The sequence below is a fragment of the Trachemys scripta genome, chromosome 7 (genome assembly GCF_013100865.1).
Source record: "Trachemys scripta elegans isolate TJP31775 chromosome 7, CAS_Tse_1.0, whole genome shotgun sequence".
Taxonomy (NCBI): domain Eukaryota; kingdom Metazoa; phylum Chordata; order Testudines; family Emydidae; genus Trachemys; species Trachemys scripta.
In genome coordinates, this window is record NC_048304.1 from 82,748,694 (window position 1) to 82,820,415 (window position 71,722).

At 43.0% G+C, this 71,722-nt stretch overlaps 2 protein-coding genes across 4 annotated transcripts in view; both read left to right on the plus strand.

Moving 5' to 3' along the window:
• The first annotated feature begins 6,129 nt into the window (after positions 1-6,129).
• Positions 6,130-41,089, plus strand: LOC117880611 (nucleolar RNA helicase 2-like). Of its 3 annotated transcripts, none has more exons than XM_034776925.1 (15): positions 6,130-6,285; positions 7,570-7,839; positions 9,749-9,824; positions 10,568-10,746; positions 12,859-12,976; positions 14,130-14,315; positions 19,589-19,734; positions 20,867-21,016; positions 28,099-28,260; positions 29,101-29,220; positions 31,426-31,499; positions 31,729-31,888; positions 34,071-34,205; positions 37,876-37,920; positions 39,195-41,089. In XM_034776925.1, exons 1-15 carry the CDS (start codon positions 6,184-6,186, stop codon positions 39,369-39,371), a joined length of 2,100 nt encoding a protein of 699 aa, XP_034632816.1. In that variant the 5' UTR covers positions 6,130-6,183; the 3' UTR covers positions 39,372-41,089. The 3 variants fall into 3 exon arrangements, with proteins under 3 accessions (XP_034632816.1, XP_034632818.1, XP_034632817.1); XM_034776927.1 differs by having other exon boundaries at positions 38,606-39,287; XM_034776926.1 differs by lacking the exon at positions 37,876-37,920.
• Positions 41,090-48,857: 7,768 nt separating this feature from the next.
• Positions 48,858-71,722, plus strand: part of DDX21 (DExD-box helicase 21) — a 27,511-nt gene continuing 4,646 nt past the window's right edge. Inside the window, exons 1-11 of the mRNA XM_034776295.1 lie at positions 48,858-49,035; positions 50,596-50,871; positions 52,398-52,473; positions 55,793-55,971; positions 58,186-58,303; positions 59,234-59,419; positions 61,604-61,749; positions 62,093-62,242; positions 63,553-63,714; positions 69,327-69,446; positions 70,664-70,737. Coding sequence (XP_034632186.1) covers positions 48,943-49,035; positions 50,596-50,871; positions 52,398-52,473; positions 55,793-55,971; positions 58,186-58,303; positions 59,234-59,419; positions 61,604-61,749; positions 62,093-62,242; positions 63,553-63,714; positions 69,327-69,446; positions 70,664-70,737 — 1,580 coding nt within the window. The 5' untranslated portion in view covers positions 48,858-48,942. The remainder of the gene's footprint in view (positions 49,036-50,595; positions 50,872-52,397; positions 52,474-55,792; positions 55,972-58,185; positions 58,304-59,233; positions 59,420-61,603; positions 61,750-62,092; positions 62,243-63,552; positions 63,715-69,326; positions 69,447-70,663; positions 70,738-71,722) is intronic.

The window sequence follows — 71,722 nt, forward strand, 5'->3', positions numbered from 1 at the left end:
CGCAAAGTCCTAAGTGCTGCCAAAAAGCTGTTTAGTGGTATTTAGGATTTTCTGGGAGGGAGGGGGAGGAGTAGAGACACAGGGCTTCCCTGCTCCTCCCCCTCCTTCCAAGCACTTCGCGCTTAGGACTTTCTGGGAGGGAGGGGCAGGAACAGGGAAGCCCTGCGTCTCCGCTCCTTCCCCCCTCCTCCTGAAAGTCCCAAGCGCTGGGGGTTTGGGGGAAGCGCTGGGAGGGAGGGGGAGGAGGCGGAGAAGCGGAACTTGTGCAATGCTCCCTTGTAAAGTCACTGCTATTCCACAGAATCTTACAAGCAGGCAGCCAAATGATGTGCTAAGGGAGCATTGGACAACTTTAAACAAGCATGTTCCCTAATTGAGCAAGGACGTAACACTGAAACAACGTTAAGTGGGACAACGTTAAATGAGGAGTTTCTGTAAAGACAATATTTTACTGATATAGGATGCACAGGAGAATACAGACCAGGGATCAGCAACGTTTGGCACGCGGCGCACCAGGGTAAGCACCCTGGCGGGCCAGGCCAGTTTATTTACCTGCTGACGCGGCAGGTTCGGCCAATTGCGGCCCCCACTGGCTGCGGTTCGCCGTCTCGGGCCAATGGGGGCGGTGGGAAGGGGCGCGGGCGAGGGATGTGTTGGCCACGGCTTCCCGCCGCCCCCATTGGCGTGGGATGGCGAACCGTGGCCGGTGGGGGCCGTGATCAGCCGAACCTGCTGCGTCAGCAGGTAAATAAACTGGCCTGGCCCGCCAGGGTGCTTACCCTGGCGAGCCGCGTGCCAGACGTTGCCGACCCCTTATATAGACTATATTAGTGCTACTAACTAAAAAGTTTCACTTAGGCCAAACCTTACTGAATGTTAAATTAGACTCTCCGAAAGAGGACCTTTTCCTCTCTAAGTGCTAGAATGGTGGTGACTTAATCTCCTAATTCTAAAGTGGATAAAAATCAATTACTTTTTAAAAAATTGGATTTTTAAATTTAAATTAAATACAGATTTTACATAAATCAACCTATTTAAAATTAAATTTGAAATTGACAACCTATATTAAGGCCTAAACTTACTACAATCTACTAATATAGTCTACATTATATAAAAAAAATTCAAGCAGTATATATTTGCTGCCAAAGTTTTAAAGGAAGTCAGAGCACTGATCTGGCGGAAGTCACTGGCTAAGCATCTGGAACCATAGTCTGTTGAAGTACTAAACCAGCTTTTCACAGCAGTAGCCTCTTCTGCAGGTTTATTCAGTTCAATTACTAGTTTATTCAAAGTTGAGAAATTGATTCAGAGTTGTAAAAGCAAGACATTTTGTTTCTTCTTCCACTGTGTATAAAAGTGAGGTGAGAGGATGAGAGAGACTAGTTCTTAAAAACTTGGATATGGTGACAAGAAACAATCAGTTCAGTACACTATCTACAGATAGTACTTCCTTTGTTTAATAAACTAGTTTTAAATGCAAAACATTTTGATACCCCTCCCCCCATTGTTATGTGTCCGACACATTTAAGGTAGTTTTATTTAACTAATAAAAATACCATTTTAAAATGTTGGGTTTTTTTAACTTTTTAATTGAATTCCAATTTTCATCCAAATGCAGCCTGACACAAATCAGAAGTAAAAATTAATCTACTAAATAAGAAATACATCATTTACCATTTTACATTTTTATAATATGTCAGAAAAATTAAGAATCTGAATAAATGTATGTTAAGATATATAATTTGTTTAAGTAAATGCATATAGATACATTGTATACACCTCATTAGCAAAAGCACGGCACTTGGTGAAAATGCTATATTTAGTTGCAAATCAACATGTTTTGCAAGGCTGAAGTTGGTTCCTTATTCCCAGATCTTTATTCTGAGCACCAGGTTTTTATTTGTGGTTCCCTGATCCTTATTCAAAGGCCAAAATTATTTTAAAATACATCAATGTAAGATTAACTATTTAGAATTTCATCAAATTAATGCTTGATTAAAATTTAAATTACTAATTATTAAATAATCATGTAAGGGGCTGGGTTTTGACTGGCTATACAATGCAAAATGTGCTTCAGGTCCCCCCGGAATGACATGTTCCCACGACTGGGGTACTATTCTGAAGGAGCTGGGACATGCCACTCGCTGCCCCAAAGTTTCATTCCTGCACAGTCTGCTGTCATGTGTCACGATCCCATCCCACTTCCATTTTGTGAATAGTGATTGAATAAGGAGCTGGGTTTTGTCAGACTGTACATGACAAAATGTGTCTCAAGTCACCCCAAGTGAAATGTCCCTATAAGTTACACTCTTTTGAAGGAGCTGGGACATGCCACTCCCTGACCTGAAGCTTCATACTTGAACAGCATGTTGCCATGGTACATCCCTACTCCTCTTCCGTATTATACTTAGGGCTTAAATAGGGAGTTGCGATTTGACTGACTCTACATGCCAAACTGTGTATTGGTTCACCTCAAGTGACATGTCCCTGCATATGACAGACTGTGTTCCAAAGGACCTAGCACATGCCACTTGTTGGCCCCAAGCTTTGCTCCTGAACAATATGCTGCAAAAGTTCACATTCCCACCCCTCTTCCATATCATGCAGAGGGCTTGAGTAAGGAGTTGACTGACTGTAGATGACAAAATAAGTCTTGAGTTGTGCTGTCCCTCCCACCCCCCAGGTGACACATCCCTGCAAACATCAAACTGCACTGAAGGTACTGGGATATGCTACTCTTCAACCTGAAGCTTTAATCTTGAGCTATGTACTGCCATGTGTCATATCCCTATCCCACTTCCATAGTGTAAATGTTGCTTGAATAAGGAACTTGGTTGTATCTGGCTGTTTGTGGGGAAAAATGCATCTGCAACCATTCGACTATTCTGAAGGATCTGTGACATGCAATTTTGGGTATGGCTTTTCTGAGGTAAGTGCTAACTGATATTGTACCTCTTTTTCTATATTGTCTATTTCAGTTGGTAAACATGCAAAAGACATGTAAAAATCAACACAGTAATATTCAATATTTGTAAATCCATCTGTAATGTTTTCACAAATTGTATAGAAGCTAGAAATTAGGAAGCCTGTAACAATGCGTGTTTGTTCTTAGACAACTTTAGAACAGAAAAAAGGCTTTATCACATTTTAATTGTGTTAGAAATAGAAATACATTTGTTATTAGTAACTTTCTTTTGCTTGTTACACAATGGAAGTAAGATGAAGCAAGTATGGTTTGGTTTTTTGGAGCTGCTCTTGAGGTGCCTGAAAATATTTGCCTTTTTTCTTGGGTATTGAATGTGGATTTTTATTCCAAGTCTTACCTTGAGTGGGAGGCTCTGGAATATCTAAATCAGCAACCTTGTCAACTTCTATATTCTTAGACTCCTGTTTCCTGTTACTGACATGCAAGATGCCTATTGCAGTTGCCCCATAATTTAGGTTTAACTGTGAACTTCATAATTTCCACAAACTCTGAAGCTCTACAATGGAATGTGTCATTTTTCATAATTCTGAACTAGTTTTCAACAATGGTGGTACTGTCCCTGGTTAATGGCCATTTTATTGCTTGTAGCATAATGCCTCTCCATAATAGTACAGTAATATTGGGCCATACTCGAATGGGACTTCCCACAGTTCAGTACTGTTAATATACGTTTGGAGGAGAATTTACATTCTCTAGATCATCTTTTTCCAGATGTGTGTGGCGGAATCAGTTTAATAAAAGGTGATTTCTGCAAATTGCTCTTTGTTTATTCTCAGTTACCATTTTCTGGTCAAATCTAAGGATGTCTTCAGTGATGGATATCTGTTGTTTCCATACAGGTTGTCTTACCTCTCTTATTAAGTCCCTGCATGTCTGGTTAAATGTGCTGTACTGAAAAATCTTGCTGAGTCTGTTAATCATTTTGCTACATTCATGTGTTTTCCCATTTTGCAATCGTGTACAAGCATACAAGAAAAACTTCTTGACAGCGGTGGAAACTTTTATTTTAGCTACGTGTGCACAAATGTGTAATGTTATAAAATCAACTTGCCTAACCAGCTATAAGGATCTGAGATTGTGTGTGTTTACAAGGCTCTGAAGTATCTGGAAGAGAACTGAGATGCTACCATTCTTCTCAAATTCTGAAAAATCCAGATAATACACATTGATGTATTTTTAAATAATTTGACCCTTTAAATAAGGAGCAGATACCACCAATAAGGAACCAGCTTCAGCCTTGACATATTTTAGAGATTACCAACCAATAAGAATCAACTTTTTTTAGGAAAATAACTGAAAAATAAAAGTATAAAACAAGATTAAAAATGATTATTTAAATCAAGGTTTTAAACTAAAGCTGTTCAGCTTGCATTCATGGAGCAGTAATGATGACCTCTAGGGGTGAAGATTTGTCTATTTTCAGGGCTGTTACATCTTAGTGATGACTCTCACTTATTGTGGTCAGATGGCTTCTCTAATAAAGAAATATGGGAAGGAAGGGGAGGTAATCAGAAAAGGTTATGCTTAAATAAATCCTGGATCTTGGGACAGATGGCTGACCGGCCGTGTGTCCTGGGGACCCTTACAGCTAGTCCAGGACAGCTGTCTCAAACAGGCCCATCCTAGGAAAGTCCAGCGAGGTAGCAGCCCAACACTGAGAGCACTGCTCTGACTGCAGCAGGGCCCAGGCCATTGGTGCTGAAAGCCATTACACAAAACTATCAACCCTGTAAATGATGGAAAGGACTTCAAATCGGGCGGGGGAGGGGGCTCATGCACCCTAGTACCAGTGCCGGGTTTACAATGGCACCACTGGATCCATAGAGCCAGGCTTATGCGCAGAAGGGGCCCCAGCCTGCTCTGCTTACACTGTGCCCTGAGACCCAGCTGGCTCCCCCCACCCACCACTTTCTCCTCTCGGCCTGTCTGCTGGCCAACCAAGGGTTCCTCTCCACCCCCTGGCCCCACCCCCCTGCTCATCTCTGCCCCCAAGGCCAGACCCCACCTCTGCTTCCCACCACCTGTGGGCCCCTGCCTATCTCCCCAGAGCTGAGCCGCCTGGGACTGGTGTAGAAGCCTGACCAATCTCAGCTGGGGGGGAACAACAGTGGGGCTTGGCTGCGCCCCTTCAGGCAACTGTATCTTGAGGGCCCTGTCCTGGCTGATCACACCACTCCCAAAAGTCTGGAGTAATTCCCAGCTCAGGGACCAGCCCTGGCTATGCTGCCGGCTCAGCCCATCGACTCTGCTGAGTGTGACTAGGAGGCAGGGCACGGGTGAGGAGGTGTCCGGGTGGGGTGTTGGGCTGTGAGGGGGCAGGGAAAATGTGTGTGTTGTGGCACTAGGGAGTGGGGGTTCTGTATGGGGTGCTGGGCAGTTGTGGTGGGGCAGTGGACGGGGGGGCTGTGGGCAGGGGTGGTTTTGTGCAAGGTGCTGTGCATTTGTGGGGAAGGTCTGGGAGAACACTGGACATAGTGGGCCAGAGCCACTGTGCATCTGGCAACTGCCGGTTTGTAAAAAGTCCCCTTGCACTGAGCAGGTCCACCCCTGCCATACCATGTCCTGCCCCTTGACGCTGGCTGGCCCTAGTCTGGGGACTGACTTCCCTGTGCCATGCTCCATTGCCTCCATGGGGGCCCACAAAAGGTTAATCCGGCCCTGCCCAGCACCTCTGGCCTGGGGTGCACGGCGAGCAGCAGTGATGGGAAGGAGACGGTGCTCGGGGAGGGGCTCAGTGCTTGTGGCGCGGGACAAGTGGGCCAGGGCTGTTCGCTGCGTAGGGTGCGGGCAGCGCCCAGAGACGTAGGAGGCTCGCGAGGGAGCCGCACTCACTCCGCTCTTGGAAAGTAACGGCATCACCTTATGGTCGCTGTAGCCCCGGTGCATGTTGGGCCCTGTAGTCTCATTGAGCCCAGGTGCATGCCGGGCCTCGTAGTCCCCATGGTGCTGCGTTCTGCTCTGTGTGACGCTGCTGGTTGCCGGCAAGGGTAGTGGGCGTGGCGCGAGCCGCTGCAGGGTCGGCCCTCGTGCCGGTCAGTGATGAGCGGTTAAGCCGGCCCCTGTCTGCGTCCCACTGGTTGCCGGCCGGCGAGAGGGTTCCGGGGCGGAGTTTGTTCTTCTCACGCCCGTCCCTGGTCCCGGTCCCGGTCCCTTGCGGCAAGTTCGCTCCCGGCGTCCGCGCGGAGCAGCTGGGGGAAATGCCCGAAGCTGCCCGGTTTGAAGCCAGCAGCGGGGACGAGGCCGAGAGCCCCATGGAGAGCGGGACCGCCCCGGAGAGCAGCAGGCGGAGAAGGCACAAGGTACCGGTGCCTTTTGCGCTGTCAGGCTATGTGGGGCAGGGTCCCGGCTGCCTCTGGTGAGAACCAGCCTCCCCAGGGCTGCCAGCCTGCCGTCGGGCCGGACTCGTGGGGCGCAGCGTGGCCAGGTTGTGGGGGAGCGGGGCGGACAGTGCTGTCCCTACACGGGATCCCCAGCCTCGTGCTCGCCCAGGGGGTGGCGGCGCCTCTTGCCCCAGGGATCCCTGGGGCGTCGGCTGGGCGTTGGGCAGCGTTCCCCCACAGCCCGCTTGTTTCTGTTACCCGGTGGTCGTGCAGGCTGCCGCTGACGAGAGAGGCTTTGCCTTTCCTATGCTCACTGTTTTTTTCTTAAGTATCAGAGGGGTAGCCGCGTTAGTCTGAATCTGTAAAAAGGAACAGAGTCCTGTGGCACCTCTTTTCTCCTTGTCTCTTTTGCCCTGACCCGTGTAACTTTCCCTTAGCAATGTTGGTATGTAACCCGGTTAGCTGTCCCGAGTGCTTTTAGTTTTTGGTGTTATACCCAGGCAGTGTATTTGTGTGTTGGTGGCATTGTTGTGCAGGACTCGGGGCTTGCATTGCCCAGTGATCATTAGAAGTACTAGGACAGTAGAGCCGGATTTGGGATAAAAATCACATTTTGTCCGTTTATTTTGTACTCTCAGCTCAAAAACCTGTGATGGTGGTATGAATCCTGTAGTCTGTTTTATGATAGACTCTCTTAAGGTTTTTTACTTCTCATATTTTGGTACTGTTTACTGCCAGAAACAGTATACCAAAGTCAAGTCAAGTCAAGTGTGATATGGTAGCCCTATGTTTCTACTTCACACCAAAGTATATGGTCATCTTTTTAAAAAGGATGAAGTATTTTATAGTATCTGTTACAAGTGATCTAAAAAAGAGGGTAAAATTTTAGGATTAAACCATGATATTGATCTCTCGGAAATTCCTTAATGGGTTGTAAACTACTTTGTAAAAAAAATCACATGTATTATGGTTTGAGTTCCAAATGAATGGAAAGTATAAATTCTTTACAAATAAAATCAGAAAAATGCATGATGGGATTTCCCCCCATAACCTGAATGAGTCTGTTTTCATACATGTCCTTATGCAAAAGCTGCCTCTGATTTTAACTAATATGAAAACAAGTATTTACAAATGGATAGAGAGCAACCAGTTCCTTTCATTCTTGGAACAATTACATGTTTTTACAATTTCACAAAGCCTTGGGATGGTATGAAAATCTGCAGTTTTATTTTCATTGTGGTTTCTTTGTTTATTACTTAATAGAAAGATAAAAAAGAGAGAGAGTCTAAACACCATGATAAATCCAAGAAGAGGAAATCCCAAACAGAGGAAAATGGGCTGTTTGAAGATGACCTTGAACCTCCCAAACTCAAAAAGATGAAGGAGGGAGAGAGAGTGAATGGAGATACTGGGGAAGGAAGCCCAGAGCACAAGAAGAAATTCTCCTCCCTAAGTAATGAAGTCACCCCCAAAAAACCACAATGTAATTTCAGTGAAGCATCAAGTGGAGAATGTGACAGCGAACAAGAGCAGGTGCAACTAGACGCTGGGTTTTACTACAGTTGGGTTCCTCTATTACAGGGGTCGGCAGCCTTTCAGAAGTGGTGTGCCGAGTCTTCATTTATTCACTCTAATTTAAGGTTTGGCATGCCAGTAATACATTTTTATAGAAAGAGACCTTCTAAAAATATTATAATATATAACTAAACTATTGTTGTATGTAAAGTAAATAAGGTTTTAAAAATGTTTAAGAAGCTTCATATAAAAATTAAATTAAAATGCAGAGCCCCATGGACTGGTAGCCAGGACCCGGGCAGTGTGAGTGCCACTGAAAATCAGCTTGCGTGCCCGTGCCGCCTTTGGCACGTGTGCCATAAGTTGCCTACCCCTGCTCTATTACAACATGATTGAGTTTGGAAGAAATTCTCTCTAATAGATTTACTTGTCAACATTTGTTTTTGTGTAACCAATGTAAAGGATATTTAGCTTTTACTTAAATTACAACATGGGCAGCTTCAAAACTTGAAAAGTCTCAATGCTCAAGTTTTGTATTGCATCGTCATACCTCACAGGAAATATATTGGTTTAAAATTACATAGTAATAACATGTTAAATATGCTGCGTGGAATATAGCAGGATTTAATTTAATTTAATGTTAATGACCCACTAACACGGCTTCCTGACTGAGGCAGTTCAATGCTTGGGTAATAACTGCACCAGGTAGTCCTTTAAGATCCGATATGAATGCAGTTTCTAGGAGTCTATTTTAATTGGTCTATCTTGAATATAATTAACTTTTACAGTAAAGTAAACTTGAGTTGATTATAGTTGAAAACTACTGCATATACATATATGCTCTGCTCTAAATGTTTGTGCTTGACTTAGTCCTCCAAAATCCCATGAGAAGAACTAGACTGATTTTAAAAATGAAAAATCTTTACTGCAGATTAGTTCCCCAAATATACCCAATCATAACAAGAGTTTGTGTTTCTAAATGTAATGTGCTTATTGCTGAAAACCTTCTTTTGGAAGCATGGAGAGAAGCAGTAATTCCCGTATTCTTTTCTGTTATTTCTTTATAGTTTTTTCCTTGCTTGAGTCCCATTTGATGTGAAGTAGCAATAAGATTAGTGCTCATTAGTCCTCTCGTGGAGAGAGACTGAACCTTCACAGAAAAATAGGCTCGTAAAGTTTTACTTGGTGCCCCTCACAGAGCCCTGAAGTCCCCCATCCTAGCTTTCTTTCCTCAGAATTCTGTGTTGGAGCCACCATATCATCAAAACTGTATCATAATCTGTGGAAAGTATTGATATTAGTGAAATGTGGTTCACACGCTTAAACTATTGCCATAGCAGTGCACCAGTGGTAGGCTAATCCAGGGAGTAAGAAATGGCTTGGAATCAAACCTGACTTTTGCTTATTGCAGTACAAATCACTATCACTGGGCCACCAGTAACTGTTTTAAAAATAAACATCCTTGAATTAAACTGAATGAGTACTGGAAGCCCTAGTTATGTGTAACTTGTATCCATTGAATTTGTAGTGGCTAGAACACAGAATTATGAGGAAAGAAAGCTAGAATGGGGGACTTGAGGGATCTGTGGAGGTCATCAAGTAAAACATAACAAGCCTACTTTTCTGACTCTGTTCAGTCTCTCTCCACAAGAGGACTAATGAGCACTAACCTTGCTATTTCACATGCATTAGATACAAAAAATGTGACTTCCTAATGTAAGTTTTAAATCCGTTGCATGAAGGTCACACAAGGCAGTGGTGTTTAGTAGTTAGAACAAGAGATTGGATTTCAGGACCTTGTGTTGTGGTTCTGATCCTGCTACTGAAAAGCTGACCTTGGGATAAGTCATTTAACCCTTTCTGCCTTCATTTTCTTATCTCTGAAATGCTCAATACTTATGTGTAAAGTATTATTTTTACCTAACAGGAACTGACTGTAGAGCAGAAGGAAGGTGCTTTCTCCAATTTTTGTATTTCCAAAGGGACTATTGAACTTCTTCGAGGTAACTTTCTTGGCATAATAATTTAATAGTAAAACTGACAGAACAGAAGCATCTTTAATTCTGTTCGTGTTGACTGTGAGGAAAAAGTAGTAATAAGATGTGTCCCCTACCCTTGTGTATGCAAACACTGTTGTCACACTTCTGGTGGAACCCAAATGGCATCATATCCACTTATGTCGTCCTAGTCAACCCAGCCTTTATGCTAGGACTTTAACTAACATAAACCCAATATCAAGATACTGTGGCTTAAAATTACTTTATTCCATTTACAGAATAAGAATTAATTCCACTGAAATTGAGCTAAAAGTTCTACAAAAATACTAACGAACAAATTTAACACAATATTTGTATGTAATATTATAACAGGATCAAGTAATTCATAAACGACTGTTTTAAATCAAACCACTCAAGAGATTGAAGAAATGGGTGGAGATTACTGCATACATAGGGCAGCATAATTCTTCTTTTGCGGGGAAAGTTGCTGGATAGGAACAGAGTAATCAGTATCTCTGGCAATGCAATGTTAGCAAACTGGGTGAAGTGAGTCCAAGAGCCTTATTGAACTGGATTCTGAGACTTAAGTAAACTAGAGAAGGTGATACAGTCCTGCTTTTTCTGGGGATAGTGACTAGTCTGCTTGTGATGTTCTGCCATGTTCAAGTTTACACACATCAAGCACCAAATATAATGTACTTATCAGCTCATTGGACCTTTTAACAAAACCGTATTCGACTGTCTCACAGCTCGAGGTGTAACATACCTGTTTCCTGTGCAAGTAAAGACCTTCAAGCACATATATGATGGCAAAGATGTTGTAGCTCAAGCTCGAACTGGAACTGGAAAAACATTCTCTTTTGCCATTCCCTTGATTGAAAAGCTTCAGGGAGAAATGCAAGAGAGGAAAAGAGGCCGCACACCAAAGGTAACTAAATTACTCGATAGCGAACAAATTCTGATGTCACATTTACTGTATTTTTGTCATGATGGTTCAGGTTTTTAGTAGGCTGTGAAAAAGGATTCTTAAAGTATGTGCCCATGTAGATTCTGCTGTAGGTATGTATGTACCTGAGGTCCTCTCTCTTGAATAGCAGTGTCAGTTGGGGCCACACATGCTACCTCATGCTCAAGTGTGAGGGGGTAAAGAGTGGAGTGGCTGCAAACATCCTTCGGTTCTTCAAGTGATTACACATGGGCATTTTACTCTTGGTGTATGTTTTTGTTGTAGGAGCAGCAGTGATCTGTATGCTCTGTATAACCTGTATGCTCAAAAGGTCTGTTACACTTCTCTCCTCCTCCTCCCCCCTCCTCCTCTTTGAATACCTGTGAAGTGGCTTTCCCCCACCCCCCTCCTCCTGGAATGCTTGTGGGATGAATGGGCTGCTTAAACAGCTGGAAGATCAGAAGAGCTCCTAGATGGACAAGATGTCTGGGACTCTAATTAGGCAGCACTCACGCACCCAATGCATGGACACTGGCTGAGGTGGAGTGTGACCAACCAGACGCAGCCAAGTCATCTCTAGTCGCAGGCCATGAGGAGCAGGTCCTTAAAAAGGGAAGGGGCCGTGTGCTCAGGAGTGCACTCATAAGCTTGTATCTCCTGTGAAGGCCCTTTGCCCGGACCGCCTGGCCAGTGGTTCGCTGCGTTGCATTTCATCGTGCCTTGGGAAGACATACCTTCATCACACCATCTATCGCTGCGCTGTGGGATACGTACCTTAAAGAATCCTGACATCTCCAGTGCCGTGCCTGTCCTGGGAGCGTGAGTATGCGAGTGTGAATGTGACCCCCCCCCCTTCTTTTGAGCTTAGCTATCAGTATAATAAACATGCTGCTTTCTGTCAAACTCTGGTGGGTCATTAGTCCTTCCTAAGCTTACTAGCTGGCCCAATTTCGGGTCACAGTTTTTACCTCGAGCACTGTTGTCAGAATGTTTCCCTTAGTAGTGCCCATCAGTGCAGCACGAGCACTCTCCGCTGCCACGTGCCACTATGTGCAGGTATAAAGGGTGAAGCTGCCCCTGATTCCCCTGAGTTCCCTCTTACCGCCCTTGACAGTTGGAATTTGTCTTGCTTCAGCAGGTTCTTTCAGCGTTTAGTTGTATATAGATTCCCAGTCTTAGTAATAACATTTTGTTTATTAAAATTAGTTTCTTGGGTCCCCAATTTCGGGGTTCCATTTGTCGGTATTGAGGAATGCCTTAGTGACTGGGTTTCAAGCCCTATATTTCATCTAAACTGATGCCTGTGCGCGACCCACATTCTAGTTTAAAGGTGTCTGGGTGAGTCTAACATTAGTGATTAGTGTGAGATTTGTAATGACTTCAAGCTGAGGACCAAGAAAGTTAGAGAGGTCAGGCTAAAGTTTCTTTTGAGGGAGACCACCTTCAGAGCCTTCGCGGTTGGAGAGGGTGTTCAACACTTGGGCTTCTCTGAGACGTGCACGTCCGATGTTGGCAGAGTCCTGGCACCACTCATCCTCTCTGTTGCGCAGGAGGAATCATAAGAGTTCCAAGGAGAGGAAGACAAGCTTTCCCATTCTTTCTACTCCCGGTTGGTGTCTTAATTTTGAATGAAACTAGCTGAATGAACTGAAATGAAGAAAATATTCTCTTTACACCTGCAGAAGTGAATACTGATGTCAAAAGCTTGTTTAGCGCTTTAACAAATTGCAATTCCACGTACTTAGCCTGTGACTTCCACCAGTTCAGTGGTTTGACTTTCTTTAGAAATACAGCAGCAAATATGTACTGCTTGAATATTTTTAATTTAAAATATTTTAATAGATTGTATTAAGTTTAGGTCTTAACACATGTTCTGTGAGATAGCAGTGTCGTTTACAAGCATGTAAAATGATGACTTTGTGATTTGATGAGGCCAAAGGAACCTTGAACTGTGCTTAAATGCCATTTCTTTAAACCTGCAACAATTACAATAGAGGTGTAAATATACCGACCTAAATGGAAAACCTATGTGGCTTCTTGACAGACTCCAAGTGAAGGAACATCTATTTTTAACTCTTTCTTCCTTCTGTGTAGGTGTTAGCTCTTACTCCCACTAGAGAGTTGGCAAACCAGGTAGCCAAAGACTTCAAAGACATCACAAAGACACTTTCAGTGGCTTGTTTTTATGGAGGAACTGCATACAATGGACAAAGTAAGTAAGACTTCTGTCTAATGATTGACCTGCAGATTGATTGGTAACATTTGAAACACTGTTGTCTCCAAATAAATAATTTTAATCAGAAAGTGAAGACTCTTAAAGAAACTAAGTAGCCTACTCTGTCCATCTGTGCTAGGAAAACAAGAGGATCCTTAGTAAAACACACAGCTGCCTTCCTTATTCCAGGGGTCTTGGACCTCTTCCACATTGACTTGGGTATTTGAGAGAAAGGAGGACATTTCCTGCTATGTGTATATGAAAACATTGTATTTGGTCCTGTTTCTTGTAAATAACTTTTGTCTTACAAACATCAGCAAAGTAAATCTAAAAGTGGAAGAAGTTAAGTCTTAAAGCTGTCGATGGAGATGGCATCTGTGCGAGTAGCTGGATCTCTTATGGAGAGGATCCTTACATCCAGGAGGGTGGAGGAAACATTCTATATTATGGTAATGTTATTAGTTATATCTGGATGGTTGTGAATGCATAACTAGGCTGGGAAGAAGACACTTAATTGTTAATGGATTATGCATCATGGGCACAGCTATTGGGTTTGGCAGAGATGGAGAAGGAATCCTATTTTTCTGTAGGATTTCAGGAAATGGGGTGGGTTAAGTGACATTGACAGCAGCATGAAGAAATTTTCAGAGACAACACTTCTTTAACATTTTTTAATTCAACTTTTTTGTCCCAGTTTGAACTAATGAGCTTTGGTAAACTAACAGCTTTATAGTTTAGTTTTCCCAAGAGTCATTTCAGTTTGATTAAAATAAATAATTTGGAAAGAGCCAACTGTTTCTTAACTGCTTAAAAAAATAACTTAACTCACCACTAAACTCTCATTGCCCTTCTCATTCTTATTAGAAAAAATATTTCACAATGCTGAGACCATTGTGGTTCCTGTCTGTCCTTTTATCATTTTTTTTCATTCCCCTTCTCTTCTTTTATTTGGGAAATGAACTCTGACATAAGACTTCACAAGCTGTGCTTCAGTATTTCTCAGCTGTATAAATTTTCTGATCTCTGTTCAACTAGAACATTTATCAGTGCAGTATTGCCAATATAGTGAAAGTGATCCTGTACTTGTAAGCTGCTGCCATTTTCTAAACTCTTCTGCGCTTACGCGTATCTTTACTAATTTTTCTTTCAGTTGATCTAATTCGAAGTGGTATTGACATCTTGGTTGGGACCCCAGGTCGAATCAAAGACCACCTTCAGAATGGCAAGCTGGATCTTTCCAAACTCAAGCATGTTGTCCTGGATGAAGTTGACCAGATGTTGGACATGGGCTTTGCTGAACAAGTGGAGGACATTTTACGAGTTGCGTACAAGAAGGGTAAATTCAGTATTTAAGTGAATAGTAAGGAATATCATTAGTAATTAGACCATTAAAACCCAGGTGGTTGCATATGGTGTTATAACACCATATAAATCAACTGTCTTGTGACAAGATTAGTGGCAGTGAAAACGAATGAGTGCTATGGAAACCGGCTGGGGATGTCTCTAGATAGTGTACTATGGATCTGGAAATCATTCATAGAATCTTCAGAACCTATAAGATGTCACTCTCCAGGCATGGCCCAAGTCCATCTGTCAATGGCAGGTAGATAACTTTCCCTGGCACTTATCCATAGGCTGAAATGGAAAGTTGGCACTCCTAAGCAGTGTCAATGGAGGCTCCCTATGCTTACCCTTTTCAGCATGTTAATGGGGTCTGACCTCTCGTCAGGCTAGTACACCTCTACCCCGATATAATGTGACCCAATATAACACGAATTCGGATATAATGCGGTAAAGCAGTGCTCTGGGGGGGTGGGGCTGCACACTCTGGCGGATCAAAGCAAGTTTAATATAATGTGGTTTCACCTATAACACGGTAAGATTTTTTGGCTCCTGAGGACAGTATTATATCTGGGTAGAGGTGTATTTAATCTTGAAGATAAACCCTTCCTCTTTTTGATTGTTTTTTTGCCCCTGTGTCTATAATTGATCTGGGATTAGGACTATCAAGCCATCTGGAGTGGCTCACGAACATGGGTGCCAACGTCAAGGCAGACTTACAAACCAGAGCATAAACTGGTTGTGTCTTCTATAAATAGATTTCACCAACCAAGTGTCAAATGTGAACTCTTTTTAAGCGCCATATAACAGCATTAGCAGTCACTTACTTATCCTAGATCAATTTTACCTTACATCTCTCAAAAAAGATGACACTTGTAGCCAATCTTGTAATAGACTAACTAAAGATTTATTAACTTACTAATTTTTCTTATTTATAAGATTAAAGCAGGTAAATATACATACAAATTAGTTAAAGCCTTAGAGAGGCAGAGGGAATTGGGATCGTTTAGTCTGCAGAAGAGAAGAATGAGGGGGGATTTGATAGATGCTTTCAACTACCTGAAAGGGGGTTCCAAAGAGGATGGATCTAGACTGTTCTCAGTGGTACCAGATGACAGAACAAGGAGTAATGGTCTCAAGTTGCAGTGGGGGCGGTTTAGGTTGGATATTAGGAAAAACTTTTTCACTAGGAGGGTGGTGAAGCACTGGAAAGGGTTACCTAGGGAGGTGGTGGAATCTCCTTCCTTAGAGGTTTTTAAGGTCAGTCTTGTCAGAGCCCTGGCTGGGATGATTTAGTTGGGAATTGGTCCTGCTTTGAGCAGGGGGTTGGACTAGATGACCTCCTGAGGTCCCTTCCAACCCTGATATTCTATGGTTCTATGGTTACAAAAAGTAATAGAAGTTGCTGTAATGTACTGCCTCTACATGTCTTTTAGGGCTAACCCAAGCTAAGTAGCTTGGGGATCTCTTGCTTATACTTAAAATATTTCCCTCTCCAAATTCAAAGCAGCATAATGATACAGTTCCTTCTGGTCAGGGATTTTTAGTCCGATACCCCCAGAGTTCAAACTGTGATGGGAGGAATGTGTGACGAGTTGGGCCCCTCACCCAATCCAGGGTGCCACCAGATGTACTGCGGTTTCACTGGGCCCACCCATTCCATCAGCCTGGGCTCCCTCACCCTGTCCTGCTGCATGCACACACACAGGGACACACCCATCTGCAGAATAACACCAATACTGAAATCAGTGCTGCATGGGAAGACTTTCAGGTAGGGAATTGTCCAGCACTCAAGTGCACACCCCTTCTAGAAAGTAAACCCAAAATTGTCTTATTTTGTGCTGTATAAAGATCTATACAGCATAAGCTCATGAAATTCGCTCCCTCCCTCAGTGTGGAGGAAGATATGCACAGCTTTCCTCCTGTCCTCCCAGTTATGAATTGCACAAAGTGTTTTAGAATAAACAAAAAACAAGTTTAACGACAAAAGATTTTAAGTGATTATAAGGGATAGCAAACAAATCAAAGCAGATTACTGAGCAAATAAAACAAAATATGCAACCTACATTTAATACACTAAATTAACTGGTTAATAGTAGCAAATTCTGACTCTAAATGTTGTGTTATGCTGGTTGCAGATTTTCTTCAAGGTAAACTGCACTGCTTTCAGCTAAAACTCCAGGTATTCCTTTCACAGGCTAGACTTTCTCACCTAGACTCAGCCCCTGTTTCTCTCCCAGCCCCCTCCAGCTTAGTTACTTTGTTTCTTCAGGTGTTTTCAGCAGTCTTTCTTCTTGGGTAGGGAGGCAGTGGAGAAGAACCTAGATGAACTTACTTCCCAGCCTTAAATAGGATTTGCATATGGCAGGAATCCTTTGTTTCCCAGTTTGACTCCCACCCCCGCTAATGGAAAAATACCAACATTCCAAGATGATGTCCAGTACCAGGTGACATCACATGACTTTGCAGTGTCAAAGCAGCATCCCAGGAAACTTGTGAGGAAGGAGGGAGATTAGCATCTTCAAAGTCCTATTATCCTTCCTAATGGCCTATCTGGGCTGATTGCATACTGTCTGGTGGGCGTTCTCCAAGTGTAAACACAGTTGTAATTGTTATAGTTAATATTCCTAACTTCAGATACAGAAGTTATACATGCATACAAATAGGATAATCATATTCCGTAAATCATAACCTTTCCACTGATACCTAACATGATGCGTCTTGCATAAAACATTATGACGTTTCCCTCCGGTGTTATCTGGACCGGTGATCTGCTAGGTCACTCCAATCTTTGACTCCGGGAGCCAGCCTTACCCTGCTCTGCTGTGAGAACCCCCACTCCTCGTCTGTTCACGCACAGCCTCTGGCATGTAAGCTGCTCCTTGGATTGTGCAACCGAATGACACTAGCCAATACCTCCAGTCCCAGACGCAACCCTAGGAACCTCAGTCTTGCAGTGTCCAGTTATGCCTGCTGGATGCTGCAAGCTTATATGAGTTTGTCAATTTAACGAAGAAATTGATATGTACCAGGCTTGTTATCCCAAGCGGAGCCTCTGACACGCTTCAGACCAAATGCACTGCTTCAAGTAGACTAAACAGATTTATTAACTACAAAGATAAATTTTAGTGCTTATAAGTCAAAACATAACAAGTCAGATTTGGTCAAATTAACTAAAAGCAAAACACATTCTAAGCTGATCTTAACACTTTCAATGTCCTTACAAACTTAGATGCTTCTTACTACAGGCTGGCTGGTTGCTCTTCAGCCAGGCTCTCCCCTTTGATCAGCGCTTCAGTTGCTTGGCGTGGTGTGTGTAGATGCAGGTGGAAGAGAGAGAGAGAATGGCAAATGTCTCTCCCTTTTATCATATTCTTTCTTCCCCCTTGGCTTTTCCCCCCCCCCCCCCACCTTCAGAGTCAGGTGAGCATTACCTCGTTGCAGTCCCAAACTGACCAAAGGAATGGGGGTGACTCCCTCCAGAGTCTAACAGATCCTTTTGTTACTGCCTAGGCCAGCGCCCTTTGTTCCTGTGAGGCTGAGTTTGTTCCATACCTGCCCTGATGAGGTGTGAACTGCCGCTCTGCTCTTGGAGAATTTTTGTCTGGGCTTGCTTTAAGCCATGAGGATACATTTTCAGCCTCATAACTATATACATGAAATTATCACCTATAACATTACTGTAACAACAATGTTCAGTGCATCATGAGCCTTCCGAAGACACCCGACATGACAAACTTTGCATTGGATACCACAAAATCATATTATAAGGATGAATATGGGGGTGCAGGGTGTTCCCTCGAGGCACAGTGTGTTCAAATATATCTTACTTATGCCATATTCATATAATATAGCTATGAAGAATATGGGCTGTAGGGTCACAGAGGGTTTGTGCACATCCCCTCTTCATCGGTGTTGGGGGGAGCAATCAACAAAATCTTTTGTCCACTGATGTTCCACAGTGGTTTGTCTAGTCTCAGTAGGCCTTTTGTTGAGCAGATGATGACACCTCTTGTGGTAAACTAGTATTTCACGCTTGGTAATGCTTCTCTCCTGACTGAGTGGGATGGGGGGTTTCTAGTTTCATAGCAAACACTTTTATAGTTACAAAGCAAACACTTAAATATTACCTTATAACAGGGATGGCCAAACTGGCTCGTGAGCTGCATGTGGTTTTTTTACCATTAAAGTGTGGCTCACAGAGCTTCCCACTCCTCCCCTGTTCTCCATCTACCAGATTGGGTGGGGGAGCTCAGGACCTCTGCCTTGCAGAGGGGTGGTGAGGTAGGGGTTTCTGCCCAGTGGGGAGGAGGGTCTTGGGGCTTCAGCCCCATGGGGTGGACCTGTCGTGGCTTGGGGCTTCAGCAGGAGTGGGGCTAAAGCCCTGAGCTCTGTCAGGTGCTTCCCGCAGAGCCAAAGCCCCGAGCCCTGGCAAGTGTGCCTTGGCTCTTGAACTTCTGAAAATTGTCATATGCAGCTTGGAGGGTCAGTAAGTTTGGCCACCCCGTCTTATAAAATAGTAACAGATAATATAAGTGAGATTAACGCATGCAACAACTCACGAGCATTTCATAAAGTCCAAACACGTTCTTATCAACTTAACATCTATTTTAACAATGCTAGCACACAGGTGAGCCAGACTGATTTCCAGTTACGCATTTGTCAGTGTTCAGTGACTCCTTGGCATGAGCAAGCACCTAGTCTGCCAGTGTCACAAACATTACTTTTGTCTTGTGTGGGTGTCACAGCAGCTTTCTGAATGGTACTAGTTGTTGGATCTTGCTAAAGTTGGTTTGGATTTTGTTTTTTAACTTAAAAGAAAAAGTGGTGCTAATGACGTTTAATGGGTTGGTCTGGTGGCCTGGTAAGCTATAGTCTGCATAAATACATGGAGTTTTTACCTCCCTTCTTGAACAGGACGGCTGCACACTTACTATGAGGGTGGAGGCAAAAACATCTTATGTTGCTCAAAAGAAAAACCTTCTTCTACTTTACTGACATGGATCAGTGTTAATACCTAAGGGAGGTACGTTTAACTCTACTCATCTGGAAGTTGACTCAAAAGTGAGCACTTTCCCAGAATGGTTGGAAAAGAGTACAGCAGTTTAGAGTACTTCTCATCATGAAGACAACACGAATAGAATGTTGTCCATATTTTATATATCTGAAGCTATCACAAGAATATGTGGGGCAAATTTGGCCTGAATCAACATGCCACTTTAGGATTTTAGATACCAAGATCATAAAACAGATCATTGTGTTTTTAAGATTCTGAAGACAATCCCCAGACCTTGTTGTTTTCTGCAACTTGCCCACATTGGGTATATGATGTGGCTAAGAAATACATGAAATCCAGATACGAACAGGTTGACCTCATCGGGAAGAGGACTCAAAAAGCTGCTGTGACTGTAGAAGTAAGTAACTTGGCTAGTGTGGCATATTTTTAGTTCCCTTTTCCTTTTTTCCATGTTATGTATACTTTATTATGGTATGAATTTGAAAATACATCACAAATATATCTTTCTTATTGGTGTAACTTGGAAATATAGTTTGAAATGTAATACTCTTTTGGTACAGAACTTGTTACAACTACTCAAACTATTTGTTGTGAAAGTGGAATGTCTATATTTTCTCCTGAAATAGCTGGTGATCTTACTCATGACTAAAGCAAAGTTAGTTATTGAACGCCATTCTCTGTTGTTACCTTGGCTATTTCTGGTCTTAGCATGTTCCTTTACTTTTAACCTCCCCCTCCTTCCCCTTTGAAGCAGTAGGCTTTTTATTAAATTAGAAATCACCTAGTCTTCTGGCTGGAAGTATCTGCTTTCACAGTGCCACTTCAAACACTGCAAGGTGTGCCACCCTATTGAAGACACTCTGATATGCATTCAGATACTACAGTGCTGGACACAGTATAAACACTTAAATATTAAAAACACAAACTAGTTAAAATGTTCTTTATCTGACGACATAGACACTTCCATTTAAACAGTTTATCCTAAAGCTTATTTTTGACTGGTCAGTACGGCACAATATGGTTGCTTCAGTAGGACTGAAAAATGCCAAAATCCATTGTCACAAAGAATTGACTTTAATTAAACCATTATCTTCAAAATATGGATTGTTTTTATGTAATTTTCCATAAAGCTCTAGTAAATATCTATATCTAAATAAAAAAATAAAACATGGGCGAGGGGGTGGAATTATGTATACCTGACTCTACTTTGTGGAAGATTCGCTCATTGTTGGTTTCTCTCTATGTGGGAAAACTTGTTTGCAACATATCTAATTTTTCATCCTACAACCACACCTTTTTATTCCGTTTTAGTCTAATCATAGTGGGCAAAAAATTCCATATATTTGATTACTTTGACATATTTTAATAGTATGTCTAATCTAATTCTGTCTAATCCGAACACATTCCTCAAAGGATAACATCTTTGTACTTATATTGGAGTCTACATTTTCAAATATATACTAAATATTTTTAAAACCTGACTTTATTTAAGGTTTTTTATGCCAGCTAAATGAATATTTCTTCAACAGCATTTGGCTATAGAGTGTCACTGGTCTCAAAAAGCAGCGGTTATTGGAGATGTCATTCAGGTTTACAGTGGCAGTCATGGACGGACCATAGTCTTTTGTGAGACCAAAAAGGAGGCAAATGGACTGGCCCTGAATACTTCTATTAAACAGGTATGCCATCTTAGTTATTTTGCAAGATAGTCTGTTGTTTATCAACATGGGGCTGGCATCAGACCCACGCTAACTAAATCTGCAAGAGTGTAACGTTCTTTCTATGGGGACAAGGCAAACTTGGGCAGGAGGTAACTGAACTATCACGTGGTTTCAGAATTTTGATATAACTACCAAGATCAGCCCAGAGTCTACAGCAGGGGTGGGCAAACTATGGCCTCGCTCTGGCGCTTCAGCCGGGACGCTGGGTTGGAGGCCGCCCCGCCCCACCCCGCTCCGGCCAGGATGCTGGGTTGGAGATCGCACCATGCAGCTCGCCCCCGTTCCAGCACTCCAATGGGAGCTGCAGGGGTGGTGCTGCGTGCAGAGCCGCCTGGCCACGACTCCACATAGGAGCTGGAGAAGGGACATGCCACTCTTTCTGGGAGCCGGTTGAAGTAAGCGCCGCTTGGAGCCTGCACCCCTGAGCCTCTCCCCACACCCTTTCCCCAGCCCTGATCTCCCCCCCCCCCACTCTCCAAACCCCTTGAACCCAGCCTGAGGCACCCTCCTGCACCCCAAACTCCTCATCCTCAGCCCCACCCCAGAGCCTGAACCCATCTGCACCCCTTCCCGCACTCCTGCCCCAGCCCTGATCCCCTCCAAACCCCTCGGTCCCAGCCCAGAGCACCCTCCTACACCCCAGACTCCTCATTCCCAGCCCCACCCCAGAGCCTGCACCCCAACCCCAATTTTGTGAGCATTCATGGACTGCCATACAATTTCTAGTCCCCAATGTGGCCATCGGGCCAAAAAGTTTACCCACCCCTAGTCTATAGCATTGTAGACTTAAATGTTGGATTCCCCTATGGTGCTGAAGAGTCTTCCTTAGAGGTTCCGTAGGGGTGGCACCATCCACAGCTGAGCTCCTCATGCTCCAGAGTGAGAGTATAAAGGGAAGAACCCTCCTTTGGTTCCTTCTTAACCTCTGTGGTCAGAGCATTTGTGTTCCTTGCCAACATAAACTTTTGTACCTAGTGGCACTCCTTTTTGTCACTTGATGCTTAAAATCTTTATTTGGCTTTGTTGTATTTTAAATACAATTTTTTACTTAACCTTTTTTTTTTTCCAGTCAGCAGGGCATCCGTACCCCATCTGGTACTGAGGGAGCATATGCCAAGGTTCCCAGATTTTAAAACTTGCTCAGGTTGCAGAAAGCTTGTGCTTGTCAGTGACCTTTTATTTGTGCAGTCTCAAGTGCTTAGGTGAGACTCACATTAGCGATAGGTGCTCTATTCGTTGTGGTTTAAAGATCAGGACAAAGAAACTAATGGTTGGGTATCTCCATTACATTATGAAGATGGCTGGCCTTAGACCAGTATTGGAACCCTATTGATCGTCAAGTGAAGTTCTTCTACTCTCTCTTGCAGTGCTTCCTTGGTTTGTCCTACAGACAGGAGCCCTAGGAGATACCTGTCTGTGGTGCTGTCGTCTTTGAGGCCCAAGACTTCCTGGTCTCCAGAAATGCAAGAAAAAGTTGGCGTCGGGCTCTTCAAAGTCCGGTGCGTGGGACTTCTCTACAGACAAATGTTCTGGTACCAATGGTGGAGTGTGCCCTTTGGCTCCCTACTGCCCAATACGGGCTCATACAGAGAGACTTGATCCATCAACTCTGGTGCTCTCCCAGAGACCATCGAGACTGGCTCCCTTGGTTGCAACAGAGCAGTCGTTCCTGTTCGCAGTGGGACAGCAGCCTATGTCCGTACTGACTAAACCAGAGTTAATGCTGTTGCATAGGCGCTGACTTACACTGTTCCCAGTGGGTGCTCGGCACCCCCTGGCCCCACCATCGCCCTGCCCCCATCCCATCCCCTTCCCCCAAGTCCCTGCCCCACCTTTTCTTCGCCTCCTCCCCTGAGCGTGCTGCATCCCCACTCCTCCCCCCTTCCTCCTGGAAAGTCCTAAGCAGGAAGCACTGGGAGGTAGGCAGCTAGGCTGCTCGTGGGTGCAGAGCACCCACTAATTTTTCCCTGTGGGTGCTCCAGCCCCAGAGCACTCATGGAGTCGGTGCCTATGTGCCACGGCCAGGGGCGGCTTATGCCTGTCGGTACAGCAGTCACTGTTGCTTCAGGGCAAAGTTCCCTGTCGAGGCAGTTGTCAAGACCCTTTGTACTAGAATGCGCTGTTTTTGGTATTGGCTCTTTCCTCCTGGGTTGGTGCCAGATCCGCCACACCGCATATTACCAGCAGCTAGGAAACCATCCATTGTTCACCTGATACCGTGCCCCTGATGCAAATATAAATTGAGGTCACAGAAGATCCTTCCCGGTACCATGCCATGCTGCCTTTTGGAATTCCCAGATTCTCCATCAAGTTTTGAGGTAGGCTTTCTGGGTATTGACACAGAGTTCAGATCTTTCCTCCTGATTTCATTCCTGCACTCACTGGCATGGGTTCAAGAAGACTTCAGCCACAGATTGGGACGTTTGGGCCAGTCATGCCTATGGCCCGGTGCTTCCAGCTTCTAGATTTCACTCACGCTCACTTCTCGTACTGGTACTGAGACCCCTGGCATGGTTGGTATTGATCAGCCTTTGTATGTTCAAGCTCAGGACTTTCCTCACCTTGCTTCAGAGCTGAAGCCTGCCCCAGTACTACAGGATCAACCTTGGGAGCAATCTCCATTGCCTCCCCTTTAGGCATCCTCCTCATCTGAAGAGGCTCTGGTACCAGAGGCATCATCCCTGCTGTGACTTTAAGCCATCAGGAGCTTCCCAGGAGAGCAGCAGCTTCTCTGGGCATCCAAGCTGAGCTAGTGGAGGAGAATACGTAGGAGCTGATCAACATTCTCTATTAACTGTGACAGGAAAGGCAGCCCCGCCTGTCAATGAAGCCATTTTACAGGCAGCTGAAACATTCTGGCAAACCCATTTCCCCATTCTATTTGTGGCCAAACAAATGGAACATAAATGCCAGGTTTCATCCCAGCAGTTTGAATGGTTTTTTTATTTACATCCTACATGGGGCTCTTTAGTTGTGGCCATGATGAATGAGAGGAGCCAGTAGAGCTGGGCTAAGGCTACCCCCCCCCCCCCCCGAAAACACAGGTGCCAAAAAGCTCATCCTTTCTGGTAGGAAAAACTTATCCTATGGCAAGTATGTAACTCTGCATTGCCAGTTACCCTGCTGTTTATCTCATTCCTGTTAATTTTCCTTCATTAGCATTTGACTAGTATGCTAATAGACTTCTATTGTAAGATACACAGTGGTAACCTAGGGAGATAGGTGTCTCCCATCTCCTGTCTGAAGGAGTCTGTCTCCACTGGGTGACCTGCCTTTAACTACAAGGCTTTATACCAGAGGTGGGCAAACTACGGTCCGCAAAAGCTAGCCCCCGGCCCCTCCTCCGCTTTCCCCCTCCCCCGCCACCTCACCTCATCTCGCCGCCAGCGCTCTGGCCCGCTACTCCTCGTGGGCAGCGTGGCTGGCTGCAGCGGGGCTGCAAGCTTTTGCTGCTCTGAGCAGCATGGTAAGGGTGGGGGGTTAGATAAGGGGCAGGAGGTCCCGGGGGGCGTCAGGGAGCAGGGGGCGGTTTAATGGGGCGGAGGTTCGGGGGTGGGGGCAGTCAGGGGACAAGGAGCGGGGGGGTCGGATGGGTAGGGGGTTCTGAGGGGAGCAGTCAGGGCGGGAAGTGGGAAGGCAAGGATAGGGGGCAGGAGCCAGGCTGTTTGGGGAGGCACAGCCTTCTCTACCCAGCCCTCCATACAGTTTCACAACGCTGATGTGACCTTCAGGCCCAAAAGTTTGCCCACCCCTGCCTTATACGCATAATTTCCAGTGTATATGTGCATATGTCTTTATATATTATCTGTGCGTACGTTTTTCAAAGATTATGATGACCAGTGTGACACAGACTTTCAGTACAAACCTCATGTGACAGTCCTTGGTGAACTAGAATGTAAATACCAGATCCAGGGGCCCCTCTAACCATTATGCATCCCTGTACCCTCTCCCAGCTGGCATCAAGAGGTCCTTGAGTCAGTGAGTGCATCTGGTGGCTATTTGAGCGATCCAGCCTTGCATAGACAGAGTGAGTGAAATTAGTCTTACTATCACAACCAGATTTCTGAAAGGTCTAGATAGATTGTTTCTACCTGCCAGGAACCTAATTCCTTCTTGAGATTACAGTTTAATATTATCTGCTCGGTTGGACACTCCTTTTGAACCTTTAGCATTGTGCACGCTTCTACACCTGGTAGGTAGTTTTCTTAGTAGCCATTGTTTCTACTAGGAGAGTGGGATAACTGGGTGCATTGGTCACTGATCTGCCATACGCACCTTCTACAAGGACAATGTTCAACTTAGACCACATCTAAATTTCTCTTGAAAGTAGTATCTAATTTCCATCTGAAGCAGACTGTATAGCTGCCAGTTTTCTTCCCAAAGCCACATACTCACAAGGATTAGTGAAGGCTTCACCCCCCTGGAGTTCATTGAGATCTGGCTTTTCACTTGGATAGGACAAAGCCCTTTTGAGTTTCTTATGTAGTGTAGGAAAGTTCAATCAGTCCTATTCAGACTCTCAACCAGTTGCATCTCAGTATTATGCTTTTAGAGGGAGCCTCCTGGTGAACTCCTGGCATGCTCAACCAGAGCACATTTTGGCCTTGGCAGCAATTGTGGCACATGTCCTGATTATAGGCATACGTAGGGTGGCAAAGTGGTCTTCTGTTCATATATTCACCAGATATTATGTGCTGTCTGCCACACTGAGAGAAGATGCAACTGTAGGGACAGTGGTCCTGCAGTCAAGTCGCTTTTTCAATTAGACTCCAAGCTCCACTGCCTGGGATAACACTTGGGAGTCACCTACAGTGTAATAGACATATGCAAATACTTGAATTAAAAACAGTTACCTTGTAACTGTAGTTCGAGATGTCACATATATTCATTATACATTATAATCTTCCCTGCATTGGAGTCTACCAATGGCTTCCAGTGTGAAGAAGCTGAAAGAGGAGTTCTGTAGGTTATGCTCTGAAGTCAGGGTATGAGGAACTTGGCAGTGGATGGGGCTGCCACTATGCATACTATTAAGGAAAACTCTGACAGTGGTGCACAGGCCATGCACATACGTACATCTGTAACACATTTTGAAGAAGATGAGTAACCTCTTTTATGACAACAGTGAAGGTTCTGATGCATCTATCGGAAGGTGATTTGTAGTCATGGGAGTTACTCTGACGGCAGTTCGTAGTGTGGTTAACGTACTATGACACTAGCACAGAATACTGGTTTCAGTGACTAACTGGGATGCACCTCTTGTAAGAAGTGTCAGTTACTAGGGGTTACTTCTGTTTTGTTACTTGAGTTATTAATTACTAGGGGTTAATTTGTTTCATTACATTATTTATTAACTGTTTTATGAGGAATTTGAAATAAACTTAATTTAAATCTGTATTGGGGCGTGAAAAAGGGGGGTTCTCAGACTATCTAGCGTCACAGAATAGAGGTCTTCAGTTCTTATTTCTGAGACTCATGCCACAGCACTTGCTAAGACCGCAGAGAAATGAAGATAGTTGATTTTAGTGCTAATACTAGCATTTGAGATACTGGTGCATCAGCAAATCACCCTGACATTAGTGATGAGTGCTGGTATTGCAGTAAATCCCTTGGTGGTAAATATCCTAGTACAACTCCAAACTGCATGGTATTGATTTTAATAATTGATTCAATTAAATGCATTACAGCATGAATAGAAAGTAGTATGGCATTCTACTTTTTGGGGGGAACTGAGAAACTTTTACCTGCCACACCTGTGTTCAGGAGTGTTTTTCTCCTGCACTATTAGATGATCTCACTAACAGCTAAACCTGAGCATGGAGCCTTTTCCTGCATTCTGTTGGTGTTAGTGATATCACCTGTTGCATGGGAAATGCAGAACTCTGATCTTGGCAGGTAAGAGAAAAAAAATATTTCCAGCTGTTTTTGTTTTAGTATCTTAATATATCAGCTTGCTGGAGGAATACATACCCATACCCTCTATAAAGCAGCATCAATCTGAAATGTAATCATTTTAAAATAATTTAGGTACTATAGCAACCCCTAAGTCCTTATCCAATTTGTGGTTTATAATCCTTCTCTGTTCCTGTGTGGAAGACAAAAAGAGAACTGAGGCTACGTCTACACTTAAAAACATGGAAGCAGCACGGCATTGCAGCTGTGTCACTGTCGTGCTTCAGTGTAGATACTTACTACGGTGATGAGAGGGTTCTTCAATCAACGTAGTAAATCTGTCCCCCTAAGAGGTGGTAGCTAGTTTGGTGGAAGATTCTTCCATTGACCTAGTGCTGTCTGCATGGGGATTTAGTTGACTGTTGCTCAGTAGTGTGGATTTTTCACACCCCTGAGTGATGTAGCTGGATCAGTGTAACTTTCTGGTGTAGACCAGCACTGACTATACATAAAATGCTGTCAAGTGCACAAAATAAAGAAACAATATTCTCTAATCTTTCAGTTATGTTAATTTTGGGTGTTTGTAATAATAGGTAAAGAAACTTTCAGGCAGAAGTGTGGGTGTCCAAAAGTTGATTATTTGTAAACTCTTTTTTTAGTCATTTTTAAAAAATCATTGTTATATTTTAAGAATTACTGGTCTTTTGCCCTTATTGCTTTTGAAGGGAGCATAGGTTGTGTATCTTTCTAGCAAAAGGCAGCTAAATGACATTGATGATATAGTGGCACAGTAGTGTGAATAGAACTGCATTAGAGGTAGCTTTTATGTTTTATTTTGGGACGTCAACAAAGTCTTTTGGATAGGGCACTGGATTGGAAGCTGGGACAGGGTTCTAGATCTAGCTCTGACACTGACTCTGTGTGGTTGTGGCAAGATACCTGTTGCTTCCATTTCCTAATCTGTAAAATGGGAATAATGCTTTCCTACCTTTTGTAAAGCATTTTGGGCTATAAGGGTAAAAAGCACTGTATAAAAGCTAAGTATTGACATAATTTTTTGCCATGTAAACTAAAATATTTCAGTTTTTCAGTATCCTTCCTATAGCGTAGTGCCTTTTATACACTGTCATAATAATCTTGTTTTACAGGATTGCCAATCACTGCATGGTGACATTCCTCAGAAACAAAGGGAGATAACATTGAAAGGTTTTAGAAATGGGGTGTTTAAAGTTCTGGTTGCAACTAATGTAGCTGCCCGTGGTTTAGATATCCCTGAAGTTGACCTAGTTGTACAAAGTTCACCACCGAAGGTAGGAAATGGGTATGTTGTGTGTCTTTTGTAATATATACAGTAGTCCTCTATTTGTTTACATGTGATTGATAAAGTAGCATTGAATTGTGGTATTCACCACACACACAATTCTTATTACAGTTTTGTGGTAAGGAAGCTTATAGTAACCAGAGGTAGTCTCCTGATCAGAATACTACTTAGGATGCATCAGTTGTAGAGTCCAAGGTACCTTTAGGGGTGTTTCCTTTTAAAATGCCTTCTGATGAGCTCTGGCAAGGCTCCAGCTCTGTTTGATGTATTAACTGTTGAGCAAAGTTGACTAAAATCCTGCCCTCCAAAGCAGTGTATGGTGGTAAATGTGAAAAGAATTTGAAGAGGCAGTAGCATAGAATGGCTAGCAAGAGCAACATAATCGGGTGGGAAGAAGAGCTCAGTGGAGAGAGAGAACTCTGAATGAAGTTAGGCAAATACAGACAAAACCTAGATTTATTCAACTTAGCTGGGGACATGCTGACTTCTCATCCTGTACACTGTAGTAAGTGTGATGTGTGGTATTTAGCTATACATGGAATTGCACAAGAGCAAATTGAAACCTTTGCTTGAATTCTCTATGATGATAGAAGCATAGTGGCACATAGTTGGCCCGGGCTTGTAACTTAAGCTCTGAGCAATATTTAACCTAGGTTTATGGGGATCTTTTTTTACCTAGTTTGACTTAATTCATTTAAAAAAAAAATTAATTTCTCAGATACAATTTATTATTGTATATCTCCAAACACTAATGTAATAGCTTCCATGGACCTTTGTGTATACACTAAATTGACTGACTACAAAAGTAATAAAGGTATTTTTCTTGAAGGATGTGGAGTCGTATATTCATCGTTCTGGGCGCACAGGCCGAGCTGGACGGACTGGGATGTGTATCTGTTTTTATCAGCGAAAGGAAGAAAGTCAGCTAAGACATGTGGAACAAAAAGCAGTACAGTATCATTTTAGTCGTGTACACTTTATGTATGTAGAGTGTTAGGATAGCTCAAAATCCTGCAATCCATACACTATTTATTTGATAATCAGATTGTTATGAAGCATTCAGTGAGCACTACCCTCTAACTGAAGTTTAGCTGGTTTCCCCTTTTTCCTCTTACTGGATAATCACTTGTCACCCACATGTGTAATTAGTATATGCTGTTCCACATGATTTCTTTCTCTTTGATAAATATTTACTGTATATACTCGTTCATAAGCCGAAAATTTTTGGTAAAAAAGTGATGTATCAAAGAGCGGGGGTCGGCTTATAAACGGGTCTACACCAAAATGTGATGATTTTAAACTCTATGGAATCATTGAATTGAATATCTAATACATTGTCGTTTTGTTTACCTGGAGCGTTTGCAGGCACGGAGCCCCTCAGCTCCCTGTGTCCGCGGTTCGCCGTTCCCAGACAATGGGAGCTGCAGGAAGTGGCGCACCACTTCCCGCAGCTCCCATTGGCTGGGAACAGCAAACAGACACTGGGAGCTGAGGGGCTCCATGCCTGTGAATGCTCCAGGTAAACAAAACGTCCAGGCCCACTAGTGGCTTACCCTAACGGGCCAGGACCCAAAGTTTGCCAACCCCTAAAATATATGACCTTATGAAAGGGTCATACATTTTTTCTATTTTACCTAACTATCTTGGAGGGTCGGCTTATAAACGAACGGATTAATGAATGAGTATATACGGTAAATGTTATGCTTTTGTTTCAAGTTGCACAAGACTCTGAGCACTTACGTTTCTTGCAATGTAGACATAAACTGTGTTCTTAATTCAGGTTATCTGGCCCGAATTAGCTAACTTGAGTTTAAACTGTAGTGAAAACACAACAACTTGGCTTTTAATTGAGGTAGCAGCTTGGGCTCAAGACAATATGAGAGCCTGGGATTGAACTCAAGCTGCCAACCCAAGTTAAATGCCAACCTGTTGTGTCTTCACTGAAATTTAAACCCAGGTTTGGCTAACCTAAATTAGCTTATCTAAGTTAAGAACTGACTTTTTTTTTTTTTTTTTCCTTCAGTGCAGACATATCTGCTGAGTTAAGGGTGAAACTCCTTGACATAAAGGCTGTGTAATAGCATATACTTCACTAAAGTAAATTTTAAGTTTAACTTATTTTAATTTACAATTTTGTTTAGAACTTCTGTTTTTGTTCATGGGGAAGCTTTTCATGAGGATTTCAAAATAGACAACGCGAGTAGTTAAAGATGAAATAGGTGATTTTGATATCAAAATCAGTCTTTATTGACTGGTAAAGAAGTTTATATTTGTGTGCTCATGCAAGAAACACTTGGCATTGCTTTTAGTTCTTGCATACTGACAATGTGAGGTGATTACCTTCCTTAAACAGCTAACAGAACCTGTGATATGTAGTTAAGACAAACTTCTTTAAATAAAGCTAGAATATGGTGTTCATAACTATTCTATTTGCCCTTTTAAAAATAAAAACCCAGCTCTTGAATGCCATTTTTCCTTTAACCGTGTTTAAGTAAAGGGAACATTTGATTAAATCACCCTAATAGTGATGGACTTGAGAATTTTTGTATGTCAATTTCATCAAGTGGCACTATGTTCAAAGGAGGGTGCCTGCTCAGTTTAGATTCAACAGAAACACACATTTTTAAAAAGCTTCCAGGGGAAATAGTTTCCTTCTTTTCAAGGAACATCATTTCCCTGTAGTCACGTTAACCAAACATTGCAGCATCCTTGAAAATGAGTGAAATAAATTAAATTGACTGGAAAAAAAGTGAAATAGACTAGCCAATTTTCGTGGGTAAGCTGAGTGAAATGTGTGTGGGGGGAAGCTATAGAAATAGTGAAAAATAATTAAAATACTCATTTGGCAATCTAAATTGTTACTAGTACAGTAGGACATCCTGTCTCTCTAAATATGAATTTTAACACAAATGTCTCCTTAATTAGGTTCTAAGCATGTTTAGTCCAAGGAATTCACATAGGAAACTTAAGACCAGGCTAACCTCTGTGTCAGAGTGCTTTATAGAAAATGTGCGCAATATATAGTTTTTTCAACTATAGGCAAAGGAAATTTAAGGGTAAATGCTTATTGAACTGAATTCCAGCATTAGTTGGCTATAATACAGTTCTGAACAGTCTGTAAACTTCCTACTCTTCCATTTTCTCTTAATTGCAGGGAATTACATTTAAGCGTGTAGGTGTTCCTACTGCAACAGATATAATAAAGGCTTCCAGCAAAGATGCCATCAGGTATGTTCAGTGACCCTTGATCTTGTCATCACATCATTCTCATTTATAATAACTCTTTGGATCGTCTCTTGCCATACATTTGTCTCAGATGACCATGAAATAAATTGTTCACGGATATCAGTTGATCAAGTTTGGGTCTCTTGCAATTTCTCATCTATCCCATAGCTCCCAGGTTCCAGTGTCTAAATTTGCCTTTTGCCAAGTAACGTTCTTGCTTTTAAATACTTAGGTGTTTGGATTCTGTTCCTCAAACTGCCATTGACTATTTCAAACAATCAGCTCAGCGGCTGATAGAGGAAAAGGGGGCAGTGGAAGCTCTGGCTGCAGCACTAGCCCATATTTCTGGGGCTACTTCCATTGAACAGCGTTCCTTGCTCAACTCAGATGTGGTAAGAATATTTAGTTTATTTTTGTCGAAATCTTGGATTTCAAATATCTGAATGTGAGCCTGTTTGGTATAATTTAGATGTCTCTCAATTTACATGAAGCTACAGTCTAACTAGAAGAAATATAATTTCATGAACACATTTGGTGGTTATAGACAAGCTTGTTCTCCCATAGTAAGACTGACTTTTGACACTAGCATGAACTGCTTGTAATTCCCCATTCATGGAATAGAAATAGCTGATTAGTACAGGTAGTTTACATATAGAGGAAGTTTGGGGTCCTTTGTCAGTAGAGACTGTAATTTCCTCTAAGGAAGGTAGAAAGCTGAACACTCACATTATGTGTACAAGCTTTGTTCCAACAATTATTTAATGGTAACTATCTGACCCAATTACAATCCCTTTTCTAAACTTTTATTATGGAAAATACTTTGGTGAGAACTCTGAATCTAGATAGCTTAGATCTTCTGGATTCTTGTCATTGTCCTGGTTTTGAACTTGGTCAGAGCTTTGAAATTTCAGTGGTGGTGTTCCTCCTAGCCATGGATAAAGATCAGGTGTCTGCTGACTTACTAGATCAGCTGCATTAGATATTTTAATTGAGGTGTAGACTTGATGGCAGACACAGGGCTGCCATGAGGTGGCTTCATTCTTTCTTCATAGATCCCAGCATAGTTTCCTGTAACTTCTGCTGCAGAGATCCCATCTTACTACCTTCCTGTTTATTGGTGTTAAAAGTCATGGAAGGGGGCCTGGATGTAAGTGCTTTCAGCACACGTGTGCTCTTTCTCTCTCTGTCATCTAACCCAAGGGGTGCAGTTAATGTGTGTTTTTTTTGTTGTTTTTTTTTTTAATATAGTAGTGATTAGGGCCTGGATGAAAGTGAACCTCCATCCAGAGAAAACTGAGGTCAAGTTTGCAATGAAGGTCGTCTTACACTTCCAGCTGCTATTACATGAGCCTACAATAGCAGTGGTTGGGACCATCTGGGTCTAATCGGGAGGTTGATGCTTTTACTCGGACGCACATCTTACTACTGATGAGACTGCAGCACTGTGCTTTGTAGGGCTATACCTTAAACAACTCAAACTAAGGCTATGTCTATACTACAGAATTCTGCTGGCATAGCTGTGTTGGTCAGGGGTGTGAATAGGTGTGATCCCTGACTGACATAGCTGTGCCATCAGAAGTCCCTAGTGTAAATGCAGCTATACTTCCAAAGCTGGACTTTTACCAGAAAAGCTATGGTACAAAACACAAGTTTGCCAGTATAGCTGTGTCTGCATTAGGAGTGCTTGATTGGTATAGCATTCCAATGGAGTGCTGCTAGTATAAACATAGCCTAAAACTGGGGTAAAAGGCAGCCACACACTTAAGTGAGTGTCTTGCTATGAGCATATAGTTCTAATGCTCTGGAATCTGCCTTGGATGACTTAGTTTCCAGCTGGAATTTCAGATATTGGTTGTGACTATAAAGCCCTAAATACCTCATCTGCCTACTTGGGAACCATCTATCTCCCTATGTAATACTACCACAATTGCTGTCACCTGACTGAGGTATCCTGGCATTTGAGTCAGCTCCAGGTAGCTGCTGACTCTCTCTTGACTTAGCACACGCTATATCTTTGGGAACATGCTACAAAACTGACTTGAGTGGACATTTTGAGGCTTGCTTGATTCAAGTGTGGAATTATTTGGGGAAATTAAGGCTTTGTGAGAAGGGTATGTTTAGTGGGGTTGTATTGACTCTGTTAAGGTGTGGATCATCTGCCATTTTAATTGGACTGTGTATTTAATTCTGTCAGAGGTACCTTGAGCTGCTCATTGAGTGTGTGTGGGTTTTTTTTATTTCAATATAAAATATACAAAAGATATTACTATTGCAGGTTTTTTATACATAATCTTTCACTTTCCTTACATTCAACAGCCTCTTCGCATTGCTTCTGGCAATACAAACTTTACAGACGTGATAGTGAAGCTGGAAGTGTTACATATGTATTAATACGCCGAAATGTCGTGTCTATCCACTGTCTGTTTGTCTTCAAATCTACATATTTGCCATCTAATAACCTTTTATAAATTCTAAATATGCAAATTCAATTGGATGCATGCTGATCAGTATTCAGGGAATGTATTGAGGTTATTCTTTTTTACTGTGAGCGTGTACTGTCTTTTTATCCTTCAGGGATTTGTAACAATGACATTGCAATGCTCAGAAGAGATAAACAACATAAGCTATGCCTGGCGAGGACTAAGAGAACAGCTGGGTGATGAAATTGATAGGAAAGTGAACAGAATGTGTCTTCTCAAGGGAAAAATGGTAAGATGCAACGATCAGTCTTTATAGTTTTGCTTATTATAGTCTTAAGTTTGTAGATGTGTCTTCTTAAAAGGCAAGAGAGACTTATTCCCTCTACAGTTCGAGGCCTGATTGTCAAGTCACCCTTTCTCTGGTTGAGGAGGGGCTGGACATAGTAATATTTGATCTAATAATGCAGCAGTTTATGGTCAGTGGGGTCACTATAGTGGAACAAGATACTCTGTTGAACTGAAATGTTGAGGGAGGGGCTTAATTTGATTTTTAACGTAAATATCCAAACAGGTAAACCACTAAATGTAGTGGACACTGGCATAGGTGCAGACTCCATGGGTGCTTCAGGGCTGGAGCACCCATGGAAAAAAATTAGTGAGTGCTTAGCATGCACAGATAGCCAAGCTCAGCATCTCCTGTCCACCGGCGGTCCCGCTGATCAACTCCTCCCTCCAAGCGCCTCCTGTACTCCACAGAGTAGCTGTTCCGGGGAATGCAGGAGGCACAGGGAGGGAGGCAGAGGAGCAGGGATGGGGTGTGCTCAGGGGAAGAGATGGGGAAGGGCAGAGTGGGGGTGGAGCCTGGGGTGGGGGCTTGGAGGAAGGGGTGGGGTGGGCTTGGGCAGAGGGCGGGATAAAGAACCCCCCAGGTAGAGAGGAAGTCAGTGCCTATGGACACTGGCATTGTGCTTAGTGCTCATAGGAAATGTCAGATAAATCGCTTTTATTGAAGGGATGCTGTCAATTTTGATATCATGCTTCTGTCATACTTTTATTAAAAGTAACACCTAAAATTGAAAGAGTAGAGAAACTTTTTTCTTAATCGCTTCAGGTTTACGTTGTGTGCTTGACAACGCTGTAGAGCAAGTAGGCATTTTTACCATTTCATCTTTATAAACAATTTTCCCTATGTGTATGGGTCACACAGCAATAAGGGAGAAGCACTTTTTTGAAAGGAAAATATTGTAAAACCACAAATTGTGAGGATGACTTGGGTAGTGTGATAGTCCCAGACCAGTTGGGAACAGCAGAGTAGTAGAAGGGAGATATACTGGCCACTGGATAAGCAGTTTTCTGTTCCCTGAGTGACCAGAGCAGGGGCTGCTCCAGGCTAATAGAACACCTGACTCCAATTAAGGCTTCTCTAATGCTAAAAGGGCTCACTCCAGTCAAGCCAGGAGGAGCCAGGAAGCCAGAGGAGAGGAAGTGTGTGTGAGGAACTGAGAGCAAGAGATGTGCGTGAAGCTGAGAGGCGTACTGCTGGAGGACTGACAGGGAGTTGTAGCTGTTGTGCAACTGTACCAGGAGGCACTCTAGACAGCTGCAGTACACAGGGCTCTGGGCTGGAACCCGGAGTAGAGGGCGGGCCTGGGTTCCCCCCAAACCTCCCAACTCCTGATCAAACACAGGAGGAATTGACTGGACTGTAGCTTCTATCAGAGGGGAAGGTCTCTGGACTGTTTCCTGACCCACAGGGTGAATCTGTGAAGCGAGCAAATCCGCCAATAAGCGCAGGTCCCACCAAGGTAGAGGAGGAACTTTGTCACAATAGGTATAGAACTGACTTTTTGTAGGCTGATCCATTTATAAAGATTGACTTCAAGGAAGAATAAAATTATAGACCAAATCACTATATTTTTTTCATTTTCATAAGTCTTTCTTGGCTTAACTTCACCTTTCCATTCAGCCTTTAGAATACAGTTGTATGATAATGCATTGGCATTTAGTAACTGTTTTTAAAGAAAAATCCTCTCCTATTGACTCCTGAGATAAGTATGGAGTCATATTTTGAAGGAAGTATTAACTTTCAGAAGGCAGGGCTTCTGAATATTGTCAGAATTTCATACATAGTTCACCAGCTATTTTTTCTTGGTTAAGTAATTTCCAGTTCTAAAATCCCTTTTCAGGACACTTACGGCACTAGACCTTTCTACTGTCAATTCTAAACTGGATTGCTCTAGTTCAGTGTCCCCAAACTTTTCAGGGTCACCCCCCCCTTACTTCATCCATCCCGTCCCCTCCACCCCCCCACCCCCCCAGCCAGGGCAAGAGCAGAGCTGCGACTCTGGGGAAAGAGAGGGGGATGGGATGGACGCTGATGGGTAAGGAGACTGGGACCACAGGTGAGAGCGCGGTCGGGAGCAGAGCTGGGTGGTGCTCCCTCCCTGCCCTGCATGGGGGCTGGCCAGTGCCCCAGCCATGCCCCCACCGAGCAGTTCTCCGTGTGCACCCCCTACGGGGGGCACACCCCACAGTTTGGGGCCCTCTGCTCTAGTTCTTTGTCTTTGTAAAGTGTGAATTTTTGTGATCGTATTTGTGGTGTTGCCATCACTGATCTTGTGACCTACTGTTTTAGGATCCTTTCTTCCCTGACTGAAATAAACATTTAATGAAGTTTACATTCTACATTTGATTATTTAAATCTACAGTAAACGTATACATCTGTCTGCTTAGATCAAATATTCCTTGTTGAAAAGAATTGACAATCTGAGCCACAAGAGACAGTGGACAATGTAGTAAGTGAAGGCCTTGATAAAGGCCCAGTATGAGGCCTGAACTAAAGTAATGGTCAAGATGTAGCTAACATAAAGCAAAACTAAGCTGTGAGCAAGAGGCAGGCCCTGCTCACAGAAGCTGGCAAGGAAAGGGCTGATGTTGCATAAATATATATTCACCTCGCATAGTTAAAGTATAAACATGGTACCAAGATACACTATACTGGAACATTCCACCAATAATATGGAACAGGCCGACCCAGCCCAATGACAGGGGCAAAAGGGTAAAATGATGGATAGAGTTGTTTTGATCGAACCAACATGTACAAGGTGCGAGGCGGCACTTTACTATGTGAAGGGGTTGCACCTTAATACGTCAGGAGTGATGTATAATTTGTTTGTACCCGTGTATAAAAATGTATCCCTGGGGTGGTGTCTTTGTCTGGCCACGGGGGGCAGTGGAAAGTCCCGCCACTGAGCCAGGTCCTTGCCAAGAGGCACTTTCTCATAGTATGTCCAGTAGACTAAGTAATCTACGGGGAACTGCAATTGTGTCAGAGATCGCAATAAACCTGACCGAGGTGCCTTCGTACCTTACTAGACTCTGTGGTTATTGGGGGTTCTCGTCGGGCTTGCTGTGTCAGCTATCTGCGCAGAGCTGGGCAGCACACAGAGGGAACACACGCACGCAGCCAAGTGATATCAACAGGAGAAAGCAGAAGCACCACACCAGTAGCATCTGACAACAGACAACAATTTAGGAAAGGAAGAATAATATTGGTGAGAAGTAAGAAAATATGTATGGAAAGAAGTGGCTCTGCAGGAAAGAGAAAATGTTATCTAGGGAAGAATTGGTGAAGAACATGATGTAAAAGCAGGTGTGCTGAACTGCTGAATGCCTGTGAAATAGTTGGAGATCTTCTATGAAAGGCACTATAGGTGTGCAAAACATTGTGCTGCTCCATGTCAGGTTTTTTCCAACGGTAAAATTGCTTTAGCTCCCAAATATTAAGCAAGTTAAACTTGACTTCAGAAAGTAAAAGTTCACAGATCCCTTTCATTAAACTATGTCTCTATTCCCTAAAGATTGTGTACCTTAACAAATACTTCAGTGTTACCTGAAACTATGGATTACAAGGTCTGGATTTTCTGGTATCCACTTAAAACTTTTTTTTTTTTTTTAAGGGTGTGTGTTTTGATATTCCTGCAGTGGATCTTAGACAAATACAGGTATTCTCTTTATTTCAGTAATTCTTAATTTATGGTAGGGGTTCCCAAACATTTTCATAGTGTGGACGATCTTGTGAATCCCCTCCCCTCCCCGTCACTGCTGGCAGATTGAACTCCGTAGCCAGAACCAGTTCTCACCATTACATCAAAAGCAGTTCCCTGTCATAACTTCATTTTGCTCCAAATCAAAATGGATTTCCTCCACGAATGATTTCTAAATCCAGTTTTCCTTTTGTCAGAATTGGTTCTCATCACTTGAACTTTATATTCTCTTCCTTTCCACTTCTATCTATTGCCCCACAACGTTTTTCACAAACTAAAATGGAATTCTCTCAATCCTTCCAGATCAACAACTTAAACAATTTTCCCTAATTGCAACTCGGGTTTTTCTTGCTCTTCTCCAAAAACAAATTCCTGACAATCAAATCTACTGTAATTATTGCTCCTTTGGGGGCCTGGTTTTCCAATTTTTAGGGTTCCCACTCCAGCCATTTCTTGCCCCATGCAAAGGTCCCACAGTCTTCCTACCTTCATTCAGGATTGCGCCCCCAGTGCTTTCCTACTCCCAACCCCAGCATTGACTCAGACTAGAGTCCTAAAGTGGTGGCAGGTCCTGGTCCAGAGATGGGTCTTGAGGGTGTTGGTGGCTCTTCCAGCTCCCTTTATAGCTTCACTTCTGTTTCAGGAGAGGGGGAAGAGATGCCGCCTCTTCTTTTGAGGCTGCTCTACAATTCCTTACTGGCAGCTCCCACTTCATGCTGAGGCATCCATTCCTGGCTGGATCTACACTCAAGGCAATAGAACTATCTCCGGTTTCTCCAATGCCTGACTAGTAGTGGTCCAGAGTCCTCAAAATGGGAACCTCTACTTTGTAGGACCCCAAGGGTTCCTTGATGCCATCTGCTTGTATTATTTATTTCATGTGTACATTAAGTGGCTGTCTTTATGTACACTTTCATTTCTATAATTGAGACCTAGAGGTTTGTGATTTGTTTAACTCAGAACTGTTAGTTTTCACAAAATCTGGAATCAGATGTTTCCTATGCTTCATATTTTATTTTTAATTCCAGTCCAAACTTTTTAGTTATTTTTAAATACTAGTTTGTATTTGCTACTAAGTACTTTTTCCTTGTTTGTGCTCAATTTTGCAGTTGCACAATTTTATAAAGCTGTAAAATGTACTGTATTTGCTTTCTTGCAAGTTTTATCTGCATGTCAAGTTCTTACATGTATAAAGTTCAAATACATACAGTATTTAACTTTGTTTTTACCAGGGAAAATGGCAGGATTCAAAACGCTGGCATCTGACTGTGGCAACTCAATTACCTGAGTTGGCAGAAACCCAACGAGAAGGAGGCAGAGGCTTCTACGACTCCAGGAATGGGAGGCGAGGTGGCAGCTTTAATAGAAACAGATTCAGAAATAGAGACCAGAAACTAAGTTTTGACTGAGCATTTGATTGCTAGCTCTAACACTAAAATTTGCAGAAATGGGACTAAAATATTTTTAGCCACATTAAAAAATGTCATGTTCATTATATGTTTGTGCCACTTACAAAATCTGTCATTCAAAATTTGTTTTTCCAGTATTGCTAGGGATGGCTGTATACAGGACCAATTCAGAGAACAACAGTTTAATGTATAAAAAAAATATGCCTTATCTTCCCCACAGCTACGTCTAAAGAATATTCATCAGCCACCTCCACAGAGCCTTGTTTCAGGATGTGTCTTTTGCAATCAGAAATCTGACTTGGGCTTACTACACAGTATATATCAAAATCTCCATTTGAATTGGTCTCCAGTGGAGACTGAAACCTGTCCATTTTCCAAAATAATTAAAATACTATTTCTACATGGTCATTTGTACATAGTGAAGTGATTGTTGGATGAATGGTATATGTTACTTTAGTTGAGGGGAGAGAGTGGGATGTAACATTGATTCAGTTCCCGTACACATGCACTATGATAAATGCAATCATGTCACTAAATATTATTTTTTTTCCACGGGGCCCCTGCCTCAATCAGTATAAAAAATTGTTGCTTTACTGGACATGAATCAGGGTTATGTAGTGAGTGAAGCTGTTGTCTGTAGGCCTCTTGCCTCATTTATGGTAGAAGTCAAAATATACATAGTAAATGAAGCAAGGGATTGCAGGAAAAGAGGAGTGTCTCATGATTGAGACAGTTGAATGCTGCTCTGGCTAACTATTTTATTCTCTGCTATAGAATTCATCTATGATGGGCAAGTCGTTTACATTTTCACAGCTGGTCACTGATTGTGTTCCTCATGTTCTGGCTTTTGATGAGAAGCATGGGGCTAGATTTGCAGAAGTGCTGAGAGCTCACAGCTGTAACTAAAGTCAATTAGTGTTGTAAAAGTGCGAAGAACTATGAAAAAATCAGGCCCTGCTCTCTCAAGTTAGCCACCCAAACTTAGTGGGCACTTGGTAATTTTGGCCTTATTCTCTCCTCAGTTTCCCATCAGTAAAATGGTGGTAAATACCATCACCTGCTTTCACAGGTGTTGTGAAGAACAAATTAATTGTTTATGAAGTATTTTGATACTATGATATGAGCACTATAGAAATGCCCAAGAAGAAAGGAATATTTTTTGAGTTCTTGCATATGCCCAGTTAACTGTAGGTGTGTATGTACCTGTGCATGGACAGTGGAGAAATTTTATCCCTAGTCATAGGCCTCAGGTAGCCTCCTCTGTGGTAGCCTTCTTGACGCTCATCCCATTTCCCTCACATCTAGTGAGTAGGATTTTGAACAGAATAGTTTCTGCCCTGTCATCCTGACCATATTACCCCTTTCCTTAAATCCCTCCACTAGCTTCTACTTCTTTATCACATCAAATATAAGTGTCTGGTCCATAACCGTAAGGCCCTTTCTAACTCAGTCCAGCCCTCCTTTTCTACTTTCAGTCTGCTCTGCCAATAATGCTGTTCTCCAATGGTTACTTGTCTGCTTTTTCCAAATGACTTCCTTTTACGTGGAACACCCTTTCTGAACTTGTCAGTAAACCCAAGACCCTGTTCTTCAAATCCTTCTTCAAGATCCGGTTATCTTGTGATACTTATGGGAAACTGCCAAATGCTAATGACTAGGTAGATGAGTTTTACCTATCTTATATTTTTTGTATTTTTATAATAAAGTAAATGGACCAAGTTGGAACCATGTATCTGCATGTATAGCTGGCTTATATCAATGTACATTCTTGTTAGTTTTCCTCCCTCCCTGTCCCTTCTAATTGTTTGTTACAGCCATTTGTAGCTAGTCTTAGTTGGCAAATTTTTCAAGGTTGTCTTATACTCTATCTGCATAGCAACTGGACCAGTAGTGACTCAATCCTGATTGGTGCTTCCTATGTACTATTGGAATACTTCCATTAAGAGAGGTTTTTTTTGGGGGGGCGGGGGCAGGAACTTTATCTACTACTTTACAGCAATGATTGTCAATCTCTGGATCAAACCCTGCTATGGAGGTTGATGCCTTGGGAATACAGTAAAAAGGGAGTAATGCAATGGGGCATCAAGCACTGAATCTCTATAGCTGGTCCACTCCTTATTCTTTCCTCTCTGTTTCTCACATCCAGCCCTATTCCTCCCCTTCACACTCCAGGTCCCTGGGAGGGAATTGCCATTACAGCCTGGGGTAGGTAGGAATGCATGGGCCATGCACCCCTGCCCCACTCATGGCATAGGCTTTCCACCCAGTGTGCCACAGCACCCTGCCAGGCTGCTGAGGGCTCATTGTACCACAGCCTTTGGATGCTGCTGTCAGTACCAGGGACCAGCCTCTCCACAGCCGGCTTTATGCACTCCAGGATGGCACCATGGACGGCCTCATTCCTGGCCCCTGCCTTCCTTACCCTTCCCTGCTAGCTTGTGGCTTCCCACCTGTCACCAGTGCTGAAAGGAGCTGCCCCAGGTTCTGGCAGGCAGAGCAGGGTCTAGCCATGCTCCCTCCTAGCAGGAGCCCATACCTCCCTCACACTGCTCCTCTCCATAGCTCTTGGCTTAAGGCTTCCTGTGATTCAGAGGAGCAGCAGTGGGTGCCAGTAGGGGTGCCGAGCTGGATCTGGGTCTCAGTCTTGTGACGTAGTTCCTGCTGTGTCATTATGTGCACTTGGTGTAAAGCAAGCATTGGTGAGTGGGCCAGACTTGATGATTGGTGTGACCTGGCACAGAGGGTCACAATGCTACTGAAATTTAGCCTAGCTGCCCATCCATCTGGCATTAGGATGGGGCAAGGAGCCAAGTTTCAGTGGTGTTGCAACCCTCTGTGCTACGTGCTGCTGTGCCAAGGATCTTAGGTACCAGAGCAATGTTCTTGACTGATCTGACATTATCACACCCTTGCTGGGGACCAAACACAAATAATGGCACATTCTCTTAGACCTAACTCAGTCTTCTTCTTATGATTTACCACTCCCACTGGCTACTATTCTCTTCAGAGGCCAGAGTTAAGGGATTGTGGTGTTGGTTGGGGGGTTACCTTAGCACTGTATTGCCAGCTTCTCAAAGGGTTAAGTATAGCCTCTCTGTGTTTTGGAATGACACATGGCACCATTGTGCAGCCTTAATTTAATGAAGTTTTTGAGCATTTAATTGTATAGAACTAGATGTATTAGTTTGCTGTCTGGCAAAGAGCTTGATTTCATACATGCACCATCCCTAGCATAGTACAGCTCCACTTTTCTTGATGGAGTGCAGCTGCAATAAAAATAATTGAGAGATGATTTTGTTTAGCATAGTATTTGACACACACTCAGTGCCACAGTGGTATTTAGGCTCCTAATGGCCACTGAAATCAGTGAAAGTTAGGAGTCCTAATGACGTTGTGGATCTAGGCATAACACTGTAGCATTTCGCTTCCCTCAACCCTTCAGTGTTGCTCTATGCTAGAATCCAGGGAAGCGTGAGAAGGATGGTGGGATCCTAACTACAGACAGGGAGTAAGTCTTTCTCTGGCCAGTAAGGGTGTATCCACATAGCAATGTAAACACAGCTCTGAGCCCAGGCTCAAGCCAACCCTCCCCCCCGTCCACATTGCAATTGGGCTTGGACTCAGGGTCTGGAGGGTCTGCGCCCATGTTAAGCTGGGACTAAGGCCTGGTCTACACTACAAGTTTAGGTCGAATTTGGCAGTGTTAAATCGAATTAAGCCTGGACACGTTCACACGGCTATGTCCCTTTTTTTGACTTAAAGGGCCCTTTAAACCGGTTTCTTTACTCCACCTCTGACGAGGGGATTAGCGATAAAATCAGCCTTAGCGGGTCGGAATTGGGGTAGTGTGAACGGAATTCGACATTATTGGCCTCCGGGAGCTATCCCACAGTGCGTCATTGTGGCCTCTCTGGACAGCACTCTCAACTCCGATGCACTGACCAGGTAAACAGGAAAAGCCCTGCGAACGTTTGAATTTCATTTCCTGTTTGCCCAGCGTGGAGAGCACAGGTGACCACGCAGAGCTCATCAGCACAGGTAACCATGATGGAGTCCCAGGATCGCAAAAGAGCTCCATCATGGACCGAACGGGAGGTACGGGATCTGCTCACCATATGGGGAGATGAATCAGTGCTAGCTGAACTCCGTAGCAGTAAACGAAATGGCAAAATATTAGAAAAGGTCTCAAAGGCCATGAAGGACAGAGGCCATAACAGGGACGCACAGCAGTGCTGTGTGAAAATTAAGGAGCTAAGGCAAGCCTACCACAAAGCCAGAGAGGCAAACAGAAGGTCCGTGGCAGAGCCGCAAACATGCCGCTTCTACGTGGAGCTGTATGCCATGCTAGGGGGTTCCTAGACCTGGAACCAGTAACCCCTGAACTCACCCAAGTTGTGCTCCCAGACCCTGAGGGCACACAGGGGAACTCTGGTGAGTGTACCTTTGTAAATATTACACATGGTTTAAAAGAAAGTGTGTTTAATGATTAATTTGCCCTGGCAATCGCGGCCAGTACAGCTACTGGAAAAGTCTGTTAACATGTATGGGGATGGAGTGGAAATCCTCCAGGGACATCTCCAGAAAGCTCTCCTTCCTGTACTCCCAAAGCCTTTGCAAAAGGTTTCTGGGGAGGGCTGCCTTATCCCGTCCACCATGGTAGGACACTTTACCACGCCAGGCCAGTAGCACGTAGTCTGGAATCATTGCATAACAAAGCATGGCAGCGTATGGTCCTGGTATTTGCTGGCATGCAGAGAACATCCATTCCTTATCGCTCTTTGTTATCCTCAGGAGAGTGATATCATTCATGGTCACCTGGTTGAAATGGGGCAATTTTATTAAGGGGACATTCAGAGGTGCCCGTTCCTGCTCTGCTGAAAAGAAATGTTCCCCGCTGTTAGCCACACGGTGGGGGGGGGAGGGGTGAAGTGATAATCCCCGAGAATTGGGGGAGGGAAGGGTGGGTTAGTTGGGTTTGTGCTGTATGTTAACCCGGAAACCGCAGACCCTCCTTTTACATTGCAAACCCATTTTAAATGGCCAACCCAACGGGTGCTTGGTATGGGAAATGAGGGCGCTACTGTTTGAAACCATTCCCACATGTTAAGAAGTTTAAAAAAGCCAAAAGACTGTGGCTTACCATGGCTGCCTGCAAGCTGAAATCTGTTGCCTGGCACTGTGTGAGTGATCTCTCACACCAAACCGGCAGTCCCTCAATATAAGAGGAAAAATGCGACCTTGTAATGAAAGCACATGTGCAGTGTAATGTGAACAGCAAAATTTAACGTGAAAGAGTGTACCCATTGTTCTCTTAAATGTGTCTTTTTTTAACCACCTCTCCCTTCACCACCACCAGCTGCAAATGTTTCTCCTTTACAGAGGCTAGTGAAGATTAGAAGGAGAAAACGGCAGACTCAGAATGATATGTTCTTGGAGCTCCAGATGTCCTCCCACGCTGACAGAGCACAGCAGAATGTGTGGAGGCAGTCAGTGTCAGACTACAGAAAAGCAGAATATGAACGAGAGGAGAAGTGGCAGGCTGAATCAGGGGATGAACAGAGCAAGTGGCGGGCTGAAGAGGATAGGTGGCGTCAGCTTGCAGAAAGAAGGCAAGAGTCGATGCTCCAGCTGCTGGAGCATCAAACTGATATGCTCCAGCGTATGGTTGAGCTGCTGGAAAGGCAGCAGGAGCAGAGACCGCCGCTACAGCCCCTGGGTAACCAACAGCCCTCCTCCCCAAGTTCCATAGCCTCCTCACCCAGATGCCCAAGAACACGGTGGGGGGGCCTCCGGCCACCCAGTCACTCCATCCCACATGATTGCCCAAGCATCAGAAGGCTGGCCTTCAATAAGAGTTAAAGTTTTAAACTGCAGTGTGTCCTTTTCCTTCCCTCCTCCCCCACCCATCCCAGGCTACCTTGGCAATTATCCCCCTAGTTGTGTGATGAATTAATAAAGAATGCATGAATGTGAAGTAACAATGACTTTATTGCCTCTGCACATGGTGCTCGAAGGGGGGAGGGGAGGGTGGGGTGGTTGCTTTACAGGGAAGTAGAGTGAACCGGGTGGGGCGGGGGTGGAGGGTTCATCAAGGAGAAACAAACAGAAGTTTCACACCATAGCCTGGCCAGTCACAAAACTCGTTTTCAAAGCTTCTCTGATGCGCACCACGCCCTGCTGTGCTCTTCTAACCACCCTGGTGTCTGGCTGTGCATAATCAGCGGCCAGGTGATTTGCCTCAACCTCCCACCCCGCCATAAATGTCTCCTCCTTACTCTCACAGATATTGTGGAGCGCACAGCAATAACAATGGGGATATTCAGCTGTTCAAGGACCCAGAAGAAGAGGGATGAAAGACTGGAAAAACAGTATGCTGACAGGCAGGCACAGAGGCTGAAGCCCAGCTGGAGGCGAGTGTTTCAGTGAAGGAGCAAAAAGAACAGGAGTACTTGTGGCACCTTAGAGACTAACAAATTTATTTCAGCATAAGCTTCCGTGGGCTACAGCTCACTTCTTCGGATGCATAGACTGGAACTCACAGACAGAAGATATTTATACATACAGAGAACATGAAAAGGTGGAAGTACGCATATCAACTGTAAGTGGCCAATCAATTGAGATGAGCTATCAGCAGCAGAAAAAAAAACCATTTGAAGTGATAATCGAGATGACCCATAGAAGGTGCCAGGAGAACTTAACATGGGGAAAAAGATTCAATTAGTGTAATGACCCAACCATTCCCAGGTTTCAGAGTAGCAGCCGTGTTAGTCTGTATCCGCAAAAAGAACAGGAGTACTTGTGGCACCTTAGAGACTAACAAATTTATTAGAGCATAAGCTTTCGTGGACTACAGCCCACTTCTTCGGATGCAGTCTCTGTTTAAACCTAAGTTAATTGTATCTAATTTGCACATTAATTTGAGTCAGGATTTGCGATGAAGGTAAAAACATGTTATGGAGCAATTAAGCATGATTAAACAAACAGTATTCCTCTATTTGCTGCCCTTCCCCCCAAACACAAATTTATTTTTCATGTTGATCAAGCATGACGATCAAGACCATCTCCCTCCCAAGAACGAGCCAGTTTTCCCACCCAGCACATTTGTACAGGTGCTATTCCCCCTCTTCCACTGGGCCATGCAAGTCCATAATGTGAGCACACAAAGCATCCCTTATATTTGCTGCTTGGGTGCAATCAGCTCCTGCATTGACAGCTGCACTTTCTGGCTGAGGGTACCAATTCTGTGTTCCCTTGATGTCAGAGGTCCATTCAGAGGGAAATGGCTCACCTCTGGCTTCACAAAGGTTGTGAAGAGCACAGCAAGCCACAGTAATGCGGACAGCATTGATGACACTGACATCCAAACGGGTTTGTAAACACCTCCAACGTGATTTTAATCTGCCAAAAGCGCATTCAACAACCATTCTACACTTGCTTACAGTGTAATTAAACCTTTTTTGGCCAGGGTCTTTGACATCAGGGTATGGTTTCATTAACCAAGGCAAAAGAGGGTATGCAGGGTTCCCCAGAATAACTGTGGGGACAGTAACACCATTTATATCAATGTCATTGGGTGGGAATAGTGTCCTAGCCTGTCCATGGATGTAGACTCCAGAGTGGCGAAAAACTCTGGCAATGTGAACTTTTCCTGTACAGCCCACATTGACATTCATAAATCTGCCTCTGTGATCCATTAGTGCCTGCATAACAATGGAATAGTACCCTTTGCGATTTAGGTACTCATGTGCTCCTTGTGGAGGGCAAGCTATGGGCACATGACTCCCATCAATGGCCCCGGCGCAGTTAGGAAACCCCATTCTCTCAAAGCCAGCAATTACTTCAGGAATATCTTTAAGGCCCGCCACTTCAGGGTAAACCACACGCCTGATTGCCTCAGTTACCTCTACCACCACTTTACCCACAGTTGACTTTCCAACCCCAAACTGTTTGGCAACAGACCTGTAGCAGTCTGGGGTAGCCAGCTTCCACACAGTTATAGCAACCCGCTTCTGGACTGGCAAGGGTGACCTCATGTGTGTCTCTTTACGCTGGAGGATGGGGGTAAGCTGCTCACAAAGCTCCAGAAATGTGGCTTTCTTCATGTGAAAGTACTGGACCCAGTGCTGGTCATCCCAAGTCTGCATGACAATGTGGTCCCACCAGTCTGTGCTTGTGACCCTGCTCCAAAAGCGGCGGTTTACAGAGGGGACATCAGCGGTTATGCCAATTATACTGAGCAACATCTGCCACTGAGAGTCCGTGATGCCAGGGTACTCTTCCTCTTCTGCCTCCTCTTCCTCCAGATCCATCAGGAAATTAGTCAGGTACCTTCGGTGGGCCAGAAAACGCTGCTGAAATGTCCACCAGCGCCTCATGGAAGCTCTGCCAGTTTCCTGACACAGAAGTGAGAGCGCAAGTAGGAGGAGTTCATCCAAAGGTGCCTCCTCCATGTTGCTGGCTCTGGTGGCTAGGAGTGCACAGACCAAAATGACTGCTAGGCAGCTTGGGGGGGAGGAAGAAGGGGGGCAGTTCAAGTTTCCTATAAGAAGCATGGTGAGCAGTAGAGTTTTCCCACAGTACAACACGGCCCTAGGGCTAGAGTGTCAACATAGGCAGGGGGAGGAGTGCCAGGCACTGGGATAGGGTTACTTTGACTTGGGTCTGTGCCCTGCAGTGTGGTTGCCAGAGCCCTAGGCTCAAGCCTGAGTCAGAAAAATTTTAACCTAGGGTTAAAGTAGGGTGACCAGATGTCCCGATTTTATAGGTACAGTCCCAATTTTGGGGTCTTTTTTTTTATATAGGCTCCTATTACCCCTCACCCCCGTCCCGATTTTTCACACTTGCTGTCTGGTCACCCTAGGTTAAAATGCAGTGTAGACGCTCATACCCAGAGTTCCATAATACAGGTCAGCTGACCTGAGCTCCAAGAACCCTACCTGCTGTTTCGCCACAGAGCCTGAGACACTAGCTACACTGCAGGTGGGCGTCTCATCCCCCCAGCAGTGTGGGCTCGCGGGGAGTGGAACAGGCTTGTACGTGCGGGGGGTTGGCATCCCCAGCACCCACAAGCCATAGCTCTGCCCCTGCGGAGGGTGTAGGGGAAGCGCTGGGACGGTACGGCCCCGCCGGCTCCTTCTGAGCTGCGCCCCGCGAGGGGTGACGCGGGCGGCAGGGGCGGGCACTGGGCTAAGGGGCGGGTGCGCGCGGCGGCCGGGCCATCCAAGGGCGCTTGATGGGTGCAGCGTGCCGCACGCTGCTGTACGGAGCCGGGCGCACCCCTGGCGCAGGGGCTGCGGGACTCCCCGCCCTATCCTCCGGGCTCGCGCGAGGACCCGGCTCAGTGCGTCCCCCGCGCGCCCCCCGCTCGGCGCTACGGCTGCTCCAGCCCGGCGTTGCAGCAGGCGGCGCAGCGCCCTTCTCCCTCGGCCGGCGCTGGGGCTGGGCCCCGGCCTTCATCCCCTCGCCTCACTTCCTGTGCGCCGGCCCCGGGGCGGGGCTCGTTCCTTTCACCGCGGCCGCCGACCAGCGCAGCGGCTCCGTGCCCGAGCTCCACGGGGAACAGCCGGAGGAAATGCCCGCAGCCGCCCTCCTTGCAGCCGACAGCGAGCCTGAGACCGCCCTGGAAGGCGAGGCCGCCCGGGCGGGCCGGAGGAGGAAGCACAAGGTACCGGCGGTGGAGACGGAAATGTCGGGAAAGAGACGCCACCTAACCCGGGATCCCCGGGCGTGCTGGGTGCGGGGGCGCGAGCAGCCGGCTGGGTGGGGCCCGATCCCCGCCTGCCGGAGGGAGAACCGAGCCCGGGGGTCCCCGCACAGACACGTGCTGTGCCGGAGGCTCCTCGTGCTATTCGCCGCTTGGCCTCCATTGCTGCGCCACGTGGGCGCCTCGCCTCCTGATAGCGGCTGTGGGTACCGCCGGGCTGAGTGAGCGGAGACGTCGGCACCGCTCGTTTGCCGCTGAACCATCAGCGGCGCCCGCCAAGCTGCCATCCCGATGGTCTGCCGCATTTCTGCCCGCTTGTCAATCTATCAGGGGACGAGAAAGGTGCCAGCCCTGGGCTGTGCTAGACACAGGGCGTGTGTGTTCTCTAGCCAGAGGGGCTCCACCGAGCACGCCCTGCCTCCATCCCCGGAAGGTGTCTGGCGCCTGGATGAGTTAACAGTTTCCAGCGCTATATGGAGACTTCTAGGGTATATGTGTACTGCAGCTGGGAGATGTGATTCCCAGCGAGGGTAGAATCGCTCGGGTTAGCTCTGCTCTAAGTAGAGCTCTATAAACAGCAGTGTGGTCCTTGTGGCATGGACAGTGGCTTGTGCTAGCCAGCCACCTGAGCTCAGAGCCAGGGCTTGGACTGGGACAGCTAGCATAAGCCATCGCCTGTGCCCCAATGTCCAGGCTGCTATTTTCAGAGCGTTAGTTTGAGCACTGCTAGTGTGAGTCTGTCTACTGATGCTGGTCATCACATCTCTTCAGCTGCAGTGTAAACATACCGTCCTTTCAGATTATAATGTGTTCTCAGTTTGGTTATAGCACATTTATACATACTAATCCCAACCCATCCCAAATGTCTGTGTGAAATGGAGATCTCTAAATGTCAGTGTCTAGAAGCTCAAGATTTGGTTTAATATCTTGGTCCAGTGGATAGGATAGGGCATTAGACTGGGACTCAGTAGAGAGTTCTGTTCCTGACACTGCCATTAATCTGCTGCATGAGATTGGGCAAATCACATCACTTCCTGCCTGTTTCCCCTCCCATCCTTTGTCTGTGGTGTCTGTTTTGATTGTACGTACTTTGGGATAAGAAAGATGTGCCTGTACAGTGCCTAATAAAATAGAGTTCCAAACTCATTTGGGGCCTCTAGGGGCTTCTGTCATACAAATATTTACATATGGTAATCATGAGTGAGTAAACAGGTAGGTGCATATGACACTAATTCATCCACTGTTAGCCTAGGAAGAATCTGGTTCTCCTCATATTCAATACTTATTATTCAGTATCAGTCCTCAAGTAATCTAACTGTGACTGAAAATCCTCTTGCAATAGAGGGTGGTTTAATTAAAATGGGGTATGACCCTGCTGGAGAGATTCTGATGACAAAGGAATCCTGCTCTCCCTGAAGAAGATCAGGCATCACAGACAAAAAGTCTTAAAGACCTTTTACTTTTCTTTATAGACTTAGACTTTTTTGTCCTTTTCTGTTTGATGATGTTTTCTCTCTGAAGGATAAAAAGGAGAAGAAATCTAAACGCCGCAATAAATCCAAGGAGCTGAAATCCCAAACAGAGGAAAATGAGCTATCTGAAGATGACCTTGAGCCTCCTAAACCCAAAAAGAAGAAAGAAGTTAAAGAAAAAGTGGATCGAGAGATTGAAGAAAACAGCCCAGAGGACAAGGTGAAATCCTCGTCCATAAGCAATGGTGTTGTCCACTCAAAAGCTCAGTGTAATTCCAGCGAAGCATCAAGTGCGGAATATGACAGTGACCAAGAGCCAGTAAAGGTACACACTGAAACACTGAATTTTACCTGCTTTAAAAATGTAATCTACCAGTCTTGCTTGGTGGAAGTGCTCAGCACTGCTAGGAAATATCTTGTGTATCATCCCTGGTCCTAGCAGAGGATAATAGATTCTGTGCTCTACCTATAAGAGGCGCAGCACAGAATTCACAATCCAGGAGGAGGGGTTGCTAAAGTGGCTTTAAGTTTAATCACCTCTAAGCTCTCTTGTTTCTGGTCTGCTCTGGTGGGTGGAGCAGCCCTGATGTACCTTGGGCTGCCTACGGTACAGCCTGTCCCCAGCTGACTGTAGGCAGCAGCTCTGCCAAGAATCTCTGCAGTGCTGTACAGTCCACGTTGCCCTCTCCCCCTCACCCCCATCTCTACCAGGGTTTACAAATGGGTCCTCATAAGTCAGTTTATGGCTGTATTCCTCAGTACTTGCTCTGGAAACAATTCTCCCCATGCCAGGTCCAGGGCTTTTGGACCCCTTTGCCCTGCATAAAGGGGTCAAAATGCAAGGGGGAAATCTCACCATTGATCTGTAAATCCATCTCCTGCCAAGGAAGGATATATATGGTTTGTTTACACAGGTACATTTACTGACATGATCATACTGGTATATCTCAATGTAGTTGTATCTTATTCTGGAATAAGAGTGTGCACTTGGAGTTACGCTGGTATAATTAAGACAGTAAATTTTCCTGTCTAGACAAGCCCACAACCTCCATGCCAGAAAATATCTGACATTAATCTGATTTAATGCATCAGGCTGAGAAAGGAGTATTACAAAAAGAGAGCATGCCACTTATGGGAATGAGCATGGAGTGCTTTCAGTTGCTCTTTTCTGTTTGATCAGAGTCTTGTTGACAAGTTTCAGAGAAACCTTGCTCACTGAGTTCACCGCTTGTATATATTTCTGGGTCTTGCCGCTCTTCTATTTATTGCTTGTTACATAGGGAAGTATATGTCCATAGTAGAGTGTTTTTGTAGATCACCTGTAGTTTGTTTTCAGTTTCTGTAGCAGAAGTTGGGTAGCTAATTTCAAATCAGTCAATTTAGTGGATAATTTAAATTAAAATGTTTATTTGCAAAATCTCTGAGAAAGTTCCATCATCCAGAAATGTTCTTTACTGGATAATATATGCTAATAGTGAATGTGTTTGTTTTTGTTTGTTCTGCATTTGGCTTAACAATTTTCTAATGTTTTCCAGGGGTGAGTTAAAAAATATTAATTAGCAAAAGGAACACAAATAGTCCAAAATAGACATTCCTTTTAATGCCAAGTGTATATACACAATGTAATAGCAGCCTGAGGTGCAGGGGCCAAAGGTGGTTGCCCTGCATTTATCAAGGTTGTAAGATGACTTTGAGGGTCTCCTTTTCCCCCATGTACACAGAGGATCATGGGTGAGACTGTTCTGGAGAAGAGGTTTTTTTTTTTTTCGGTTAAAATGTTGTGGAACTGAGTAGTATAGTAAACTGATTGTCTCCTTATGCCTAATCTGCTGCTTAATTTTAATTTAACAGCAGCTGACAGAAGAGGAGAGAGAAGGTGCCTTCTCTAATTTCTCTATCTCCAAAGAAACAACTGAGCTTCTTAAAGGTAACTTCTGTGGAGAAAAAATTTACTAACAAAAAGATGGGTTCCAAATAGATCGCAAGTATCTTTTTAAATACAGTAACTCCTCACTTAACGTCCTCCTGCTTAACGTTGTTTCAAAGTTACGTCGCTGCTCGTTTAAAGTTGTGCAGTGCTCCCTTATAATGTTGTTTGGCTACCTGCTCTGTCCACTGCTTGTAAGATTCTGTGGAATAGCAGTGACTTTACAAGGGAGCATTGCATAAGTTCCTCTTCTCCGCCTCCTCTCCCCCTCCCTCCCAGCGCTTAGGACTTTTTGGGGATGTGGGGCGGGGAAGGAGCGGGGATGCAGCTGCTCCTGGGAGGAGGTGGAGTGGGGGTGGGAAGAAGTGGGCCTGGAGTGGAGCGGGGACAGGAGGAGGCGGGCCTGGAGCATCCCCCAGCAAAGTCAGTGCCTGCTCTTCTCAGAGGAAGCGGCTGCTGCAAAGGTGCTTCCTAGCGTCCTTGCCTGCAGTGGGCTGTGTCTGTGTGGGTTAAGCCAGGGGCACTTCCCAACCACAGTACAGTATATAATGCCTTTTGTCTGCCCCCAAAAAATGTCCTTGTAACCTAACACTCCCCCCATCCCCCCCTCCGCATTTACATTAAATATTATGGGAAAATTGGATTCGTTTAACATCATTTCACTTAAAGTTGCTTTTTTCAGGAACATAACTACAATGTTAAGTGAGGAGTTAACTGTAATTTGCCCAAAGCCATTCTGTGTTAGTGACACAAGCAGGGATGGAAACCAGAAGGCCTGACTCTCGCACCCCACTGTAACCACTAGGCACCTTTGCTCCCATTAATGAGGGTTTCACATTTACATGATTTCAAGTGCAGTCTCATCAAGGCAGAATTATTTCTTCTGTGATACAGTTGTTTCTAGATATAAACTGTGAGAAGACAGTTGTTTGTTTTTAGGGCTGTCAAGCGATTAAAAAGATTAATCGTGCAATTAAAAAAAATATTTGTGATTAATCGCGCTGTTAATAATATAATACCATTTATTTAAATATTTTAGTATGGTTTTTTATATTTTCAGATATATTGATTTCAATTACAACACACAATACAAAGTGTACAGTGTTCACTTTATTTTTTATTACAAATATTTGCACAAAAGAAATGGTATTTTTCAATTCGCCTAAGACCAGTACTGTAGTGCAATCTCTTTATCATGAAAGTTGAACTTACAAATGTAGAATTTTTACAAAAAAAAACCCTGCATTCAAAAATAAAACAATGTAAAACTTTAGAGCCTATACGTCCACTCAGTCTTACTTCAGCCAATTACTCAGACAAACAAGTCTGGTTACAATTTGCAGGAGATAATGCTGCCCACTTCTTGTTTACAATGTCACCTGAAAGTGAGAATAGGCATTCGCATGGCACTGTTGTAGCTGGTGTCACAAGATATTTATGTGCCAGATGCGCTAAAGATTCATATGTCCCTTAATGCTTCAACCACCATTCCAGAGGACATGCATCCATGCTGATGATGGGTTCTGCTCGATAACGATCCAAAGCAGAGCAGACTGATGCATATTCATTTTCATCATCTGAGTCAGATGCCACCAGCCGAAGATTGATTTTCTTTTTTGGTGGTTCGGGTTCTGTGGTTTCCGCATCTGAGTGTTGCTATTTTAAGACTTCTGAAAACATGCGCCACACCTCATCCCTCACGGATTTTGAACAGCACTTCAAATTCTTAAACCTTGGATTGAGTGCTGTACCTATTTTTAGATATCTCACATTGGTATGTTCTGTGCGTTTTGTCAAATCTGCTGTGGAAGTATTCTTAAAACAATATGTTCTGGGTCATCATCCGAAACTGCTATAACATGAAATATATGGCAGAATGCAGGTAAAACAGAACAGGAGACATACAGTTCTCCCCCAAGGAGTTCAGTCACAAATTTAATTAATGCATTATTTTTTTAATGAGCATCATTAGCATGGAAGCATGTCCTCCAGAACGGTGGCTGAAGCATGAAGGGGCATATGAATGTTTAGCATATCTGGCACGTAAATATCTTGCAAAGCCAGCTACAAAAGTGCCATGCGAACGCCTGTTCTCACTTTCAGGTGACATAAATAAGAAGCAGGCAAGCAGTATTTCCCGCAAATGTAAACAAACTTGTTTGTCTGAGCTAAACAAGAAGTAGGACTGAGTGGACTTGTAGGCTCTAAAGTTTTACATTGTTTTGTTTTTGAGTGCAGTTATGTAACAAGAATAATCTACATTTGTAAGTTACGCTTTCGCGATAAAGAGACTGCACTACAGTACTTGTATGAGGTGAATTGAAAGATACGATTTCTTTTATCATTTTTACAGTACAAATATTTGTAATAAAAATAATAACATAAAGTGAGCACTTTGTATTCCGTCTTGTAATAGAAATCAATATATTTGAAAATGTAGAAAAACATCCACACATATTTAATAAATTTCAATTGGTATTCTATTGTTTAATAGTGTGATTAGTCACAATTAATTTTTTTGAGTTAATCGACAGCCCTACTTTTTTTCTCCTCTCATTAGCATTATGTTGTGAGGTTGTCACTTATATTGTCTACTGTAACTTCGTATCTGTTTCTGTATACTATTTTCTGAAAAACTATTCCATTTTGTATTTAAATTATCTTTATTAAATCAAATTTATAACTCATCATCTATCTCAACTTTTAGATCATTTGGCAGTTTTGATCTCTTCTCTCTGGCATTCTGCTATCCTAGATTAGTATACTCTGTGAATTTAATCACAATGGAGTTCACGCTATTTTGATCATTGAGTATTAGTAGAGTTTAAAGCAACGCACAGGAATCCATTTTAAACTTTCTTTGTTCTGAAGTCACACCATTAATAATTTGTATATACTACTGGCCAGTTTTTACCCACCCTAATGTTTTCCTCTTTGTACAGCATCTTTCAAACTTCTCCAAGTTTTAATGTGCGTCTGTGTTTAAAAACAAAAAAATCCCACAACCTTGACTGATATCAAAATCAGTTGCATGTACTGTTGCTTTCTGTACCAGACATAGCAAAAAATAGTTGTTTACCCCAGATATCAAATCTTGCTCCCAGAAAAAGATAAAAAAATGCTTTGCCAAGTATAATAAAAATGAAAACAAATGTGTATTTACTGTTTGCACCCACTGTCAGATGTAGGATTTGCCATGATCTGTCTCATGAAATTGGTTTGCTTTTCATTATCATACAAAAGGGCTTTCAGGTGTCTATCTCAGCCCATTGTGGGTTCACAGCACCTTTTAATAAAGGTATATGGAACTGTCTTGCAGCTCGAGGAGTAAAGTACCTGTTTTCTGTGCAAGCAAAGACCTTCCAGCCCATATATGATGGCAAAGATGTGATCGCTCAGGCTCGAACTGGAACTGGGAAAACGTTTTCTTTTGCTGTTCCTTTGATTGAAAAACTTCAGGGAGACACACTAGAGAGGAAGAGAGGCCGCACGCCAAAGGTAATTTAGCCACTTAAGGGTTCACTGATGGCTTAAATTATGGCAATATTTGAAAGTGATTTTATAATTGTTTTTGGTTCTTATTAAAAATATCACCTTCTTTCTTCCCACTTACTCGCTTTTTTAAATGTTCCTTCTGATCCTGGAACACATTCTTCAAAATAAGGTTTACAAAATGATGTTTCTTCGTAGTATCCTAATGATGACAAAATACATGGCTTCGTGATTCTTTGTGATTGCATTCATTGTGTAATATGCCTTCCCTCTTTTCAGCCTATCTGCTGTATTCATATGAGCATATACAAACATTCTGCTCTTAGCTGCCTAGTGAGCAGGTTTCTTGTATGGTTTGATACCTGTCCTACTCATAAAAATGAAGCAGACCAGCAAACTGGTGTTATCCCAAATCATTCTTGCCTCTGCATATAAACTCCAGGATGATACTTGCTTTTTCCCTCCACATTGGGACAGCTTAAGTTATGATTTCAAGTCCTGGCATAAATGTTCTTTATGCTTCTATTTAAGCAGGTGATTTAACTCATAATGCGCTATAAAGGGGTATTGTCAAGTTTGGTCTGTTTATAGTTAGACCAACCACCTTCGTTGCGGTTGTGGAATAAAAACACATCTCTTTCATCCTTCTGCCCTGCCTTTAGAGTAAACAGTATATAATATTGTCTGAAAGAGTATCAACCGGTGAATAATATTCTTGAAAATATCTTTTAACTCTTATAGGCTAACAATTGCAATTCATTTGGGAGGTGGGGAGAGTGATCGCTCACTAGAGTGCTTCAAACGTCAGTGTTTTATTTAAAATAAATTAAATAGCAGCTCTCTTGTTATCCCAAAATTTTGGTTCATGCACATTTTTGTCCTTTAATACTGAACTGTGCCTTGGTCGTCGTCATAATTTTAGAAAATATATAGATTTAGAGAGCTATCTTATAGTGAACAGTTCTTTTTGGACTATCTTAATTGTGCTGTCCTCAGCTGTTAAATCTGGTTGCCAGTCAGGAACAATGAGGCAACCTGATCTAGATAAATGAATACAGGATTGGGAGTCAGAAATTCCTGATTTTATAATCCCATTTCTGTTGCTGATTTGTGTAGCCTTGGGCAAGTCACTTGACCTCTTTGCATCAATTTCTTGGTCTGTATTATGAGTCAGACACTTACCTCTCTTTCAGAAGTGTTTGAGAATTAATTACTAGTGTTTTAAAGTATTTCAGACTCCTAAATAAGTGCGAAGTATGTAACAGAAACACTGCTGTTAGGCAAGAAATATCAATGAAAGTTACATTTTTAAAAGGCTTCATTAGGTGTATTATATAATTCAAGGCATAACTATGGTGTAACTATTGCTAAACGTTTAGTCGGCCTTACTTCATCCTCCTTAATGTTGGGGAGGAAAATGAGGCAAAAAGAATGGTCTGCACCATACTTCTGAAGGATCCGGAAATCCTAGAGAGATCTCTCTAATTCTATTTTCTGTACACTGTCATTTAGCAATGATACCAGAGTAACTGTTTTTATTAATCGTATTCTTGGTGCTTAAAACCTGGTTATGCTAACCTACGTATCCTTGAAATCTGATAGCAACAAAATTGACATAGCAAAAAAACTATAACAGCAAGAATTAACACTGGATAACTAAGAAATTTCAACTAATAACCTGAGCAAATAAATGAATAGTAAATTTAAAAGTAAAGGTTCATGTAAGTGTGAGGCACTTTATCTAACCCATTCTGTGGGACATGTGACCCATACAATTGCAGGGGGCTCTCCTTTGATTTGCTCTGTGACCAAGATTAGTGGAAGGGGTCAGATCAGCTTTCAGTATTGCATAAATCTGGGTTCTGCCAGCTTTGACCCAAGCTTTCTTTGAGGTCCATAGCACTGGATAGCTCATTGTGGCTCCCAAGTCAATATCAGTGCTAGGTTGGAGAAAGTGATGCCTGTTCTGCTTGTTCATACTGTTTATGAAAGCCATGATGTACCAATTTCCTTCTGGCTGAGAGTGTGATCTGAATGATGAGCAGGAACTTGGATACCATTGTGATGAATGTGGCATAAAACCACAGGTGACTACTAACAGGAGAAAATTCAAGGGGGCAGTGTCAGATCAACTTTGCAGCACAACTTACCTGATAGGGTGGGGAATTTGGTACCAATCACCAAGTGGCTGCATTTCTGACGGTTTATCATTCTGTCCAGGTGCTAGTTCTTGCGCCAACGAGAGAGCTGGCAATCCAGGTAGCCAGGGACTTTAAGGATGTCACAAAGAAACTCACAGTGGCTTGTTTTTATGGAGGAACGCCATACAATGGACAAAGTAAGTACATGTTTAGAAGTTGCTTTGATATCCACTCTTGTTTCATGAGAATCATTCAGGGAATAAAACTGGCTATTTTCCTTAAGGTTTCACTTCAGTAAAAAACTGAAATTATTTTAAAAAGAAAAGGCAGTTCAAGTTGGCTCCATCTCTACTAAAAGAATCCCAGGGGATCTCTATCGAAATGTATAATTTATTTTCTTCAAAGGTTATAACATTTCTTTTAAATTTATAAAGAAATAATCTTGTTCCTGAGTGTATGAACGCTAGGGCCAGATGACTGTCCAAGGAAAGCACAGTGCTCATTTTAAACTCCCAAGTGATGGTGTTCCAGTTTAGAGGGTAGTGAAACTGAACAAATCAATCCAGTTCTTGTCTATTCATTTGTCCCTGCCATCTTGTAATGTTGCTTTCAGCTTCAGTAGTTTGTGGCTCAGATACCTCTAACGTAATTGGAGAGTATGTTAAGGAGCTCAGCCTTGAACTTGCCACTTGACATCAGCACTGTAGAGTGACAGCAAGAACGGCAGAAGAAATGATTGGATATTTATTTATTTATTTTTAAATAAAAAAGTGACAAAGTGGGAACTCAACTGGGAGAAGAGAGACTGTAAATTATGATGAAGTCCTGATGGTGTTAAATGCGAATTGAATGAAAATGAATATTTTGGGCATTCTCATTAAGTTATCAGTTCTGGTTTTAGGATAGCAGTCCTTATAGAAAGCCACAGATCACCGCCAGACTCCTTTTACTTGTGACCTAAACTGATTTAATCCTGTCTCCAAAAGTGAAAGGTTAGGGCGTTAACTACCTAGAGTATTACGGTATTAGAAGTATTACTGTAAATTGATAGTAGTTTACCAGCCCTAGAAATTCTGTGATCTCTAAGCATTCTTACATATGTGCTGTTTTGCTGCCCTTTGTTCCAGTTGAACATATTAAAAACGGCATTGACATCTTAGTTGGGACTCCCGGACGAATTAAAGACCACCTTCAGAATGGCAAGCTGGACCTTTCCAATGTGAAGCATGTTGTTTTGGATGAAGTTGATCAAATGTTGGACATGGGCTTTGCTGAACAAGTGGAGGAAATTCTATCATTTGCTTACAAAAAAGGTAAATACTGAATTTATGTGAGTATTGCATTGTCTAAGAAAATTTTTCTGATATATAAGTGTGTGTATGTATATGTGTGTGTGTATATATTGGAATACTTTTTTGAAGGAAATGGTGGAAGCCTTATTAACTGAAATATTTGAAACTGACATGGTCAAAGCACTAGGAAATATAAGAACAAAAGAATGGCCACACGGGATCAAACCAAAGGTCCATCTAGCCCAGTATCCTGTCTTTCGACAGTGACCAGTGAGAGGTGCTTCAGAGGGCATGTACAAAACAGGCAGTTATTGAGTGATCCATCCCCTGTCATCCATTTCCAACCTCTGGCAGTCAGAGGCTAGGAGCACTCTAAGCACGGTGTTGCATCCATAACCATCTTGACTAATAGCTGTTGATGGACCCATGAACTTATCTAGTTCTTTTTTGAGCCCAGTTATACTTTTGGCCTTCACAATATCCTCTGGCAATGAGTTCCAAAGGTTAACTATGTGTTGTGTGAAGAAGTACTTCCTTCTTTTTTTTTTTAACCTGCTTCCTATTAATTTCATTGAGTGACCCCTGGTTCTTGTGTTATGTGAAGAGGTAAATAACACTTCCTGATTCACTTTCTCCACACCATTCATGATTTTATAGACTTCCATCATATCCCCCCTTACTTGTCTCTTTTTCAAGCTGAACAGTCCCATTCTTTTTAATCTCTTGTCCATAGGGTATGTAACAGTTACCATTACTCATTTTTGTTGCACTTCGCTGTACATGTTCCACTTCTAATATTTTTTTTTAAATGGGGCGACCAGAATTGCACGCAGTATTTGAGGAGTGGGCATGCCATGGATTGATATAGTGCATCATGATATTTTCTGTCTTACCTATCCCTGTACTAATGGTTCCCAACATTGTTAAATTTTTTGACTGCTGCTGCATATTGAGCAGATGTTTTCAGAGAAGCATCCACAATGACTCCAAGATCTTTCTTGAGTGATAATAGCTAATTTAGACCCCATCATTTTGTATGTGTAGTTGAGATTGTTTTCCAATGTGCATTACTTTGCATTTATCAACATTGAATTTCATCTGCCATTTTGTTTCCCTGTTACCCAGTTTTGTGAGACCACTTTGTAACTCTTCACAGTCTGTTTTGGACTTAACTATCTTGAATAATTTTATATTGTCTGCACATTTTTGCACCTCACTGTTTACCCTATCTCTGGATCATTTATGACTATGTTGAACTGCACTGGTCCCGGTACAGATCTGTAGGGGACACCACTATTTACCCCTCTCCATTCTGAAAACTGATCATTTATTCCTACCCTTTGTTTCCCATCTTTTAACCAGTTAATGATCCCTTCCCTCTTATCCCATGACCACCCTTGTCCACATGTTTGTTGACCATCTCATAGAATTCTAATAGATTGGTGAGGCATGATTTCTCTTTACAGAAGGCATGTTGACTTTTCTCCAACAACTTGTGTTTACCTGTGTGTCTGATAATTCTATTCTTTACTATAGTTTTAACCAGTTTGCCTGGTATTGAAGTTAGGTTTATTGGTCTGTAATTGCCAGGATTTCCTCCAGAATCTTTTTTACAATTGTCACAGTAAAAGCTGATTTATGTGATAGGCTACATTTCATACATATGTTGTAGAAAATGATTTGCATTGATAGAGGGTGGACTACCTAGAGGTCACCTGCATCTCTGTTCCAATGCTTGTTGGTCCTGAGGGATCTATAAGAATAGGCTGTGCATTTTGCAGTGACAGCTACTGAATGTTAAGCTGTCTTATTTGGAATAGGGCATCAAGTCTGTGTTGCATGATAATATAGTGAATGTGTTGAGCGTCATGCTGAAAATAATAGTAAACCATCAGTTGAGTTCCTCCTTTTATCTTGCTCTGATTCAAATATTGGGAATTTTGCTATTGCTTAAATGCTATTGCTTAAATGGGGAGCAGTTTTGGTCTTGTTGATACTTGATCAATTTTTTGCATTTGAAGAAGTGAGGTTCTTACCCACGAAAGCTTATGCTCCCAATACTTCTGTTAGTCTTAAAGGTGCCACAGGACCCTCGGTTGCTTATTGCTTTATAACTAGTCGTCATAACATGGAATCTGTAATGAAACGTCAGTTCTTATGTTGTAATACTACTTGGATTATTGATAGTGATGTGTTGTTTCAAAGATTCTGAAGACAATCCCCAAACACTGCTGTTTTCTGCAACTTGTCCACACTGGGTGTATGATGTGGCTAAAAAATACATGAAATCCGGATATGAACAGATTGACCTTATTGGAAAGAAGACTCAAAAGACGGCTATGACTGTAGAGGTAAGTAGTTTTGTTACTGAGTAGTATAGGTGCTAGGGATACATAGTATGGATAACATGGGTTATGGTTCTGACCTTCAAAAGGTATGATATTACAGTAACTAAAGCTTAATTTTCTTTTGGCAGTGATTAAAATGAACATAAAGCTTTTTGAAAAAACAATTTTATGTTGGAAAACCAATATTTTTGTTTTGTTTTAGGGTTTTTTTATTTACTTTAAATAAAAACCTAAATATTTTAGAGGATTTTTTTAATCATAATGTTGTCTTTGTGTAAAGAAGTTTAGCTGATATCCTGCTGAATTACAGCAGATATAACATAGACATATTTTCTTTCCCTAACAGCATTTGGCTATAGAGTGTCACTGGTCTCAGAGAGCAGCAGTTATTGGGGATGTCATTCAGGTTTACAGTGGCAGTCATGGACGGACCATCATATTTTGTGAGACTAAAAAGGATGCAAATGAACTGGCCCTGAATGCTTCTATTAAACAGGTATTGATGTCTGAAAAGGTAGTCATGGTTGTAAACATCAAGGCTAGAAGTTCCTGAAATGAAGATGGGAGCGCAGCCATACAAATAGAATTTTATGGTTGTAGACTTCGTGTTTTGTCAACAAGGCCATTTTTTTAGACATTTCAGAAAGCTGCAGGTTTCTCCTTGACCATAACGATGATAACTTCTTTTTGGCTGCAAGATCCTTGGAGACAGGAACTTTATTTTTTGTGATTTGTACAATGCAAAACACATTGCTGACACTATACAATAAGAAATAATAATGGAATAGACATCAGAGCTGTTTGGATTCCTGATTCTTACAACCATGCATCATCTGAATAATGAGTATTTGGGATACAGGGTATCCTATAAACATATTATGACATTTACCCTAAAACTGAAAGGCCTACTCACCCTCTTAAAAAAAACCAACTTCTTGAGCCATTAATTCAGGCCTTGTAGAGTATATTGAGCAGGCCTTCTGCACATAGATGAAATTTACCCATGATGAATAATAATCCTGGATTCTTACAGAGCAAATATTGTTTTGATGTTGAATGTTAAAATCAAGGAAAAGAGGGAATTGGGGAAGTGCAGATATATTTAGTATTAAGTTAAATGTACAGGCTAGACATGCTTAGTTCTGTGGGCTTGCTTTTTTCTCTCCTACTTGTGCATGTAGAGATTCTGTGTAGTTCATTAACAGTAAACCAGCTAAATATGCTAATAACTTTAACAAGGTTGTGGAGTGGCACACACAAACACTTGTGATTTTTATGCTAATATTAACCCTTTGAGGCTAGGTGAGTGTGAACATCTGTGTTGTATTTAATAAATTCTGCTTTTGCATACTGTATTGAGAATTCCCACTTCTAGATCCTGATCTCTTCCCCATTAGACAAATTTAGGCACCACCTCTTTTCTTGCAAATACCAGAGACAGTTCAGACTTGTCAGTTGGGCTTGGCCATGTTGCTGACAACTTTGTTCCATATTCTCCCTTGCCTGTGGGGAGCTCTTCTGGGCAGGGAACTTGGTCTTGATTCTCATCTCATACTGGTGTTCTATTTTAAATTTTTGTATCTTCAGTGGAATTACTCCTGAGTTACACCAGTGAAAGTGAAATCAGGATCAGGTCTTGTCTTCATATCGCCTGTAAAGCATGTAGCACCACAGTTGGTCCTATCTACTGCTGTGAACAGTGTTTGGGGTTGTGAGGAACAGCAAATTGTGCTACCGTTGTCATTGGGTTGCTGCTTTATAGATACCTGTGTTGGATGAAGTCTTAATGATTTGTTCTTCTAACAGGATGCCCAGTCATTGCATGGTGACATTCCACAGAAACAGAGAGAGATCACGTTAAAGGGTTTCAGAAATGGAGCATTTGAAGTTTTGGTTGCAACCAATGTAGCTGCCCGTGGTTTAGATATCCCTGAAGTTGACCTGGTCATACAGAGTTCACCCCCAAAGGTAAGAAACGGGTATGCTTTTTTGAATATTATATCTTCTGAAGCCCTTTTTCAATATTTCTAAATCTATTTTGAATTCCATGTATTTTTCCAGTGAAATATCAGATTGTATGAATCCTTTATTCATAGGTTCTAGGGCTGGAAAGGACCTCAAGAGGTCATTGAGTCCAGTCACCCGCCCTCATGGCAGGACTAAATACTGTCTAGACCATCCCTGATAGACATTTATCTAACCTACTCTTAAATATCTCCAGAGATGGAGATTCCACAACCTCCCTAGGCAGTTTATTCCAGTGTTTAACCACCCTGACAGTTAGGAACTTTTTCCTAATGTCCAACCTAAACCTCCCTTGCTGCAGTTTATGCCCATTGCTTCTTGTTCTATCCTTAGAGGCTAAGATGAACAAATTTTCTCCTTCCTCCTTATGACATCCTTTTAGATACCTGAAAACTGCTATCATGTCCCCTCTGTCTTCTCTTTTCCAAACTAAACAAACCCAGTTCTTTCAGCCTTCCTTCATAGGTCATATTCTCAAGACCTTTAATCATTCTTGTTGCTCTTCTCTGTACCCTCTCCAGTTTCTCCACATCTTTCTTGAAATGCGGTGCCCAGAACTGGACACAATACTCCAGTTGAGGCCTAACCAGCGCAGAGTAGAGCGGAAGAATGACTTCTCATGTCTTGGTCACCACACACCTGTTAATGCATCCCAGAATCATGTTTGCTTTTTTTGCAACAGCATCACACTGTTGACTCATATTTAGCTTCTGGTCCACTATAACCCCTAGATCCCTTTCTGCCGTACTTCTTTCTAGACAGTCTCTTCCCATTCTGTATGTGTAAAACTGATTGTTCCTTCCTAAGTGGAGCACTTTGCATTTGTCTTTGTTAAACTTCATCCTGTTTACCTCAGAGCATTTCTCCAATTTGTCCAGATCATTTTGAATTATGACCCTATCCTACAAAGCAGTTGCAATCCCTCCCAGTTTGGTATCATCTGCAAACTTAATAAGCATACTTTCTATGCCGATATCTAAGTCGTTGATGAAGATATTGAACAGAGCCGGTCCCAAAACAGACCCCTGCGGAACCCCACTGGTTATACCTTTCCAGTAGGATAGGGAACCATTAATAACTACTCTCTGAGTACGGTTATCCAGCCAGTTATGCACCCACCTTATAGTAGCCCCATCTAAGTTGTATTTGCCTAGTTTATTGATAAGAATATCATGCGAGACCATATCAAATGCCTTACTAAAGTCTAGGTATACCACAACTACCGCTTCTCACTTATGCACAAGACTCGTTATCCTGTCAAAAAAAGCTATCAGATTGGTTTGACATGATTTGTTCTTTACAAATCCATGCTGGCTATTCCCTATCACCTTACCACCTTCCAAGTGTTTGCAGATGATTTCCTTATCTTCCCTGGCACAGAAGTTAAACTAACTGGTCTGTAGTTTCCTGGGTTGTTTTTATTTCCCTTTTTATAAATGGGCACTATATTTGCCCTTTTCCAGTCTTCTGGAATCTCTCCTGTCTCCCATGATTTTCCAAAGATAATAGCTCAGGGGTAGGCAACCTTTCCGAAGTGGTGTGCCGAGTCTTCATTTATTCACTTTAAGGTTTCGCGTGCCGGTAATACATTTTAACGTTTTTTTAGAAGGGGTCTCTCTCTAAGTGTATATTATATAACTAAACTAAGTGTTGTATGTAAAGTAAACAAGGTTTTCAAAATGTTTAAGTAGCTTCATTTAAAATTAAATTAAAATGCCTATCTTATGCTGCCAGCCTGCTCAGCCCACTGGTTCGGGGGTTCAGGGCAGAGGGCTGGGTGTGGGGGGAGACTCGAGGTCAGGGCAGAGGGCTGGGGTGTGTGTGGAGGTGCAGGGCAGAAGGCTGAGTGTGTGTGGGGGGCGTCAGGGCAGAGGGCTGGGGTGCTCGGTTCGGGGGGGTGCTCCCAGCCCCCTGCCCTGAGCGGCTAATGGCAGGGGGCTGGGAGGGATATGACCTGTTCCACCCCCTTCCCCCAGGCCCGTCCCTACCTCTCTCTGCCTGCTCTACAGAGCAGCCAGCAGGCTGCCCTTGGCTCTGCTCCTCTGGGAGGAGGAAGGGCCGGAATGCACCACGTTGTGGGAAGAAGGGGGAGGGGGAAGCTTGGCTGCTGCAGGACCAAGCTTCTGCCTCCTGCCCCCCGCAGGGGAGAGCGGGGGGCTGAGTGGGGCGGGGGGCCGGGACCCCCTCCCCAGTGCTCTCCCCTGCGTGGGCAGGAGGCAGAAGCTTGATCCTGCTGCAGCCAAGCTTCCCCCTCCCCCTTCTTCCCACAGCGTGGTGCATTCTGGCCCCTCCTCCTCCTCTCAGTGGGCAGCAGCGTGCCACTCAGAATCGGCTCGCGTGCCATGTTTGGCACGCGTGCTGTAGGTTGCCAACCCCTGTAATAGCTAGAGGCTCAGATACCTCCTCTATTAGGTCCTTGAGTATTCTAGGATACATTTCATCAGGCCCTGGTGACTTGTAGGCATCTAACTTTTCTAAGTGATTTTTAACTTGTTCTTTTTTTATTTTATCTTCCAAACCTACCCCCTTCCCATTAGCATTCACTATGTTAGGCATTCCTTCAGACTTCTTGGTGAAGACCGAAACAAAGAAGTCATTGAGCATCTCTGCCATTTCCAAGTTTCATAAGAACATACATAAAAACATAAGAACGGCCGTACCGGGTCAGACCAAAGGTCCATCTAGCCCAATATCCTGTCTATCAACAGTGGCCAATGCCAGGTGCCCCTGAGGGAGTGGACCTAACAGGCAATGATCAAGTGATCTCTCTCCTGCCACCCATCTCCATCCTCTGACAAACAGAGGGTAGGGACACCATTCTTTACCCATCCTGGCTAATAGCCATTCATGGACTTAACCACCATGAATTAATCCAGTTCTCTTTTAAACGCTGTTATAGTCCTAGCCTTCACAACCTCCTCAGGTAAGGACTTCCACAAGTTGACTGTGCGCTGCATGAAGAAGAACTTCCTTGTATTTGTTTTAAACCTGCTGCCTATTCATTTCATTTGGTGACCCCTAGTTCTTGTATTACGGGAATAAGTAAATAACTTTTCCTTATCCACTTTCTCCACATGACTCATGATTTTATATACCTCTATCATATCCCCCCTTAGTCTCCTCTTTTCCAAGCTGAAGATTCCTAGCCTCTTTAATCTCTCCTCATATGGGACCCGTTCCAAACACCTAATCATTTTAGTTGCCCTTTTCTGAACCTTTTCTAATGCTAGTATATCTTTTTTGAGATGAGGAGACCGCATCTGTATGCAGTATTCGAGATGCAGGCGTACCATCGATTTATATAAGGGCAATAATATAGTCTCTGTCTTATTCTCTATCCCCTTTTTAATAATTCCTAACATCCTGTTTGCTTTTTTGACCGCCTCTGCACACTGCGTGGACATCTTCAGAGAACTATCCACGATGACTCCAAGATCTTTTTCCTGACTTGTTGTAGCTAAATTAGCCCCCATCATATTGTATGTATAGTTGGGGTCATTTTTTCCAATGTGCATTACTTTACATTTATCCACATTAAATTTCATTTGCCATTTTGTTGCCCAATCACTTAGTTTTGTGAGATCTTTTTGTCACAGTCTGCTTTGGTCTTAACTATCTTGAGCAGTTTAGTATCATCTGCAAACTTTGCCACCTCACTGTTTACCCCTTTCTCCAGATCATTTATGAATAAGTTGAATAGGATTGGTCTGAGGACTGACCCCTGGGGAACACCACTCGTTACCACTCTCCATTCTGAGAATTTACCATTAATTCCTACCCTTTGTTCCCTGTCTTTTAACCAGTTCTCAATCCATGAAAGGACCTTCCCTTTTATCCCATGACAGCTTAATTTATGTAAGAGCCTTTGGTGAGGGACCTTGTCAAAGACTTTCTGGAAATCTAAGTATCAGAGGGGTAGCCGGGTTAGTCTGAATCTGTAAAAAGCAACAGAGGGTTCTGTGGCACCTTTAAGACTAACACAAGTATTGGAGCATACTGATGAAGTGGGCATTCACCCACGAAAGCTTATGCTCCAATACTTCTGTTAGTCTTAAAGGTGCCACAGGACCCTCTGGAAATCTAAGTACACTATGTCCACCGGATCCCCCTTGTCCACATGTTTGCTAACCCCTTCAAAGAACTCTAATAGATTAGTAAGACACGATTTCCCTTTACAGAAACCATGTTGACTATTGCTCAACAGTTTGTTTTTCTATGTGTCTGACAATTTTATTCTTAACTATTGTTTCGACTAATTTGCCCGGAACCGACGTTAGACTTACCGGTCTGTAATTGCTGGGATCGCCTCTAGAGCCCTTTTTAAATATTGGTGTTACGTTGGCTAACTTCCAGTCATTGGGTACAGAAGCCAATTTAAAGGACAGGTTACAAACCTTAGTTAATAGTTCCACAACTTCACATTTGAGTTCTTTCAGAACCCTTGGATGAATGCTATCTGGTCCCGGTGACTTGTTACTGTTAAGTTTATCAATTAATTCCAAAACCTCTAGTGACACTTCAGTCTGTGACAGTTCCTCAGATTTGTCACCTACAAAAGCTGGCTCAGGTTTGGGAATCTCCCTAACATCCTCAGCCGTGAAGACTGAAGCAAAGAATCCATTTAGTTTCTCCGCAATGACTTTATCGTCTTTAAGCGCTCCTTTTGTATCTCTATCATCAAGGTGCCCCACTGGTTGTTTAGCAGGCTTCCTGCTTCTGATATACTTAAAAAACATTTTGTTATTACCTTTGGAGTTTTTGGCTAGCTGTTCTTCAAACTCCTCTTTGGCTTTTCTTATTACATTCTTGCAGTTAATTTGGCAGTGTTTATGCTCCTTCCTATTTGCCTCACTAGGATTTGACTTCCATGTTTTAAAGGAAGTCTTTTTATCCCTCACTGCTTCTTTTACATGGTTGTTAAACCACGGTGGCTCTTTTTTAGTTCTTTTACTGTGTTTCTTAATTTGGGATTTTACTGTGTTTCCTCTTACTGTTTCTCCCTCCTAACTGAGCAGTGGGCCTACCCTGTCCTTGATCTTCCTCTTGCTTCTAATGTATTGATAAAGTCATTTAAGTTTATGATACTTCCAGTCTTTTACCTGAATCTGGTGTTACTCTTCTCCTCCAGGGTTTTATTTCTTCTTTGTGGCAGTCAGGAGGGTCACTTCATTTCCAAACAGACTTCCGAGAGCACAATAGAGCATCCCTCTGTGAAACCTTGTATTTCACACAGACTATTTGCATTGGGCGAATCAGATTTGTTTTCTGATGTTGCAAGATTGGTTGCATTGGGTTTTGTTATTCCTCTTTTGGCTAGACACTTACCTCTTTATTTGAACCTTGCTTTTTTTGTTTTTTTTTAATGTTTACTATCTTTTTGGATAGTTAAACCTGTTATGATAACCCTCCTACAAAAACCTCTTTATACAGCAGGAATAAGGGAGCTCGTTTTTATAAAAACGATCTAGAATGCTTTTAAAATTTCTAGATGTTTTGTAAAACCTTTTAGGCCTTTTAATTTTAAAAAACTGTTTATGTTAATTTTCATTTTAAAGGATGTGGATTCATATATCCATCGATCTGGGCGCACAGGAAGAGCTGGACGGACTGGAATGTGTATCTGTTTTTATCAGCGAAAGGAAGAAGATCAATTAAGACACGTAGAACAAAAAGCGGTAACAGTCTAGCTTTCTTTGGGGTTTGTTTTGCTTAATCAGTCATTGAACATCTAAAAATACAGTGTGCGCATATATTCAGTCAAGTGCTGTGTAAGGCTACACGGTTCCAACCCGGAAATAGGCAGGGCCTAAAATGGTAATACTAGTCTTTGAAAAGTTTTTATGTACTGTGCTGTGTTGTCTTCTGCAGGTTTTCCTATTCAAATATAACTTTGAATATCCTTTCAAATATAACTTTGCCAAGGCTTGTTCATGTGAAATTTCTTGTATATACTTGTAGCAGTTGGTGTCTGATAACATGTAATCATTCCACAATCTCTTTCTGTGTACTACAAAAATCTATCTTTAAAGGAGAACTTGAAAGGCTGTTCTGAAAACAATGTCAAAGCATTGAAGGTACTGAATCAGTAATATGCAGGCTTTTAAATTTACAAATTAAAATGAAATACTTGAAAATCCTCTCCTGTTTCACTTATCTGCCGAGGCTTGCATTTAGAGTTGTGTAATCCTTACAAAGATTAGATGGTAGAAATCCCACTTTTTGCATTTCTTGTTCTGTTTCAGGGTGTCATTAGCTGCTGAAGGCTAAACAGAGAATTTTGAACCCTAGGTTCTTTCTTTTTGGCATGTATTAAACATTCATCTTAGAACTTTACTTACTTCAGGAGTGTTTAATGGAAAGAGGTAAAAATTACACAATAAAAGTAGAGCCTTGAACCAACTATTGTCTCAGTTCCCTGGCTTAATTCTGTCTCTCATGTTTTCAGTTTCCTTTGAGGATTAAATACTCTTGCTCTGTAGGATTAAATTGTTTTCAGTGTCAATCCATTGACATTGCACAAACTATTATACTGGCTTTTGGCGAAGATCGTTGTTATGTCTAAATCTGATACGTCTTGTGTTGTGGGGCTAGACTCTGATCTAATGAGTCTTTTCTGTTTCTAATGGCTTTGATTCAAATATGTGATCATGTCACAGGTACCCACACATGAACAAAGATAAGAATAATTTTAATGTGTTCTATTTTATACAAGAGAGGCTTTTTATAGTTTTTAAATTATCATGGTTAAATAAAGATTGAACAAAGGATTTCCTGCTTAGGACTAGTAAGGGAATGGTGGCCTTGGAAACAGAACTTGACGAGAATTTGGTTCTGTTGAGTAATGTAGGGAAAAGACCTTGAGCTGTAATTCATTTTCTCTTCTCAATTTCAGGGCATTACATTTAAGCGTGTAGGTGTGCCTACAGCAACAGATATAATTAAAGCCTCCAGTAAAGATGCTATCAGGTAAGTTCATTATCTGTCCACAGTTACAAGATGTCTTGAACTTGTAGAAGAAAAATATTGATGCCAATATGGAGATGTAAGACTCAGTCCTGTTACATATACAGTCATACATTTGTCTCTTATAAAATCAGTTGCCTTACATATGTACGCTGTCTGATTTTAGTAAGATATTAGCAGTAAGCCCCTCACACAGCAAAATGTCCTTTTTAAAAATATATGTTGTTAAAAGTAACTTTCAGTTATAACCTATCAAACCTAACGACAAGTAATGGAATAGAAAATTACTTACGTATAGGGAAACTGACTAATTCCTAGCTGTTGCTATTGATTTTTAAGAATTGTTACTATATTTAGTATAACTAGAGTAGCCTTTTAGTTAATGTGTCTGTTGCAGCTCACACTCTGCATTTCGTATCAGATTCATTATTAGTGTTGCTGTTTTCACTCTGTTCAGCTTCAGCCCTAGCTTTGTACACATCTAACACCTAGTTGGTGGAAATCGCTTCCAGGTGGCATTTTCCTCATGCTTCCCTTCAGGGGCGTGCACAGGAATAAAAATTTTACCCCCTTCGCGGGGAGGGGGGGGCACATTCTGTGCTCCTGCCAGGACTGGAGGCGCTTGCTCTCGCCCTGGGGCCCCACTGGGGACCCTGTGCTCCCTTCTCCTACCCACCCTCACCTCTGGGAACCCTGTGCTCCCCCCTCGACTGATCCCTTCCTTGCCTGCACCACCCCCAGAAACTCTGTTCACTGACCCTCTACTATTGATTAGGAGGATTTTTGCACCATATCATCTCAGCTGCTGATTGGTGGAGGCAGAGAAGAGGGTGGGGTGGATGAGCTCCGGAGAACGCGACTCCTGGAGGAGGGAATCTGGCTGCTCAGCACTGCAGCTGAGAGCTCTGCCTGGGTGTGCACTGCGAGCAGACATCCAGTTCGAAGTGGGGATGGAGGGGGGGATGACAGATACCCTCCTCTACCCTCC

Coding starts and splice junctions, on each gene's coding strand:
- LOC117880611 (XM_034776925.1), top strand. CDS start 6,184: ATGCCCGAAGCTGCCCGGTTTGAAGCCAGCAGCGGGGACGAGGCCGAG. Junction 29,221..31,425: donor GACATGTGGAACAAAAAGCA/GTACAGTATCAT, acceptor TCTTAATTGCAG/GGAATTACATTTAAGCGTGT. Junction 31,889..34,070: donor CCTTGCTCAACTCAGATGTG/GTAAGAATATTT, acceptor TTTATCCTTCAG/GGATTTGTAACAATGACATT.